This window comes from Hordeum vulgare, chromosome 3H (assembly GCF_904849725.1).
Source record: "Hordeum vulgare subsp. vulgare chromosome 3H, MorexV3_pseudomolecules_assembly, whole genome shotgun sequence".
NCBI classification, from domain to species: Eukaryota; Viridiplantae; Streptophyta; class Magnoliopsida; order Poales; family Poaceae; genus Hordeum; species Hordeum vulgare.
The window spans coordinates 11,545,056-11,606,003 of record NC_058520.1 but is presented as its reverse complement, the minus strand read 5'-3'; the positions used below and the strand labels follow the sequence as shown (position 1 = coordinate 11,606,003).

The window sequence follows — 60,948 nt, the reverse complement described above, 5'->3', positions numbered from 1 at the left end:
GTCATGAACATATTTTAAAAGGTGGAAACATGTCTTAAATGTCATGAACATTTTTTATTATATTATATCAACATTTGTTAAAAGTTACCCAAACATTTGTTTACACTATATGAAGATTTCCTTAATGTTACGTGATGAACAAAAAAACAAACGAAAAATGGAATGAATAAACGAACGAAGAAGAGGGAACCGAACCGAAAATCTAATTTATATGAAGTTTCGATCACGATGAACTAGATGCATAGGATTAAAACTTCTGATAAAATTCCAGCTTCAAACGATTCCAATCCCATGATCAAATATCATCCAATAGCGTGTATCACATCGACGCTTTTCCCTCCAAAGATAAAGTGAAAACCTTCTTAACTTTGTCTTCAGATAAACCCGCAAGCTTAAACAATCTACAAATCTCATCGACATATATCAAGTGGTAATCACGATGAGTAGCACCATCATAGGGATTAGTTGGTAGTTTCTCTAACATACCCGAAGGAATCTCATAATAAATATTTTTAGGAGGTTCGGTAGGTTGAGATACAACCTTTTCCACTTCCGTTCGAGGTGAAGATGTAACAAGCAACATGAAATTTCAGTACGTACAAAAAATGCTTCCTTACCAATTTCCACTTACCAAAGGCGCTTCACTCACCGGCAACGGCGCCAGAAAAGAGTCTTGATGACCCACAAGTATATGGGATCAATCATAGTCCTTTCGATAAGTAAGAGTGTCGAACCCAACGAGGAGCAGAAGGAAATGATAAACACTTTTAGCAAGGTATTCTCTGCAAGTGCTATGAGTAACAGTGATGACTGGTTTAGCAGCCAGATAATTCGTAAGAAGTGAAAAGTAAAAATAATACAAAGTGTGCAGCAAGACACCCTAATCCTTTTTATAGCAAAGGACAAGCCTGAAAGTATTCTTATATGAGGCAAGCACTCCAGAGGACACATGGGAATTTCGGTCCAGTCATGTTCGTCATGCTGAGTTGATTCACGTTCATTAGTATGATAATCTGATATGTGGGTGGACCGGTGCTAAGGTGTTGTTCTTACTTGAACAAGTAACCCACTTATGATTACCCCCTCTCGCAAGAATCCGCAACAACGAAAGAAGAATTAAGATAAATCTAATCATAGCATGAAATGTGTCGATCCAAATCGGCCCCTCATGAAGCAACGCTTAAATAGGGGTTTAAGCTTCTATCACTCTCGCAACCCATAATGTACTTGTTACTCCACAATGCCTTCCCTTAGGCCCATAACATGGTCAAGTATTGTGCAGTCGACGTTCACATGACACCAATAAGAGAAGCAACAACATACACTGATACATCTCCAACGTATCTATAATTTTTGATGGTTCCATGCTATTATCTTGTCAACTTTGGATGTTTTGTATGCATGAATATGCTATTTTATATCTTTTTTGGGACTAACCTATTAACTCAGTGCCAAGTGCCAGTTTCTGTTTTTTCCATGTTTTTGACCTTTTTCGAGGAGAATATTAAACGGAGTCCAAACGGAATAAAACCTGCGGAATTATTTTTTTCCATAACAGAAGATACGCAGGTGACTTGAGAACCAAGGCAAAGGACCCCACGGGAGGTCACAAGCCCCCTAGCCACGGCCTTGGGGGGGGGGGGGGCGCCTAGCAGGCTTGTGGGGCCCCCGTGGCTCCTTTGCCCTACTTCTTCCGCCTATAAATTCTCTAAAAATCCAAAACTGTCAGGGAGAGCCACGAAAATACTTTTCCGCCGCCGCAAGCTTCTGTCTCCGCAAGATCCCATCTGGGGACCGTTCTGGTGCCCTGTCGGAGGGGGATTCGGACATGGAGGGCTTCTTCATCAACACCATTGCCTCTCCGATGATGCGTGAGTAGTTCACCACATACCTTTGGGTCCATAGCTAGTATCTAGATGACTTCTTCTCTCTCTTGGATCTTCAATACAAAGTTCTCCATGATCTTCATGGAGATCTATCCGATGTAATCTTCTTTTGCGGTGTGTTTGTCGAGATCCGATGAATTATGGATTTATGATCAGATTATCTATGAATATTATTTGAGTCTCCTCTGATCTCTTATATGCATGATTTCGTATCCTTGTAATTCTCTTCGAGTTGTGGGTTTCGTTTGGCCAACTTGATCTATAATTCTTGCAATGGGAGAAGTGTTTGGTTTTGGGTTCATACCGTGCGGTGTCCTCACCCAGTGACAGAAGGGGTAGCGAGGCACGCATCGTGTTGGTGCCATCAAGGGTAAAAAGATGGGGTTTATATCTATTGCATGAATTTATCCCTCTACATCATGTCATCTTGCTTAAGGCGTTACTCTGTTTGTTATGAACTCAATACACTAGATGCATGCTGGATAGCGGTCGATGTGTGGAGTAATAGTAGTAGATGCAGACAGTATCAGTCTACTTGTCTCGGACGTGATGCCTATATGTATGATCATTGCCTTAGATATCATCATGACTTTGCGCGGTTCTATCAATTGCTCGACAGTAATTCGTTCACCCACCGTAATACTTGCTATCATGAGATAAGCCTCTAGTGAACACTATGGCCCCCGGGTATACTTCATATCATATTTTCAGCTCTACACTTTTACTTTGTTGCACTTTCCACCTTCAGATCTCACCTTGCAATTAATCGTGAAGGGATTGACAACCCCTTTATAGCGTTGGGTGCAAGTTTGTTGGTTTTTGCGCAGGTACATTGGTGACTTGTCTTGATACTCCTACTGGATTGATACCTTGGTTCTCAAACTGAGGGAAATACTTACTGCTACTATGCTGCATCACCCTTTTCTCTTCAAGGGAAAAACCAACGCAAGCTCAAGAGGTAGCATACACCTCCTCAAAATATCAAACCAATACCAACTTCACATGATTACTTATAAAAATACTTCTCCCAAGTCCTCATGAACAATAGTAACTACTCACACCTTATCAACATGTTCAAGATCAGAGGTATAATAATGGTAATCAAGGATCTGAACATAATATCTTTCACCAAGTAAAACAATTAGCATCGACTACAAGATGTAGTCAACACTACTAGTAACCCACACATACCAGTCTGAGGTTTTGAGACAAAGATTGATTACAAGAGATGAACTAGGGTTTGATATGAGATGGTGCTGGTGAAGACGTTGATGAAGATTGGTCCTTCCACGAAGGAGGAGGCGTTGGTGATGAAGATGGCTTCGATTTCCCCCTCCCGGAGGGAAGTTTTCCCGACAGAATCTTTGTGTCGAAGAGCAAAAGGGACTTTGCCTAGGTTTCCGCCTCGAGATGGAGGCGCTTCATCCCAAAAGTATCCTTATGATTTTTAGGGTAAAACACACCATATAGGAGAAAAGGGGGTCGGGAGACCTACTGGGCCCCATAAGGCTACAAGGCGCGCCTAGGGGGGTGGGCGCGCCCTGTTGGCTTGTGACTAGCATGTGGCCCCGCTCTAGTATATTTTTGGTCCAATAATTCTTATATATACCATATAAATTCTCCATGAAGTTTCAGGTCATGTGGAGTCGAGTGAACTTTCAGCCATTTTCTTGGTTTTCAGGGTCAGAATTCCAGTTTTCGGTAATTTCCCTCTTTGTGATGTACCTTGCATATTCATAGAGAAAAGGCATAAGAATTGTATCATAATGAGGAATAATGGACAAGAATATCATAAGTATCAATATGAATTCATGATGCAAAATGGACGTATCAATGTTTAGATTGATTACCGACGTTCCCGAGGTATAGGACCTCTCCGACACTCCATATCCTCTCTCTGGTTCTCCCTCAACGCGCTGATGTGATCCCTTGTATTCCCCGTGCATTTATAAATTGGATTCAACCAGAACGAGCTCCTCCCGAGGCCTCGCCGACTGGCCTCCTCGTCGCTGGTGAACCCGGGCCCTCCAGCTACCACCACGACCACCACCCGAACGACGGCTCGACCCTGAGCATGCACGTTCCCTCCATTTTCCCTGTTGCCCCTCCCATCGCAACCGGTGAGCATGACCTCCCTATGTCCCAAGGTTGAAGATGACAAGTGGGACACACTTTTCATCATCTCCTCTCTCTCTCGCCCTCTCTATGTGGCTCCCCGTTGGGCCCTGCTTGCCAGGTTTGAAAGTGGCGTGCACGCGCGCACCGTTTTACTCCGGGATGGTTTGGTTCTGGGTTGGCCCAACTAGGGTTTTTCTAGCCCAACCGCTCAGTGGCTTTGCTTATTAATTTTCCGGTGGTTTTTCAAAAATTTCTCATATCTGAATATTTATTCAAATGCATTAGGCCCAACTCCTGAATTCTTCGACAAACCTCACATATTGAATGGTGTAGTTTTCATACATGTCTGATACGTCCATTTTGCATCATGCTTTCATATTGATATTTATCGCTTTATGGACTGTTATTATACTTTGTGGTACTATATTTATGCCTCTTCTCTCTTATTTTACAAGGTTTATTTGAAGAGGGAGAATACCGGTAGCTGGAATTGTGGACTAAAAAAGTAGCAAGTCTGAGTCCTCTATTCTGCGCAACTCCAAATGCCGTGAAAATCAACGTGGAATTTTTTGGGGATATATAAAAAATACTGGGCGAAAGAAGTGCCAGAGGGGAGCTACCAGGGGCCCACAAGCCTGGTAGCCGCCACCTACCCCCTGGCGGCGGCTACAGGGCTTGTGGGCGCCCTGGTGGCCCACTGGCCCCCCTCTTCTGCTATATGAAGGGTTTCGTCCAGGAAAAATCAGGGTGGAGCTTTTTCGTGGATTCTCCACCGCCACGAGGCGGAACTTGAGCAGAACCAATCTAGAGCTCCGGCAGGACGATCCTGCCGGGGAAACTTCCCTCCCGGAGGGGGAAATCGTCGCCATCGTCATCACCAACACTCCTCTCGTCGGAGGGGAGTCATCTCCATCAACATCTTCATCAGCACCATCTCCTCTCCAAACCCTAGTTCATCTGTTGTAACCAGTCTCCGTCTCACGACTCCGATTGGTACTTGTAAGGTTGCTAGTAGTGTTGATTACTCTTTGTAGTTGATGCTAGTTGGATTACTTGGTGGAAGAGGTTATGTTCAGATCCTTAATGCTACTAATTACACCTCTGATCATGATTATGATCATGCTTTGTGAGTAGTTACTTTTGTTCCTGAGGACATGGGATAAGTCATGCTGATAATAGTCATGTGAATTTGGTATTCGTTCGGTATTTTGATATGCTGTATGTTGTCGTTTCCTCTAGTGGTGTTATGTGAACGTCGACTACATAACACTTCACCATATTTGAGCCTAGAGGAAGGCATTGGGGGAGTAATAAGTAGATGATGGGTTGCTAGAGTGATATAAGCTTAAACCCCAGTCTATGCGTTGCTTCGTAAGGGGCTGATTTGGATCCACTAGTTTAATGCTATGGTTAGACGTTGTCTTAATTCTTCTTTCCTAGTTGGGGATGCTTGCGATAGGGGTTAATCATAAGTGGGATGTTTGTCCAAGTAAGGGCAGTACCCAAGCGCCGGTCCACCCACATATCAAACTATCAAAGTAACGAACGCGAATCATATGAACATGATGAAACTAGCATGACAGAAATTCCCGTGTGTCCTCGGGAGCATTTTTCCTCCTATAAGACTTTGTTCAGGCTTGTCCCTTGCTACAAAAGGGATTGGGCTACTTTGCTGCAACGTTGCTACTACTTGTTACTTGTTACTTTTCACTTGCTACGTTTCACCTCACTACACCATCACTTGTTACCGCTACTTTCAGTGCTTGCAGTTATTACCTTGCTGAAAACCGTTTATCAGAGCCTTCTGCTCCTCGTTGGGTTCGACACTCTTACTTATCGAAAGGACTATGATTGATCGCCTATACTTGTGGGTCATCAAGACTCTTTTCTGGCGCCGTTGCCGGGGAGGCAAGCGCCTTTGGTAAGTGGAATTTGGTAAGGAAACATTTATATACTGTGCTGAAATTTATTGTCACTTGTCACTATGGAAACTGTTCCTTTGAGGAATTTGTTCGGGGTATCTTCACCACGAACGGAAGCACGAGGAGTTGCTCCTCAACCTGAGGTACCTACTAAAAATATCTTTTATGAAATTCCTTCGGGTATGCTTGAGAAACTGCTGGCTAATCCTTTTACAGGAGATGGATCATCACATCCAGACTTGCATCTAATCTATGTAGATGAAGTTTGTGGTTTATTTAAGCTTGCAGGTTTGCCCGAGGATGAGGTAAAGAAGAAAGTCTTTCCTTTATCTTTGAAGGATAAGGCGTTGACATGGTATAGGCTATGTGATGATACTGGATCATGGGACTACAATCGGTTGAAATTGGAATTTCATCAAAAGTTTTATCCTATGCATTTAGTACATCGTGATCGGAATTATATTTATAAATTTTTGGCCTCATGACAGGGAAAGCATAGCTCAAGCTTAGGGGGAGGCTTAAATCAATGCTATATTCATGCCCCAATCATGAGCTCTCGAGAGAAATTATCACTCAAAACTTTTATGCTCGGCTTTCTCATGAAGATCGTACCATGCTTGACACTTCTTGTACCGGTTCTTTTATGAAGAGGGATATTGACCACAAGTGGAATTTATTGGAAATAATCAAACGTAACTCTGAAGATTGGGAGCTTGAAGAAGGTAAGGAGTCAGGTACGAATTTCCAGTTTGATTGCGTTAAATCTTTTGTTTGAAACAAACACTTCTAGAGATTTTAGCGCTAAGTATGACTTGACTCTGAGAAAGTAGCATATCTATGTGAATCTTTTGCTGCTCATATTGATGTTCCCAAAGAGAAGTGGTTTTAAGTATCATCCTCGTGTAGAAGTCAACATAGTTAAACCCAATCTAGTTGAAGAGAAAGTCATTTCCTTTAGTGATCCTCTTGTTCCTTGTGCCTACGATGAGAAACCACCTCACCCTGCTAGGAAAAAGGATTATTCTAAAGCTCCAACTGTGATACGTAGGGGTTACATTAGATCACTTGCACCCCCTGAGTAAATTAGAGTTGAACCTAGTGTTGTTATATCAAAGATCTCTTAGCCGAAGACATAGACGGGCATGTTATCAAATTCTGTGAGGACTCCGCTAGAATTGCTAAACCTCACGCGGAAGACAAATACAGACCTGTAGTTGGCCTGCCCGTTGTTTCTGTCAAGATAGGAGATCACTGTTATCATGGTTTATGTGATATGGGTGCTAGTTTTAGTGCAATAACTGGTCCCTATATGATGAAATCAAAGATGAGATTGCACCTGCTGAGTTAGAACCCATTGATGTCACTATTCGCTAGCTTAATAGAGACACTATTTGCCCTGTGGGAATTGTGAGAGACATAGAAGTCCTGTGTGGTAAGACGAAGTATCCTACTGATTTCCTCGTCCTTGCTATTGCACAAGATAGCTTTTGTCCCATCATAATTGGTAGACCCTTTCTCAACACTGTCAATGCTCATATTGATTGCATTAAACAGTCTGTCACTGTTAGTTTCGAGGGTGTGTCTCATGAATTTAGCTTCTCCAAGTTTGGAAGACAACCCCATGAAAAAGAGTCGTCTGTAGGGATGAGATCATTGCTCTTGCCTCTATTGTCGTACCTCCTACGGATCTTTTAGAGCAATATCTGCTTGAGCATGAAAATGATATGCATATGGATGAAAGAGATGAGATAGATAAAATTGTTTTAGAACAATATCCTATTCTCAAGATAATCTTCCCGTTGAACTGCTTGGGGATCCTCCGCCACCAAAGGGTGATCCTGTGTTCGAGCTAAAACAATTACCAGATACTCTTAAGTATGCCTACCTTGATGAGAAGGAGATATATCATATTATTATTAGTGCTCACCTCTCGAATCACGAAGATAAGAAGCTATTAAAAACTTCGAGGAAGCACCGTGCGGCTATTGGATATACTCTTGATGATCTTAAGGGGGTATTAGTCCCACTCTATGTCAGCACAAGATTAAAAACGATCCTGATTCTAAACCAGTTGCTGATCATCAAAGGAGATTAACTCCTAGGATGAAAGAGGTCGTGAGAAAGAAATATTAAAGCTTCTGGAAGCAGGAATCATTTATCCTGTTGCTCATAGTGATTGGGTAAGTCCAGTACACTGCGTACCTAAGAAGGGAGGTATCACCGTCGTTCCTAATGATAAGAATGAACTAATCCCACACAGGATTATTACTGGCTATAGGATGGTGATAGACTTCGGGAAACTAAACAAGGCAACCAGGAAAGACCATTATCCTTTGCCGTTTATCGACCAAATGCTAGAAAGGCTATCTAAACGCACACACTTCTGCTTTCTAGACGGTTATTCAGGTTTCTCGCAATACCTGTTGCACAATCTGATCAGGAGAAAACCACTTTCACCTGCCCCTTCAGTACCTTTGCTTATAGACGTATGCCTTTTGGCTTATGCAACGCACCTGCCACCTTCCAAAGATGTATGCTGGCTATATTCTCTGACTTTTGTGAAAGATTGTTGAGGTTTTCATGGATGATTTCTCCGTTTACGGTTCTTCCTTTGACGATTGCCTCAGCAACCTTGATCGAGTCTTACAGAGATGCAAAGATACCAACCTCGTCTTGAACTGGGAGAAGTGCCACTTCATGGTTAATGAAGGCATCGTCTTAGGACACAAAATCTCTGAGAAAGGTAGTGAAGTTGATAAGGCTAAGGTTGATGAAATTGAGAAAATGCCTTGCCCCACAGATATCAGAGGTATACGAAGTTTCCTAGGTCATGCTGGTTTCTATAGAAGGTCATTAAAGACTTCTCTAAGATATCTAGGCCTCTTACCCAGCCTCTTGCAGAAGGATGTTCCTTTTGTTTTTGATGAGGATTGTGAGGAATCTTTCGAAATACTTAAGAAGGCCTTGATAACCGCACCTATTGTTCAACTACCTGATTGGAACTTGCCCTTTGAAATCATGTGCGATGCTAGTGATTATGCTGTTGTGCTGTTCTAGGACAAAGAGTTGACAAGAAGTTGAATGTTATTCACTACGCTATTAAAACTCTAGACAGTGCCCCAAAGAAACTATGCCACTACGGAAAAGGAGTTTTAGCAGTCGTGTTTGCATGTGAAAAGTTCAGATCTTATATAGTTGACTCAAAGTCACTATCACTATGATCATGCTGCTATTAAGTACCTTATGGAGAAGAAGGACGCTAAGCCTAGGCTAATCAGATGGGTTCTCCTGCTACAGGAATTTGATTTGCACGTTCTTGACCGAAAGGGTGCTGATAACCCTGTAGCAGATAACTTGTCCAGGCTAGAGAATGTCCTTGATGACCCACGACCTATTGATGACCACTTTCCTGATGAGCAATTGAATGTCATCCGCACTTCACATAGTGCACCGTGGTATGCTGATTACGCAAACTATATCGTAGCCAAATACATACCACCCAGGTTTCACCTACCAGCAAAAGAAGAAATTATTCTTGATTTGAGACACTACTTTTGGGATGATCATCACCTTTATAGGAAGGAGTAGATGGTGTTATTAGACGTTGTGTGCCTGAACATGAACAGGGACAGATCCTGCAGAAGTGTCTTCCGAAGCCTACGGAGGACACCATGTTGGAGATAGAACTGCTCATAAGGTATTGCAATCAGGTTTCTATTGGCCCACTCTCTTCAAGGATGCCCGTAAGTTTGTCTTGTCTTGTGACGAATGCCAAAGAATAGGGAACACCAGTAAGCGTCAGGAAATGCCTATGAACTATTCACTTGTCATTGAACCATTTGATGTCTGGGGCTTTGATTATATGGGACCCTTCCCGAGTTCCAATGGGTATACTCACATCTTAGTCGATGTTGATTATGTCACTAAGTGGGTAGAAGCTATCCCCACTAGAAATGCTGATAATCACACCTCTATTAGATGCTTAAAGAAGTTATTTTCCCAAGATTTGGTGTCCCCTAGATATGTGATGACTGATGGCGGTTCACAACTTCATACATGGTGTTTGTCCGCAAGATGCTCGCTAAGTATGATGCCACCATAGAGTTGCATCTCCTTATCATCCTCAGTTTAGTGGTCAAGTGGAGTTGAGTAATAGGGAGATCAGATTGATCTTACAAAAGATTGTCACGGCAACCGGCTCCTCCAGATCGTGCAGGATCGATTTGGATCCCTCTCCTAGGATGCATTGGGGAGAGGAGACCACCCGTGGAGGTTGCAGGAAATAGCACAGGGATAGCTAATCGAAGCGTTGAATCCTGTGCTGGTCTGCATCTGCTATGCGTCGTGGTTGAGCATCTCCTTGTAGTTGAGCAGCAAGTTGAGCCTCTGTAGCTGCAGCTGTTGTCGGAACTTGTTGATGAAGTCGTCCGCCCTCTCGTCCACGCACGCGGCCTCCGGCGGCCCCACGTCCGGCCGCCTCGCCTCCGTCAACACCGCGCGAGCCGCGGGAGCCCTCGGCGCGTGCTGCACCAGCCGAGCCGGCGTCGGCACCGGGGCGCGCTCCAGCCTCCTCACCTCGGCCGTGACCGCCTTCTTGGTCGCCACCTTCGCCCTGGCCGCCTTCTCCGCCTCCTTGCCTGTCTTGCTTGCCGGCTTCCTCGCGACCGGCTTGGACATGCTCCTGTTGTACTGTTGCTTCGTGCCGACGGTGTCGCTGGCGGCGGGGTGGCTGTAGTTGTACTCGGGAGGGAAGTCGTCGGAGCGGAAGCGGTAGAGGCCGAGGGAGCGCAGGCGCTCCATCATGGATGACATGCGCGCCAGAAACGAAACCTTATCTTAACAGAAGGATCTCGGATGGAATACTCCAAAACACGAGGTTCTTTTTGTAAAAACAAAACGTTTTCCTGGTTAGTCATTTAAAGAGGGACGGCAGGTCAGTAATTGCTTTATTATTAAAAAAATATCAAGAAAAGATGAAGTCGATCTAGAAGTTGCGGCTCTGTTGGAGATAATCACGATTAGGACATCCAGTCCGGCACGGACTTGGATTTGTAGCCGAGTCGGCTTGTACTAGATATGATAGGCAGTATATATATATATGTGTGTGTGTACTAGCCCCTTGTAAAGATAACCAGATATAAGTAATACAAACATAGGCGCGACACACACCTATTAGCCATCAAATTCTTTATGTTTGGCCAAGTTATGGAAGTCTAATCTATTAGGCTTCCGGCCATTGGTACGTACAAAGCTAGGTAGCTTTGTACGTGCACATTGCCTCACGAAGAATCGATCGTCATGGTATTGTATGTACGTGTTCGGTCCACGGAAAGTACTTGTCAAGGAGCAGACGTGCAACGCGTGATCGGGCCTGTGGCAACAATTGATATCTAGAGCCTTGATTATTGGTGTGTTCTTCGGAAAGCAATTGAAGGACCATGTCGAACCCAGGCAAGGAGATCGTTGTGGCAGGAGCGGGAGCACCGATGTCGATGGTGGGGGTGTCGCAATTCCCCTGGCTGGATCGAGATAACTACGCACTATGGGCGATGAACATGGAGGTCGCCATGGAGGCAGCGGAGTTTTGGGAAGCTGTCGACCTCGGCGACGCCGAGTATGCGGGGGTGCGGCAAAGTACCGGACGGATCGCCGGGCATTAACGGCGATCTACTCCGCCATGCTGAAGGATGTGCTGCAACAAGGAAGCACACCTTTAATCCCTGATGAGAAGCTACGAGTGCCTGAAGGTAGAGGAAAGCGAGACGGTTGATCAATTTGCTTCCCGTCTCAAGACCCTCGCCAATAGCATTCGCGGCCATGGTTCAACCCTAGAAGAAGTTGCGATCGTTCGACGATTTTTGCGCGCCGCGCCGACACGCTACATCCAGATCATCAAGGTGTTGTGTCATAATTCAGAATTTCCCAAGCAATGCAACATTTGGTACCTTCTATATCTCATTTGTCTTTCAATCTTAAAGAAATAGGGCCAGAAGTTGTGGCGCATATCCAATATTTTAGGTTGCCGTGACCCCAAATATTCTGAACCATCAAGATCCGGTTCATCTCATAGGAATACTCTAGACGATTCAAATACATCGGGAGCTTGTATGGACGATGGTGACATTACCTCAGCAGCTCATTTGCAGGATGATGTGTTGTCTCGAGAGGTATGCCATATCCATCATAGATTCTGCACATTCAACTCTTCAGAAGTATGACGAGTCCGTTTTTATATTGAAGGTTCAGGACGACATGACGTTGAAGGCTTTCCAACGCTCCGCTTACTTGTTGAGGTCTAAGAGGGGAATTAAGCGGTTCACACCGGAGGACTATGCGAACAAAGGAAAGAACCCGGTCGCCGAGGGCTCGCGTATGACAGAAGATGTGACAAAGATGAGAAGTATGGACGATGACGATGACGATGATAATGAGTTGGAGGAACCGCAACCTGTTGTGAGAAAGAAGCTACCTTCTAAGAGGGGACGAGGCCACATGACGCGGTGAATGTAATATTAGTGTTGTTGGTGTTTTAAGATGTTGATCTAGTAGATGTCGGTGTTTTAAGTTGTTAAACTAGTTGTTGAACATATATTACTATGAAGTCAAGCTTTCGGTCAAAGATGAAAATTAGATTAAGCTTATTATTTGGTGTCACTCTTTGCTGAAATTGTGAAATTATATTAAACTAATATGTTGAAATTCTCGAGAAATTCTGTATTTTTGAGATAAGAGGAGCAAACTGTATTGCTATTAGTCACACATCTGCAACGCCTAAGAGTGAGGCGCCACACATGTGAAACGCTTAAGAGTTCGGTGCCACACATGTGCAACGCCTAAGAGTCGCGCCACACATGCATATCTAAACAGAGTCTCTGTTTCAACTCGCTTTCACATGTGTGGCACCTATGTAAAGGGCGTCACACATGCAATTTTGAATTTCGCAGCTCTTACTCGTTCACGTGTGTGACGCCTAGGATTCACGCGCCACACATTCGCCATGTGTGACGCCTATATGAAGGACGCCACACAATGAAAACTGCAGCAAGTCTATTTGAGCACAACCTCATCACAAGTTATCACAGCAGTTTCATAATTTATCACATAATAAGACATCACAAGTTACCCAAAGAACACATACATGAGTTCCGTAATAAAAGAGCTTCATAATAGAGGAGTTTCATAGTACACAAGTTCCAAATACACGAGTTCCATAACAAAAGAGTTTCATAATAGAGGAGTTTCATACTAACAACGCACGCAAGTGGACAAGGTTCAACAATACAATAGGTTCAAAGATGAAAGCGCGATGACGAATTGAAGCAACACGCTCTATTGTGTCGAGCAAGGCCCTTTTTCCTTCTTCTTCTTCCTCTCTTCTTCCTATTCCTCTTCCCTTTTGCGCATTTTGAAGCCTCTTGCATCACCCTCTCCGTGAAGCGTTGATGCTCCCACTCTCTCTTTGCTGCACTTTCTGCAGGTTGCCTTATTATAGCTTGCTACTTCATCTCTTTCTCATCCTTCATTGCTGCTTCTCATAGCCGTAGTGGTCAAGCGTTATTTTCAGCTCCTCCTTCATCTTTGCTTCCCTCTCATCTTCCTTATTCCTCGCCACTTTGGTTGTGTCCTCCTCTCTCAACTTTTTTGCAGCCCTCTCCCACAAGCCCTGGTCCTCACCGATTGCATCCTTGTCCTCCACCCACTCCGTTGTTGCCTTGTTGGGTTGAGACGCTGCCATACCTACAGAAAACAACAACATAATAGTTAGTAAAATAATTATAGTACATGGTTAATATAGAAGGGAGCATGAAAAACAACATGAAAAAGATAAGTCAATACTGTGACATACGGAAATGGTCCTCGTAGTTAACCATGCATACCAATCCTAGTAAGTCCACGACCTCTCCCACCCCTGCCTCTAGCACCACGACGCACTATCCCATGAGCACGTCCTCTAGTAAGTCCAAGTCGGCTAGGAACATGGTCGCTAGGAACTTATTGGCTGCTACTTGCTTGGCTAGGACCTTGTTGGCTCGTACTTGCTTGGCTAGGACCTTGTTGGCTACTACTTGGTTGGCTTGACCTTGAATCATTTTTTTGGACTTCTTCTTTGGGTTGGTACACTTTCTTGTGTTGTGCCCTGTTACACCACACTCTCCACAAATGTGATCTCTCAGTAGGCTCTTGGAATTGGTCGTTCCCCATTTCTCTGCCACCATCATGGCCCCATCCATACATGTCTCCTCTAAAACACTTTGTCTTTTATTTGTCTTCCCCGTTTGACCACCTTCCATTCCGGGTCGGACCATAGTTGTACTCCATGATACTCCGACCATTGTGATTGGTCAAAGTATGGTTCAAATCTAGGAGCCCATGTATGCTTCGTTGTCATGATCGAGAATTCGGACTCCCTCACAGTTAGCGGATGGTTGATGTCCACATTCCTAGTGCGAGCTGCCGTGTACAAGTGCGAGCATGCGAGATGAATCAACCTTGGCCTCCCGCAAGAGCAATCACACAACGATAAAGATACCTTGAACACCCTGTTTCTGTGTTGCTGGCCATCGTTTGTCGTTCCTCCAGGCTCATTCACTTGGTATGTCAATCCTCGTTGTTGTACAACGTAGCTGTTTGGGAGTCAGCCTTCCGTGATTGAAATGCCATCCATTTGTCAACCTTTGGTGGGAACTTGTACTTGTAATTTTTCTTGTTCTTTGCCGCAATCTGATCATCTGTTTCGATTGAGTACTTTAGAAAGTGTGCTCTCAACTTGTCAAATGTGTATTGAACTATTGCCGTCACTGCAACGCACATACACCCTTCAAGACCGTTGAAGCATTCGCCATGTTGCTCGCCATTTGACCATATCTTTGGTCATCTTCATCATAAGCTCGTGCCCACTTTGACCGAGTTGAATGTGCCTCGTTGAGAAACTCAAGACCGTCTCGCATCAAGTTTTTGTTTGCAACCAAAGTGTTGTACAATCTTGCAAATCGCTTTGTCGAAAAAGATTTACAACAATCTTGAAGATTATCACAACTCCTTGCTACCACATGCCCGGTAGAAGTTTGCATAAAATGCGCATGCACCATCGATGGTTCAAAGGAGCATGGCCGGGAATGACAATGTCAACCGCTTAAGTATTCCTTGATGGCGATCCGATATGACACAAATTTCCTTCCAGACGGTAATACCTTGGTTCTCAAAATATGCAAGAACCATTCCCGCTAATATTGTTCTACACCTCAACCAAAGCAAAAGACAAAGGCATCAACCGGTTATTGGCATTACTTCCTATTGCAACCAACAGAGTACCCTTGAATTGGTCGGTCAAGAACGTGCCATCGATGGAGATGACCGGCCAACAGTGCCGAAAAGCCCTCACACATTGCTCAAATGCCAAAAATGCACGGCCAAATACGCGGAACGTCTTTCCATTGTGAATCCTTGTTTTCTCCCCGTACGGCTTGACCACATGAACCATGCCCGGGTTAGTGGCGACAATAGCTCCCAACAACCTAGGTATTCGGTTGTATGCTTCCTACCAATCACCATACAACATCTTGAACGCGGATTGCTTTGCTTCCCATGCCTTCTCCTATTTCACCTCATAGTGGAAGAGGGCTTTCACAAGGTCTTGTACGCTTTTTTATGCTCATTGTAGGAAGAGAGGAGATGGAGTTGGAAAGCCTATAAGCGATGAAATCGGAGGTGAGTTGTCTATGGTTTTGCGATGAAAGCAGGCCATGAACCCTCTTGCCTCGACACAGGTGAAGCATACAACTCACAATGTTCCATACGGCCCCTCCTTTCCATGGTCTTGCACGGACAATCCATGGACATCCTGAATCCTCACATGCAACCGTGTAATGCAACTTCATGTCTGAATGAACAACTTTTTGTGGACGATAATGCGTAACCGAATATTCATCCAACCACATCTTAAGTTCAAGGAATGTTTCGAACTTTGACCTCGGCAAAATAATATTCTTCCCATGTCTGTCCCGGTGAGAAGGTGCCCTAACGCCAAACGATATGCCTTTGCCTCCGTCAACCACGACTTCATCCGCAAGACTAAGATCCTCGAACAATGGTGTCCGGTGATCCCGCCCTAATACCTTCGTGAAAGCTTCAGCCTCCTTTGCCGTGAACCTTTCCTCATCAACTTCTTCATCGGGACCGTCATCGTCCGACTCCGATGCATAGCAACGTGAGTACGGAATAGAATGATCCATTGTCTCTTGCAAAATATATTTGTCGAAATCACTAAGGCTATTGTCATGGAGAAACAAGATCATCATTCTCATCATAATCATGCTCATTATTCTACTCTAGCAATGGTTCATGTTGGATCTCGATCTGTGTCAAAAGAGGTTTAATGCTAGCATCTTCGTGATGCGTGGAGGACTAGCTTCAAGAATCGGAGAGGCAACCTGGTTCAAATTTAGGTGCAAGTTAGGATCATTTTTATGGCAAATAACTCTAGGGCTTTGTCTAGTGATTCAACCACCGTATCCTTGTATGCAAGCCAACGTTGCTCGGAGTTGACACACATGGTCTTCCAACGAATGTGCATTCTGAATCCCACATTATGCCTACCATCAAACTCAACTACATCACTTGGGTCCATCCAATTCAAATCCTTTCGGACTTGTTCCAACAATTCAGCATAGCTAGGACAACAATCAAACACCATGTCAAGTTCATCCGGGTCCGGATCAATATTGCCTTTTAAAAAGGTATCCTTGTCCATGTGATGAACATAAAAACATGTTCTTCCCATCCCTAAACAACACAACATACAATATTTTGTATAAGCAATGATCCAAATACTACAAAATCTGCTTAATAAAAAAACCTATTCCTAACATCCAACCAACCATAAACCTAACCACATCTTACCCCTAACCCTAACAAACCATAATCCAAACATCCTAACAACCCTAATCCTAACCCCATCATACCCCTTATCCTAACATACAAACAAATGCAAGGATATCATATACATCCCAAAATTCATGAAGAGCTAGGGTTTCCTCACATTTGCAAAAATCACCAAATGGGATTTTTTTGGGATGAGAAGGAGGGGATCGGGGGTACTTTAAGGGAGGGATGGAAGACGAAATGCCCGGACCAAACCTTCAGATCTGTGGATTTGGAGAGGGATTTGAGGTAGGGGCGACTTGAACACGAGCTGAGAACACTTTGTGGTGAAGGGGGTGAATGGGGAGGGGGGGGTGGGGAGGGGGCCGGCCCGTGGCTGGATAACTGAATGTGTGATGCCTAAGAGCTCGACGCCACACGGTCGCCAGTGCAACGCCTGAGTCTTAGGCGTCACACTGGTTGGGGGTGGGCCCTACAGCGCCAGCGTGGACGGGTGTGTGACGTCGACGGCTTAGCACAGTGTAGTATGGCGCCTACGCATCGGGCGCCACACAAAAGGGTCAGCTCGGTGGATTTTTTTCAAAGACGGTCCAGTTTGCGAATTCTTTCAGCCCGTGGGTCAGATTTGTCCATTTTTCCCAAGAGTTGCAGCGAGTAGCAGGCTCAGCCGGTGCTCTAAGACTCTCATACTGTACCTTGAGTAAGCAGATGGACGGTGGATCACCCGCCTTCACGAGTGACTAGTCGCCTAGTAGCATCATGGACCACAAGGACGGTCTTGATATTTTGGGGCCTAGGGAGAAACTTAAACCTGGGCACCTTAATGTATACATGTAAAAACAATAATCTAAAATATGGATGTATTGATATACCAACGCAAAGCTACAAAGCCACAACACACTAGTACCAAAGCCGTTGCAGTATCCCTTGGACTATAAAAGGAGGACCAAGCTACTAAGGAAGACGGAGGATAATTTTTAGGAAGATTTTAGGAGGGCAACTTTCTATACTCACACTGGATCCACTCCAATGGAAGGTTGCACACTTGGTAAAAATACAGGTAGGAGCACACTACACGCCCCATTCCCTAAAAGGACTTTTAGCTCGTTACCCACTAAAGAAACAACACACAAAGCAAGTAGGGCATTACACAACCTTGCGGCCTGAATCTGGGTAGATCATCGTGTCACCTTGTGCAATTCTAGTTGCTGTAGATCCTCACCTTGCGTCCCATTCATGGATCAGCAAGGGACGTCCACATTCCTTGGTGTCTTGCGTGTGTTCTGCACACACGCGGTGACATATATGATGCTTGTAATTAGTTTCACGTTTATTTATAGGAAAAAAAAAGAATTATGATGATGAGTTATCTGTGTGCTTTCGAGCGGATACTCTATATGAAATTCCTTTTTTATTTTTTACATGTATCCGAAATCCCTAGTGACGAGAAGACCCAAATGACACAGCTGTTTGTGATGTCAATGATTAGTGATAAAAGTAGGCATAATTGTATGGATCTTGTCTTCCATGAGGATCCTGTAAACATGTGGGTTCTGTGTTGTTATTGTGCGCGGTTCATATATCATACGATGGTTGTAGTCAGCAACGCGTATATAAAAAAGGGATTAGATATCTGGGTGCTTCACTTGATGTTACTATGTATACAAAATTATATATATTTTTTACCTGTATATAAATTCCGAATAATGAGAAGGTGGCATATTATTATTGGAGTTGTTTGTGATAGCGATGATTCGTGACAAAATGAGCTTATCTGTGTGTGTGTTGTTTTCCATGTGGATTCTAGTTAACGGCACACTGAAAATATTTTCAAAGAATGAAGACTCAAGGGATGTATAAACCATGAAGTGAAGTAGTAGCTACTTAGGGTAGCCAACTTTTCACGGTAGCTCGAGCTTTTATGGCAAATTAGCTAGTTGCTTTCAAAGTGAACTGGTAGGTGTACACGCTCAACATTCCTTGTGTTAATAATACTTCCCCCTTATATATACAGCTCCAACTTCACGGAGTAGATATCACCTTACATAGTTTCACTTTGTTTCAACTTGTTGGGTAGTGCCTTCTCCTAACTTGTTTGGAATTACCTAGCTTATTAGCGTATCATGTAGTGGCAATCAAATAAACAAAGGGAAATGATTTGCGAGGGGGGATTAGAAGAGCTGAAAAAACAGGCAGGAACAGGAGGCGCCAGGATCATGTTTAGAGCAACTTCTCTTCTTTATACTGAATGAAGCTAAGCTACAAGCTGGGGCTTCATCACAGAGAGAAGCATATGCTGAAATTACTTTAGTTATAACATGACAGAAAGTAGGCTCAGTGTTGTTTTTCATGTGAATTCTGGAAGTTGATATAGCTTGTTGTTAGCTTGTTGTTAGCTTGTTGTACAAAGAATTCTGGAGGTTAAATCATTTCATTTCATTTTAACTTGTTGTTAGCTTCGTATAGTGTACATGATGCAGGGACAAACACATAAACTAAAGAAAACATATTTTGAGAGAGAAGAACTGAAGAGTTGAAAACACGTGTCGCAACAGGACGCACGAGGAACATGGCTAGCGTTGTTGTTTCCGACATTAAATGAACTTGATCTAGTAGTTATGTATTCATGCCATTAAGATGTTGATTTTTTTTTTTGTGGAGATTAAGATGTTGATTTTCCTTACCCGCAAAAGAAAAAAGATGTTGATTTTCCTTTTCGAAAATCCTACCGGGGCGATCGCCCACCTAAACATTTTCATCTAGTCGTGGTTGACACGACAAGGATTAATGCTAGCAGGAGAAGCGCCCGCCAACGCATGCAATTACAAGTCTACGCCAGGGCATTTGATGAGTTCTTTGTCATTTTGTAAAATAAAAATGTTTACTGTTATTGCACGCGTTGGCTAGGTGATGCGGGATTTCCGTTGTACAATTGCTTTTCACTGGGAAATGCAAAGCTGTTTCACCGTCCGAGCAGCCGAAGCAACAAATATCAACACGTACGGAAGAATGTTGACAAAGAAATCTGCTTTTCTAAAGCAAACAACACGTGTGGCTTGACTGCTTGGGAGTTTTTTCGTTTTGTTTTGCGGAGAACGTCCTTGGGAGTTTGTTTTTTTTTTTGGGTGCTTGGGAGTTGATTGCTAGTCGTCAGGCTAGTTTCTTATAAAAGAAAAAGAAAAGGAAAAAGGATGTTAAAAGAAAAGAAAGGGATGTCAGAAGTGGGGTTCGAACCCACGCCCTCGTAAGAGGACCAGAACTTGAGTCTGGCGCCTTAGACCACTCGGCCATCCTGACTCTGCTTAATTTTCTGTCAGAAGAGACCCTCGTAAGAGGACCAGAACCTGAGCCTGGCGCCTTAGGCAAAGCATGTTTTTGCACTACCAATCTACCATGGACATTATCATTTGAATTTGACCGTGTTCATGTTTCTTACTTGTTTAGATACTTGTGAAGTTAACAGAAACAATGCTTCTCAGGTGGAGATATTGAAATCGTTGAGCGACACCTTAGAGCATCTCCAATAGCCTTTGTATATTGGATTGCTAAAAACTTGTTATAGCAAGAGGAAAGAAAAGGTTTACAAAGTCAACATATTTTATTTTTTGCTTTGGTAGCTTTTATATATTGGATTGTTATATTTGAACAAAACACATAATGACATGTGGAGACCGCTTGTCATAGACACATTGACACAATAGAGCCGCACTGAAAGATACAAGAAGGTACACCTGCAGGGAGCACATGCTTAGGTTGAAACATATATAGCATTATTTTGCTAATGTTATTTCCTGTATTTTTTTACTTACGTACATTCATCTACTTTGCATTGCATATTGTACTTTTTTCATGAGAAAATGATAAGGTTCGCGCTTATGCAAAAGAAAATATTCAGGGCTCTGAATATGAGAAGTCTTCCTGCACTATACCCTCATAAGAGAAATCTTCCTCACTATATCGGATTTAAAATATGGCATTCATCAACATAACCTAAGTGGTTTGTTTCTTGAAGTTCTGATAATGATGAGAAAATGTTTTTGTATTATAAAACAACCGCACCATACAACCAACAAGATGAAAGGTACAAGTTATAGCAGAAAGAAAATAAGTCCTGGTTGGGGACACGACACAACAACACACAAAGAAGAAGCTACTAGACTAATCGGGCTCGAGGAGGGGGTGGGGGCGATGGAGCCATTGACGCGGCGTGACAATGGAGACCGTTGAAAACGATGTCGGAAATCTTGTTGTCTTCACTTGCTAAGCGATCGTCATAGCGCAAGAAGCCATACAGCTTTATAAATAGCGTTGAGGGATCACATTTTCAATGACAAGTTTGTTCCGCACGCTTTCAATGCATCCATGCTAAGACACTATTAGCCAAACACTTGGATGGGCGGGTCACACAAGAATAGTGGAGGACCTCGAGATTATCATGGGACCAAAGGTCCACCCAGCAACATCCCGAAAGCCTCCCAAAGGAAAACGCCTGCAAGACACCGAAAGAAGATATAGTTGGAATCCTCAGGGATGTCTCAAAGTGGATACTTTCCGTTGGTGGGGCCATTTCATTTAAGGACCTCCGTCCCGAGGGAGTCTGCCACACACCCATTGGCAAAGAAAATGCGGATCTTCATTGGAACCTTAATCTCCCAAAGGAGGTTCAGCTCCCACGGCCCATGGGTGGTAAGCAAGGCCTGATAGAGACACTTGGTGGAGAACTATTGGTTGGGCTGCACCCCAGGCGCACCTCTTGAGGCGTTATTGTACGCGCTGATTAAGTTATCATAGTTGTTAAGCTTAATTTAAGCTGTATTGAATAGCATATTAAATTAAAAATAACAACATGCAATGATTCAATATTTAGCATGTCATTCAGGTCAAAAGAATAAACAAATAAATTTTACATTGTAAATTATCTAACTAAACCAAGACCCTTGCAAACACAATTTTGATCATGCTACCTATTAAATAAATTTGGCCAGCTACTACCCGTGCTTATGTCCAAACTCCTCACCGTATCACTTGAGTTGGTGTGAGATATGAAGAAAGGAGATCCTCAAGTTGTCCATCCGGAATCCATCTGATAGTGGTAGCAATATACTCCATATCATACCCACATATTAAAAATGTGATATTGACCACAAAAAGTATTACAGGACAATTAGAAAAGAAGACATGATCTCCATATTAGTTCTGAGTGCACACCATTTATCTAGCGGTGACATTGTCTCTTGTCCAAGATATATCATCTTTCACAACCATGCCTTAGAAAGACACCATATCATTTATAAATACTAAACGAGGACTGCCCTTTTTCTAATGCATAGAAGTTGGAAGAATGTGACTAAAAAGATAATACATGAAAAGCTAGTTCTGGGTAAATAAGTCACATCATGATACTTATGATAATATGGTTGCAAGAAACTGTCAACGGCATGAACTCTACCCCCACACAGAACTACATAACCAATACAATGTTGTAGGCGCGCTCAATGTATGATTATTAATTGTCGTGGATGGTCCATAACAATCTCTTCCAAACCATGCTTATTATATTAGAAGAAATGCAGATTTCAACAACAAAAACATTATACACCTCTCAATAAAACATAAAAATGGAAATGGTTAATTTATCAGGCAAAAATTTAGGACGACCAGAACACATTTGCACAACATACTGCAATTCATGATTGACATGTGTATATACATTACACATTGCTTGAGGATTACTAACAAGATCGATCTGGATAATTTCAAAAACATTATTTCTCAGGCTTGTGAGGCTAACAGTTGAGTGCATCCCTGAATTTCTGGCGCAACGATTTACATAAGATAGTATAGTATGAATAAAAAGGGTTAGAGCTAAGTATTGCAAGAGTTCAAGTATAATGGTTAATCTCACTGTGCCGGCTCAAACTAACATATATGCCATGTAAGTCAGGACTTTAGAATAAATTCCAAATGGGTTACCAAAATCCAATCTATGCCTGGATAATTAACTTCAACTGTATTATATAAAAAAAACAAGTGCAGTGCATACATTTGAATTTGAGATATGTGGAAATCATGAAAATATTGTGTTCCAGAAAACATCAAATGCCAGAAAGGAATGTTAGTGATGACAGAATAACAACCCTAATGATGCAAAGTATTTTAGAGGTTCTTCTTTTGCAGGCCCCATATATACAACTTCTCCCTCTGACAGTAGCACAATGTCATCAAATTTGCTATAAACTGAACCTCTTGGCTGGTGTATAGAGCATATCACAGTGTGCCCATCTTCTGCAAGCTGTCTAAGAGTCTCCATCACCTTCTCTGCCTGGAATGCATCAAGGCCTGAAAAAGAGTAATAAACATACACAAAGTTCATGCGCTATCAATCAGTTCAGATTTTACAGATAGGTATACCAGGCTATTGAGAAAACCATGGCTAATATTCATAAGAGGATCTCAGGAGAAAAAGCTGATCCATGTGAAAATTCAACACTTCAATAAGTGATCCCACTTAAAACGGTAAGTTGCAAGAACTGTCTGTCTCGTTTTTCTTCATGGGACCGTGGCTATACTTGGGTGGATTGTCTTGCCTGAGACAACCCTTAGGTTGGTCACAAATTATCACAGTACAACCAGGGATGGATTCTTTTACAGCCATCTGTACTTTTACAGTGCTACCATTATGTACTTTTGCAGGGATAACCAGGGCAGAAACCTCCCTGCCCTTTGGGAGGGCAACGACATTGTCAAGGTGCCACGAAATCCGAGTTAACCTTCAATTTGAGCGAATAGGTTTGTGTGTTGCTACTTTTTTTATTAAGTTCTTCTATATTACTATCTATTTACATTAACTTGCTAGATAAAAGAAGAGACCCGACTGCAAGTAAATTTAGCTACAATAATAACTATACAGAACTAAAATAAGAGGCTAATTCAAAACTACAGGATGGTGAATCGGGTAAAATACCTGTTGTTGGTTCATCCGCAAAGATGACTGAAGGACTTGCAATCAGTTCACATGCAAGCGAGAGGCGCTTCTTTTCACCACCACTAATTCCACGTACTTTTGCATCACCCACGATAGAATCAGCAGAGTTGACCTTTCATTAAAAAGGGAGGAATACATAATTATAGTACTATAAAACGCAAATCAGGATGGACTGAGAGTAACATGTATAGATCATCCAACAATCATGTAGGCCAGGTTCCATGATGAACTGAAAAAATGAGTTGCTATTGATCAATCATCGATGACTTACCAATCCAAGACGAAACAGAAGATCATCAACATACTTCTCCTTCCTCTCGAGACATCGTGTCAGGAAGCTGTAGTTCAGCAGCAAGTGAGAGTGTTTCCTGCACCGTTAGCTGCGAAAAGAAAATGTCTTCTTGCCTCACATAAGCAATCCTACACAAAGAAACACACTCACTTCTCTTCCGCAAATGTTTGCGAAAACTGAGAGTCTGAGACCAAAAGTTGAATTAGCATAGCTTACTTATAACCGCCCTGCGACATGGGCTGGCCATTGACGTAGAGAAAGCCCGAGAGGTGCAAGGAAGGCGACGCCGTGAGCTGCCCTGCCAGCACATTGAGCAGCGTGTCTTGCCGGACCCTGACGGCCCCATGAGCGCCAGCAGCCTCCCCGGCTTCGCCTCCCCCGACAGATTCGACAGCAAGAACCTTGCCTGCCAAAATCATGCGACACATCACAAAAAATACCTACAGATACAGGGTGTGCATACTCTGGAAGATCTTTAATCCAGACAAGGGATTAATAGACCACGCAAAATTTATGCAACTTGTCCTACGATAACAGTTTGGCCTCACTGTTGGCACTGCTACATCCCGCCCGGGGGTCAACAATGCAGTGTGTGTGTGTGTGCACTCTGAATCGTTGTCTGATGCAAAATTACGCAACTCAGGTCCTGCGATGATTACGCAGCACTTGACGAACAATGTCGGGCGTGTGTGCTCTGGGAAATTCAGAAAATTCATCCGACTTGGTCTCAGTTAACAGTATGGCTCACTGTCGAGTGCCACTGACACATCGCGGGGTCGGGGTCAACCAGTCAACGCCCTAGCAGGGCCCAGCGGCAGCCACTCGGGCAAGCCGAACGTGGGCCCTCGCTATCGTGCGCCCAATGGCGCGCGCGCAAGGTGTTCGGCCACGGACTCCGGCGAGGAGAGAGTGGGAGAGGGGGGAGGGCGGGGCCAATCAGAGCGACTCACCATGTCCCCGCGCTTGTTCTTGAGGGCGCAGGTGACGCGGGCCCACCGGATGGTCACCGGCCGCACCCCGCCGCCTCCCTCGCCGGCCTCCGCGTCCTCCTCCTCCTCCTCCGCGGGCGGGAGGAGGGCGGGGCCGGCCCCCGCGGCGGCGACCCGCAGGAACAGCGCCGCGGCCAGCGCCGCCAGCATCTGCCCCAGCCCCCTGATCTCCATCCCGCTGCGACCGGCGATGAGCGGAGGAGGAGGGGTTTAGCCTCAGGCTTAAGCCTCCTCGTCTTCTTCTTGGTCCAGCTCAGGTGCGTGCGTTGTGTGGTGGTGGTTAGTTTGTTGCGGCATGGGATGGGGAGAGCGGCTCCCTCCTTGGAGATGACCTGGGCTACCGGGCCGTTCCCGCGTGTAGCGGGCTGGGAGCTGCGCGGTCTTGTCAGTTGTCACACTGGGCCGCGGCGTCCGAAGCGGGCGACAGGTCCGAGCAAAAGGAACATCGGATAATTCTATCTGTACATATAAAAAAAAAAGATCGGATCGATCTCGCTATCATCGGAAAAAAAAAAAAAAAGATCGGATCCGCCACGTCGTGGTCCATGTGGCGTGGCGGGCGACCCGTGATCGGGTGACAGCAGCGTGACGACCAGCTGCTTCCTTCTGGAGTTGGCGAGTAGCCGTTGCCCCGCGCAAGAGAACAAGGCGTGATTCGGTCGACGCTGATTGCAGGATGGATGGATATACGCTACGCTACGGGGAGGGAGGTGTGTGTAATTGCATTTGTCTCTCTCTATACACATTTTCCTCTTTGTATCTGCATTAGGATCCGTCCAATTATTAGAAAAGATAAAAAACGTGTCCCTCCACCGGAGACCACCGGTCTGCTACGTGCTGCCTTGGTTCGCAAAACATGTGAGCAAAATTCTCTCAAAATGCTGCAAGACAAAATTTGCCGAAGGTTGATCAAAAGACCAATTCGAAAATAAGCACCCGAATCTAACACGAGGGAGCTCTCCTCCCTCCCCCAATCCCCGCGTCGTTCCCCTGACGACTCAGGGGGAGAAACTCTCACCGACCGCCTACTCCCTCCACCTCCCTCCCTTCCCTTGTCGCCCCCTGAGGGGCTCGCCGGCGAAGCTTGGCTGGCTTCGAGTATGGCGATGGCAGATCGTTTTCTCTACATACATATGCGGATATTGGATGCATGACCTCCGTCGACAGCGGGCGAGCAGATCCAAGGATGGCTTCAGCTGAGGCTGGCGGCGGTGACGGATGGCCGAGGTGGGGCGTTGGCCTCGAGGCCGCGACGCCGCCTCCCCTTCTGGCACAATCTGCGATGCAGCGGGAAGGGCCCGATCCGTCATGTTCGGCATGCGTTGGTGCTTAGCTCGACGTGCTAGATGCATGGTGTTGGCCGCGCAGAGTTGGGTGCGCAGGCGTTGGCTCGTGATGGTGTGGTTGCGTGTGGATTCTGGATGAAAAATCTTGCTGAGGCCGATGATGGCACCATCTCGGGACGTTGTTTCTCTTCCGAAGGCATCATCGAGGAGATCCACCGCTTCGCCTTTGTGATCATTTCTTCGGTGAAACGAGATCCGCCTTGTCGGATCGGCAATGGGTGTGCTTGGCTGCCTTATTTGGTTGGAAGCATTGTCGTGAGAGGTTCCAGTGGAGCACACTTGGTCGGTGGTGGTGTGGATGGTCGGGCCGGCGGTGTGAATCCAGGGTTTGCCCAAGGATGGTTGTTGCACGCGTGTTGATATCATGAGCACACTTGACATGCGGAGCGTCGGACAAGTCCTGTTTGTCCTCCTCTCGACAAGTTTGTTTGCCTCCTTTTGGACATGTCTTCTCGCTTTAAGATCAATGAGGTTGACGAACACACTTGTGGCAAACATGTTCAATGTGGGTGCCTTCCATGTTCTTGCAACGAAGTCGAGTCGCTCGGTCGCGAGCATGATGGATGATATACGGGCATTCAATGGCTGTTGTGTACTCAATTATTCTTGTTTTGTTTTACCAATTTTCATGTATGCCATGTGTGCTATTGCTCTAGTTTAGTAAGGTGTGGTTGCTTGTTATACAGGTTTTCGTCGCTTTTTTTAATAAACTCGAGAGCTTCGTTGTCGATGAATAGAATCTTAACAGTTTTTCTACTAACTTAAAAAAACGTCATTCATATTGTTCAAATGCCGTCCCTGCAATGACTGAAAACCAACCTAAAGTATTAGTCGGAGTCGAGGCACCGAAATTCTTTTTCCCGCCATAGTAACAATCCATGGGATGTCCAGTGGAGCTCGAAGAGGAAAGAAGAAACATCCGGTGAAGCTTCGAGCGTGCAGTGCTCATTCATATACGGCACTAGAGTGTACAAGATGGGATGGTTGGCAGGGGTCGTTCGAGCTAACCTGATGTCACGCGGCGGCAAAGCGATTGAGACTCGATTTGAAAAAGTGGGAGAAAAGAAGGAGAGTCTCCGTCGGTTGCTCAAAAAGAGAAGCGAGAAAAGGGAGGGAGAAAGAGATCGCTGACACTACTAAGTGCAGTGTTATGGCCTTTTTTAATTGACGCTAATCAAGCAGAGAGCAGTTAAATGACCACCATCTTGGACTCGAAGCACTCCTCGGTCGCTTACACCCGGGCCCCACGACGATGGCCAGCCGGACCTCTCACTGACACGGCGGGCCATCCCCACCACCTACCCACCCCCGCCCGATGGATTCCTGATTCTTTACCGCGCGGGAGCGGCACCCCGCCGTGGCCCACGAGTCAGTGTCGTCTAAGCGAAGCAAGCGCCGTTCGCTCGCCCCATCCGACAACCCCCCGCTCCCTCTGCCCGGCGGCCCCCGCCCCAATCGCCACGCCACCCAGGCCCAGCCGCCGTTGTCCCCCTGACGTGCGGGCCCGGAGTCGTGGGGACGGCGTGTCATGGGCAGCGGGGCGGCCGGGTCGACGTGTCCCGCTCGCGTTGGCGCCGGTACATAGCGACAGGCAGGCGCCTCACGCTCTCTCTCCCACCTCCGTACGCGAGGCAGGCACAGAGAGAGAGAGAGAGAGAGAGAAACGTATTACGCGAGCGAGCAGAGAGAGAGAGAGAGGCAGAGGAGATCGAGCTGCCGATCTCGCCCGCCCGCCCGCCATTCCCACCCCCCGATGCGATCTCGCCGCCAAACCAAACCCTAGCCGCGATCCCGCCGCCCTGCTGCATCGCCGTTGACCCGCCGCCTCGGCATCGCCCTCCCGCCCGGCTAGCCGAAGCTCAGCCCTGCTCCTCCTCCTCCGCCTGCTGCTGCTTCGTAGCGCGCGCGCAAGCGAGCGAGCGAGCAACGACGTGCTGCTCGTCTCGGAGGAGGGCGGCGGGGATGGGGGCAGCGGACAAGTGGCTGCTGCCGCTGGTGTCGGTCTCCTTCGTCTCGCTCATGCTATTCCTCTCGGCGCTCTCGGGCTTCTCGGCCTCCTCCGCGCTATTCGCGCGCCTCCCGCCGCCCTCCTACGTGCGCCGCGGGGCCGCCGCGCCGCCCGCCTTCGCCTACCTGCTCTCGGGCGGGCGCGGGGACGGCCGCAGGCTCCTGCGCCTGCTCCTCGCCGTCTACCACCCCAGGAACCAGTACCTGCTCCACCTCTCCGCGGACGCGCCCGAGTCCGAGCGGGCCGAGCTGGCCGCCGCCGTCGCGCGGGCCGCCCCCGCCGTCGCCGCCTTCGGGAACGTCGACGTCGTCGGCCGCCCCGCCGCGGGCACTCCCATGGGCTCCTCCGGCCTCGCCGCCACGCTCCGCGCCGCCGCCGCCCTGCTCCGGCTGGACGCCGAGTGGGACTGGTTCGTCACCCTCAGCGCCGCCGATTACCCCCTCCTCACCCAGGACGGTAAGATTCGAAATGTTCGTCCCCAATCCAGCACGATTTGGTTCCGGATCTAGTAGTAGTAGTAGCGCAAATCTGGTTGGGTGCCTTGCTTTGGGGATTCGGGAGGCGTTTCTTTCTTCAATTGTCGAGCTGCAGAGGGACATTTTCGGCAGTTCGGTTGAGCTGTTGCTGTAGCCCCCCGGGAGTTAAATCTGTCTTTGCGAGGCTGCTTTGTTTTAAGTGCTGTTTAATGCTTGCTGTCACATTGTAGTACAATTACTACTACTACTAGATGCATAGTTATACACTTATACTCCTACCTACTATAAACTAGGAATGTTGTTGCTGCTGTTAGGTTTGGTTGACTTGTAACGAAGGAGTATTTGTACTTGTTCACAATGTTGTTTAGGCACTGGTACGAAAGCTGCCCTTGACAGGAACTTATACTACTACGTACTAATGTAGTTTGGCATCTTTTTTTCGCCAATTGCTGTGTTCCTGCTTCCTGTTGTCAAGCCCAAACCCACTAAATTACCTATCTTCTTCTGTTCATATCGAAGCTCATCGATCTTGTCAGCCTTGAGCTATGCAACTCTAGATGTAGCTTTGTTTCCAACATATAGCAGTCACCTTTTTTATATGGAACATATGATGAAATGCTGGTAATTGACAACATCTAGTTCTACTCGTGTTTCATTTATGCTGATTGTCCGGGGGAAGTTGTTTCTAACAAATAAGGGGGGTCTTTGGTGAAATTGAATAAATAAAGAGGAATTACAAAAAATGGAGGAAAAGAATATCGGCATTCAGTTGAGAAATGAATCTCGTGTGTTTCCTCCCGAAATCCATGAGTTGTCCATGAGGAAACCTTAAATTTTAAGCCAACAAGAATGATGCATCGGACAAAATACACAACAAACTTATTTGACTCCTTACTCCACACTATTGATCTGTGTTTGGTTCCGTTTATGTTGCTAAGATGGTTTCAAGAAAAAACTTACTTATCGTCAGTCTGGAGTTATTTAAGTTTGACGTATACACTTTACATTTGCTCATGTATGGAAATGTCTCAACTCATAATGTTTCGTATGGTAATTAATGAAGCTTGACTACTCTTGAATTTTCTGGTATTTATGGTCTTCTACGTTTTCGCTTGCTGCAGACCTGATTCATGTCTTCTCGTCTGTGCCAAGGAACCTCAACTTCATCGATCACACTAGTGATATTGGATGGAAAGAGTATGTACTATCTGAACTTAGTAAGAATTTCGTTCCACTGGTATTAGTTTCACCAATATATTGTTGTAGGTCTCAGAGAGTGCAACCAGTCATAGTAGATGCTGGGATATACCTGGCTGGGAGGAATCAGTTCTTCCAAGCCACGGAGAAACGGGCAACTCCAGATGGATTCAAATTCTTCACAGGTATTATTATACATCTGCTTCTACTTCACTGGCCCTTCCTATCAATCCAATACTTTTCATCCTTATGTGTGTTCCATTTCTGATAGGTTCTCCCTGGGTCATTCTAAACCGGCGGTTTATAGAGTATTGCATTTTTGGATGGGAGAACCTCCCTCGAACCCTTCTCATGTACTTCACGAACGTGATGCTGCCTCAGGAAGGTTATTTCCACTCAGTCGCGTGCAACTCTGACTTCCGTAATTTCACGGTGAACAATGACTTGCGGTACGTGGCCTGGGACGATCCACCTCAGATGGAACCCCGTTTTCTAAACATTACACATTATGATGAGATAGTAGGGAGCGGAGTTCCCTTTGCTAGGAAGTTTCAAGAGAAAGAATATCTGTTGGACAAGATTGATGAGAAAATACTCCAGCGGTGGCGTCACAGACCTGTTCCCGGAGCGTGGTGCACAGGCAGAAAGAGATGGTTCAGCGATCCATGCTCCCAGTGGAGCAACGTCAACATTGTGAGACCCGGCCCCCAGGCCGAGAAGTTCCGCAGATACATGGACCGGATCCTAGAAGAATCAAAGTCAAGCAACAGCTCATGCGCGCAATAACAGCACTGAACCGCGAGGCTGCGCTTTCCCGCGGTCGAGCATGTCTCATTTTGCACAGATCGAGCGGCTCTCCACGCATTCAGAACTCCAGCATCTCCGCCTCCCGTGGGAGCATTTTTTTGCTGCAGCTGGGGTTGTGGGCACGGGGCCAAGGTGAGAGGCGTTGCCTATTCTTTCAAGATATTTTTGGTAGCTGTCATGACTTGAAGGTCTCTCACTGCTGCATTGCATCCCAGCATTGTTGGAGGCCAGGGAGCTTTCGGTTGGGGTTTTGTAATTAGTAGCGACCGGTTGAACGACCTTGTGCGGATGTTTATAGGGCCTTGGTGGAATTCTTGGTGCTCCCATACGGAATTGAATCGAGAGGCAGGCAAAAAGACGTGAAGGGTGGGGGATTTTGTTGGCCTTGTGGTTGTGGACTGGTTGCTGTTGTGGTTAACAGAATGCTCACAGATTCTTTTTACTACTCTTGAATTTCAGCGGTTCGGTACCCATGATCGATCGACGGTCTAATATGTGTATTCATCTACATGTAGCACGCATTAGGATTATTGTTTGGTGTAGGGTTGTAGAAATAGTGGCTACTCTGCCTCGTTGGCTCTGATTAGAGTCTGCTTCTTCATTGGAGGGGATGAGTTGATTCCGTTTCCTTTGTGAAAACCTGGCGCATGAGAGTCGATTTGATCCTGCGCTGTGGATTTTTGGCAAGTAAACGGAGCGAGTGAGGCGCCTAACCTGTCTACCGGAGTGAAGCGGAGACTGCGGATCGCCGATGTTCCTTCCCTGGAGGGAGTTGCTGTCTGTAGACTGCAGTTGCATGTTTTTTTTAAGAAGACTGCAGTTGCATTTATGAGCGCAATCCCGTATGGGCCGTTTAATGGCCATTCTTTTTTTGAGTGGTAAGGCCCTCTGTGTAGGCCAAAACTGGTGCTAGATTTGCGTTTTGGACCTTTGATGCCAAACAAAAAATTGTGCGCATGCGTCTACTTGCTCTGACGTCAAATTCATTGAGCCAATAAACTAAGCGCGTCCTGGTCCTTTCTCACGCGAAAGCAAATCTCGTGACGTTGCAATTGTACTCCCTCCGTTCCTAAATATAAGTCTTTCTAGAGATTCAACTAATGAACTACATACGAATGTATATAGACATAATTTAAAGTATAAATTTATTCATTTTGCTTCATATATAGACACCTAGTAAAATATCTTAAAAGACTTATATTTACTTTAGAGTGTAGATTCAATCATTAACTAGTTTATCTACTCCCTCCGTTTCTAAATATAAGTTTTTTTAGAGGTTCAACTAATAGACTATATACGAATGTATATAGACATACTTTAGAGTGTAGATTCAATCATTTTGTTTTGTATCTAGACCCCTAGTGAAATCGCTTAAAAGACTTATATTTAGGAACGGAGGGAGTAGTTCTCAACTACAATTATTTAAATACAGAGAAAGTATTAGTTTATAACGTTATATGCATTCGGACCCGTGCTAGAGTGGATGTCAAATCTTTCATGTTGTGTGATCGGTGTTAGAAAAGTTAAACTGCCATCTGTATATACGTGTCTAATTTTTAGAAATGTGACACCGAATACATAGTGAAGGGCCTAATGGCCAGGTATAAACTCAACATGTGGTTGGATGGTAAGAGGAACAGTGATATTTCCAATCCATTAAGGTTTAAGTCCTGGTGTTTGTATTATTCCTGAATTTATTATAGGATTTCCGGCTATAAGCTTTCGTACTGTGTTAGAAAAAAGGTATATACATTTCTGGATTTATTTTAGGGTTTCCGGCGATAAGTTTTCGTAGTATGTTAAAAAAAGGTATAGACCGATCGGCTATATGTCCCTTTCCCTTTGAAAGGTTGTGTGCGAGGGGGGACTCAGCCCCCGACACCATGATTTGTAGCCATATGATCTAATCCTTTGAAAGACAGGCCCAAGTGCTAAATCTTCTAATCAGTGGTGGGCAGATAATAGATTTTCTGTGAAGAGAAAACGCGATGAAAACGAAAGTGCCTTTCTGCTCCCGAGCTCATTTGAGCTTGGATGAACAGTAAAATCGAAAAAAAATCTAAAAATGTTCAAAAAATTCTGAATTTTTTTTGAGACCAACTTTCACAAAAGTTTTAAGTGCATGCAAAAGTTTGGCATGAACTAACATTTCTACAAGGCGTGGAAAAATAAACAAAATAGACACTCTGAAAATGCGCATTTTCAGAGCATCCATTTTGTTTATTTTGCCACGCCTTGTATAAATGTTAGTTCATGCCAAATTTTTGCATGCACTTAGAACTTTTGTTAAAGTTGGTCCCAAAAAAACTTCAGAATTGTTTGAACATTTTTTGATGTTTTTCCGATTTTACTGTTCACCCGAGCTCAAATGAGCTCGGGAGCAGATACTCCATGTCCCGATGAAAAAGCCTATGTAATGGTTGGTCAGTAGTAAAAAAAATCATAGCAAACTGGTAGCGACTTGCACTAAAAACAAGAAAGTGTAACCCCCCGGTAAACAAATAAATGTGTTTACATACGGATTTATTACTATTGTAATTTCATTCATAACCCATTTTATTTATTCCATTTTGATTTCCCCTCCCCTTCTATACCTATCTTATAGGTGCAGTCTTTGTCTCCTTCTATAACGTTCGAATTACGAGTACCACAATCATAAAAGAATATAGAGCTGGTAGTGAGAACAAAAAGTGCAAACAAAGTAGTCAACTTACTAAACCACCAGTTCCAACCCCATTGAATGAAAAAATGAAATTTGATTTTTGGGTCGGACTTTGTAACTCTCGTAAGGTCCTCCTTGAACTTTTTCTGCATCTTGTTGAATTATTTTAAACATATTGTTAAAATAGGTGATCTAAAGTGTCATAATTGTTTCGCACATTTTTTTTGAAATATGTATTTAATAAATGTCATGAACATATTTTAAAAGGTGGAAACATGTCTTAAATGTCATGAACATTTTTTATTATATTATATCAACATTTGTTAAAAGTTACCCAAACATTTGTTTACACTATATGAAGATTTCCTTAATGTTACGTGATGAACAAAAAAACAAACGAAAAATGGAATGAATAAACGAACGAAGAAGAGGGAACCGAACCGAAAATCTAATTTATATGAAGTTTCGATCACGATGAACTAGATGCATAGGATTAAAACTTCTGATAAAATTCCAGCTTCAAACGATTCCAATCCCATGATCAAATATCATCCAATAGCGTGTATCACATCGACGCTTTTCCCTCCAAAGATAAAGTGAAAACCTTCTTAACTTTGTCTTCAGATAAACCCGCAAGCTTAAACAATCTACAAATCTCATCGACATATATCAAGTGGTAATCACGATGAGTAGCACCATCATAGGGATTAGTTGGTAGTTTCTCTAACATACCCGAAGGAATCTCATAATAAATATTTTTAGGAGGTTCGGTAGGTTGAGATACAACCTTTTCCACTTCCGTTCGAGGTGAAGATGTAACAAGCAACATGAAATTTCAGTACGTACAAAAAATGCTTCCTTACCAATTTCCACTTACCAAAGGCGCTTCACTCACCGGCAACGGCGCCAGAAAAGAGTCTTGATGACCCACAAGTATATGGGATCAATCATAGTCCTTTCGATAAGTAAGAGTGTCGAACCCAACGAGGAGCAGAAGGAAATGATAAACACTTTTAGCAAGGTATTCTCTGCAAGTGCTATGAGTAACGTGATGACTCGGTTTAGCAGCCGATAATTCGTAAGAAGTGAAAAGTAAAATAATACAAAGTGTGCAGCAAGACACCCTAATCCTTTTATAGCAAAGGACAAGCCTGAAAGTATTCTTATATGAGGCAAGCACTCCGAGGACACATGGGAATTTCGTCCACCATGTTCCATGCCGAGTTGATTCACGTTCATTAGTATGATAATCTGATATGTGGGTGGACCGGTGCTAAGGTGTTGTTCTTACTTGAACAAGTAACCCACTTATGATTACCCCTCTCGCAAGAATCCGCAACAACGAAAGAAGAATTAAGATAAATCTAATCATAGCATGAAATGTGTCGATCCAAATCGCCCTCATGAAGCAACGCTAAATAGGGTTTAAGCTTCTATCACTCTCGCAACCCATAATGTACTTGTTACTCCACAATGCCTTCCCTTAGGCCCATAACATGGTCAAGTATTGTGCAATGACGCTCACATGACACCAATAAGAGAAGCAACAACATACACCGATACATCTCCAACGTATCTATAATTTTTGATGGTTCCATGCTATTATCTTGTCAATTTTGGGATGTTTTGTATGCATGAATATGCTATTTTATATCTTTTGGGACTAACCTATTAACTCGCCAAGTGCCGCTCTTTTTCCATGTTTTTGACCTTTTCGAGGAGAATATTAAACGGAGTCCAAACGGAATAAAACCTCATGGAATTATTTTTTCCATAACGTAAGATACGCAGTGACTTGAGAACCAAGGCAAAGGACCCCACGGAGGTCACAAGCCCCTAGCCACGGCCTTGGGGGCGCCTAGCAGCTTGTGGGGCCCCCGTGGCTCCTTTGCCCTACTTCTTCCGCCTATAAATTCTCTAAAATCCAAAATCACGTGAGAGCCACGAAAATACTTTTCCGCCGCCGCAAGCTTCGCTCCGCAAGATCCCATCCGGGACCGTTCGTGCCCCGTCTGAGGGGGATTCTGACATGGAGGGCTTCTTCATCAACACCATTGCCTCTCCGATGATGCGTGAGTAGTTCACCACATACCTTTGGGTCCATAGCTAGTATCTAGATGACTTCTTCTCTCTTGGGTCTTCAATACAAAGTTCTCCATGATCTTCATGGAGATCTATCCGATGTAATCTTCTTTTGGTGTGTTTGTCGAGATCCGATGAATTATGGATTTATGATCAGATTATCTATGAATATTATTTGAGTCTCCTCTCGATCTCTTATATGCATGATTTCGTATCCTTGTAATTCTCTTCGAGTTGTGGGTTTCGCTTGGCCAACTTGATCTATAATTCTTGCAATGGGAGAAGTGTTTGGTTTTGGGTTCATACTGCAGTGTCCTCACCCAAAGGATGTAGGTAGCGAGGCACGCATCGTGTTGGTGCCATCAAGGGTAAAAAGATGGGGTTTATATCTATTGCATGAATTTATCCTCTACATCATGTCATCTTGCTTAAGGCGTTACTCGTTTGTTATGAACTCAATACACTAGATGCATGCGGATAGCTGCGATGTGTGGAGTAATAGTAGTAGATGCGCATAAGATGCCACTTGTCTCGACGTGATGCCTATATGTATGATCATTGCCTTAGATATCATCATGACTTTGCGCGGTTCTATCAATTGCTCGACAAGAATTGCTCACCCACCGTAATACTTGCTATCATGAGATAAGCCTCTAGTGAACACTATGGCCCCTGCATACTTCATATCATATTTTCAGCTCTACACTTTTACTTTGTTGCACTTTCCACCTTCGCATCTCACCTTGCAATTAATCGTGAAGGGATTGACAACCCCTTTATAGCGTGGGTGCAAGTTTGTTGGTTTTTGGCAGTACATTGGTGACTTGTCTTGATACTCCTACCGGATTGATACCTTGGTTCTCAAACTGAGGGAAATACTTACCGCTACTATGCTGCATCACCCTTTTCTCTTCAAGGGAAAAACCAACGCAAGCTCAAGAGGTAGCATACACCTCCTCAAAATATCAAACCAATACCAACTTCACATGATTACTTATAAAAATACTTCTCCCAAGTCCTCATGAACAATAGTAACTACTCACACCTTATCAACATGTTCAAGATCAGAGGTATAATAATGGTAATCAAGGATCTGAACATAATATCTTTCACCAAGTAAAACAATTAGCATCGACTACAAGATGTAGTCAACACTACTAGTAACCCACACATACCAGTCTGAGGTTTTGAGACAAAGATTGATTACAAGAGATGAACTAGGGTTTGATATGAGATGGTGCTGGTGAAGACGTTGATGAAGATTGGTCCTTCCACGAAGGAGGAGGCGTTGGTGATGAAGATGGCTTCGATTTCCCCCTCCCGGAGGGAAGTTTTCCCGACAGAATCTTTGTGTCGAAGAGCAAAAGGGACTTTGCCTAGGTTTCCGCCTCGAGATGGAGGCGCTTCATCCCAAAAGTATCCTTATGATTTTTAGGGTAAAACACACCATATAGGAGAAAAGGGGGTCGGGAGACCTACTGGGCCCCATAAGGCTACAAGGCGCGCCTAGGGGGGTGGGCGCGCCCTGTTGGCTTGTGACTAGCATGTGGCCCCGCTCTAGTATATTTTTGGTCCAATAATTCTTATATATACCATATAAATTCTCCATGAAGTTTCAGGTCATGTGGAGTCGAGTGAACTTTCAGCCATTTTCTTGGTTTTCGTGGTCAATTCCAGCTTTTCTGAATTTCCTCTTGTGATGTACCTTGTATATTCATAGAGAAAAGGCATAAGAATTGTATCATAATGAGGAATAATGGACAAGAATATCATAAGTATCAATATGAATTCATGATGCAAAATGGACGTATCAATGTTTAGATTGATTACCGACGTTCCCGAGGTATAGGACCTCTCCGACACTCCATATCCTCTCTCTGGTTCTCCCTCAACGCGCTGATGTGATCCCTTGTATTCCCCGTGCATTTATAAATTGGATTCAACCAGAACGAGCTCCTCCCGAGGCCTCGCCGACTGGCCTCCTCGTCGCTGGTGAACCCGGGCCCTCCAGCTACCACCACGACCACCACCCGAACGACGGCTCGACCCTGAGCATGCACGTTCCCTCCATTTTCCCTGTTGCCCCTCCCATCGCAACCGGTGAGCATGACCTCCCTATGTCCCAAGGTTGAAGATGACAAGTGGGACACACTTTTCATCATCTCCTCTCTCTCTCGCCCTCTCTATGTGGCTCCCCGTTGGGCCCTGCTTGCCAGGTTTGAAAGTGGCGTGCACGCGCGCACCGTTTTACTCCGGGATGGTTTGGTTCTGGGTTGGCCCAACTAGGGTTTTTCTAGCCCAACCGCTCAGTGGCTTTGCTTATTAATTTTCCGGTGGTTTTTCAAAAATTTCTCATATCTGAATATTTATTCAAATGCATTAGGCCCAACTCCTGAATTCTTCGACAAACCTCACATATTGAATGGTGTAGTTTTCATACATGTCTGATACGTCCATTTTGCATCATGCTTTCATATTGATATTTATCGCTTTATGGACTGTTATTATACTTTGTGGTACTATATTTATGCCTCTTCTCTCTTATTTTACAAGGTTTATTTGAAGAGGGAGAATACCTAGCTGGAATTGTGGACTAAAAAGTAGCAAGTCTCGAGTCCTCTATTCTCGCGCAACTCCAAATGCCGTGAAAATCAACGTGGAATTTTTTGGGGATATATAAAATATCAGGAAGAAGTGCGTAGGGGAGCTGCAGGCCCACAAGCCTCGGTAGCCGCCACCTACCCGGCGGCGCTACAGTGGCTTGTGGGCGCCCGTGGCCCACCGCCCTCTCTTCGCTATATGAAGGGTTTCGCCCAGAAAATCAGGTGGAGCTTTTCGTGATTCTCCACCGCCACGAGGCGAACTTGAGCAGTAACCACCTAGAGCTCCTGCAGACGATCCTCGCCGGGAAACTTCTCCCTGAGGGGGAAATCGCCGCCATCGCATCACCAACACCTCTCGCCTGAGGGGAGTCATCTCCATCAACATCTTCATCAGCACCATCTCCTCTCCAAACCCTAGTTCATCTCTAAATCTGCCTCCGTCTCACGACTCCGATTGGTACTTGTAAGGTTGCTAGTAGTGTTGATTACTCTTTGTAGTTGATGCTAGTTGGATTACTTGGTGGAAGAGGTTATGTTCAGATCCTTAATGCTACTAATTACACCTCTGATCATGATTATGATCATGCTTTGTGAGTAGTTACTTTTGTTCCCGAGGACATGGGATAAGTCATGCCGATAATAGTCATGTGAATTTGGTATTCGCTCGTATTTTGATATGTCAGATGTTGTCGTTTCTCTAGTGGTGTTATGTGAACGCGACTACATAACACTTCACCATATTTGAGCCTAGAGGAAGGCATTGGGGGAGTAATAAGTAGATGATGGGTTGCTAGAGTGATATAAGCTTAAACCCGACCATGCGTGCTTCGTAAGGGGCTGATTTGGATCCACTAGTTTAATGCTATGGTTAGACGTTGTCTTAATTCTTCTTTCCTAGTTGGGGATGCTTGCATAGGGGTTAATCATAAGTGGATGTTTGTCCAAGTAAGGGCAGACCCAAGCGCCGGTCCACCCACATATCAAACTATCAAAGTAACGAACGCGAATCATATGAACATGATGAAACTAGCATGACGTAAATTCCCGTGTGTCCCTGGAGCATTTTTCCTCCTATAAGACTTTGTTCAGCTTGTCCCTTGCTACAAAAGGGATTGGGCTACTTTGCTGCAACGCTGCTACTACTTGTTACTTGTTACTTTTCACTTGCTACGCTTCACCTCACTACACCATCACTTGTTACCGCTACTTTCAAGGCTTGCAGCTATTACCTTGTCGAAAACCGCTTATCGAGCCTTCGCTCCTCGTTGGGTTCGACACTCTTACTTATCGAAAGGACTATGATTGATCGCCTATACTTGTGGGTCATCAAGACTTTTTCTCGGCGCTCATGTCGGGAGGCAAGCGCTTTGGTAAGTGGAATTTGGTAAGGAAACATTTATATACCTGTGCTGAAATTTATTGTCACTTGTCACTATGGAAACTGCCTTTGAGGAATTTGTTCGGTATCTTCACCACGAACTGAAGCACGAGGAGTTGCTCCTCAACCTGAGGTACCTACTAAAAATATCTTTATGAAATTCCTTCGTATGCTTGAGAAACGCGCTAATCCTTTTACAGAGAATGGATCATCACATCCGCATTTTGCATCTAATCTATGTAGATGAAGTTTGTGGTTTATTTAAGCTTGCAGGTTTGCCCGAGGATGAGGTAAAGAAGAAAGTCTTTCCTTTATCTTTGAAGGATAAGGCGTTGACATGGTATAGGCTATGTGATGATACTGGATCATGGGACTACAATCGGTTGAAATTGGAATTTCATCAAAAGTTTTATCCTATGCATTTAGTACATCGTGATCGGAATTATATTTATAAATTTTGGCCTCATGACAGGGAAAGCATAGCTCAAGCTTGGGGGAGGCTTAAATCAATGCTATATTCATGCCCCAATCATGAGCTCTCGAGAGAAATTATCACTCAAAACTTTTATGCTCGGCTTTCTCATGAAGATCGTACCATGCTTGACACTTCTTGTACCGGTTCTTTTATGAAGAGGGATATTGACCACAAGTGGAATTTATTGGAAATAATCAAACGTAACTCTGAAGATTGGGAGCTTGAAGAAGGTAAGGAGTCAGGTACGAATTTCCAGTTTGATTGCGTTAAATCTTTTGTTGAAACAAACACTTCTAGAGATTTTAGCGCTAAGTATGGACTTGACTCTGAGATAGTAGCATATCTATGTGAATCTTTTGCTGCTCATATTGATGTTCCCAAAGAGAAGTGGTTTAAGTATCATCCTCGTGTAGAAGTCAACATAGTTAAACCCAATCTAGTTGAAGAGAAAGTCATTTCCTTTAGTGATCCTATTGTTCCTTGTGCCTACGCTGAGAAACCACCTCACCCTGCTAGGAAAAAGGATTATTCTAAAGCTCCAATCAGGGATACGAGGGGTTACATTAGATCACTTGCACCCCCGAGTAAATTAGAGTTGAACCTAGTGTTGTTATTATCAAAGATCTCTTAGCCGAAGACATAGACGGCATGTTATCAAATTCTGTGAGGACCCCGCTAGAATTGCTAAACCTCACGCGGAAGACAAATACAGCACTGTAGTTGGCCTCGCCCGTGTTTCGCAAGATAGGAGATCACTGTTATCATGGTTTATGTGATATGGGTGCTAGTTTTAGTGCAATAACTGGTCCCTATATGATGAAATCAAAGATGAGATTGCACCTGCTGAGTTAGAACCCATTGATGTCACTATTACGCTAGCTAATAGAGACACTATTTGCCCTGTGGGAATTGTGAGAGACATAGAAGTCCTGTGTGGTAAGACGAAGTATCCTACTGATTTCCTCGTCCTTGCTATTGCACAAGATAGCTTTTGTCCCATCATATTTGGTAGACCCTTTCTCAACACTGTCAATGCTCATATTGATTGCATTAAACAGTCTGTCACTGTTAGTTTCGAGGGTGTGTCTCATGAATTTAGCTTCTCCAAGTTTGGAAGACAACCCCATGAAAAAGAGTCGTCTGGTAGGGATGAGATCATTGCTCTTGCCTCTATTGTCGTACCTCCTACGGATCTTTTAGAGCAATATCTGCTTGAGCATGAAAATGATATGCATATGGATGAAAGAGATGAGATAGATAAAATTGTTTTAGAACAATATCCTATTCTCAAGATAATCTTCCCGTTGAACTGCTTGGGGATCCTCCGCCACCAAAGGGTGATCCTGTGTTCGAGCTAAAACAATTACCAGATACTCTTAAGTATGCCTACCTTGATGAGAAGGAGATATATCATATTATTATTAGTGCTCACCTCTCGAATCACGAAGATAAGAAGCTATTAAAAACTTCGAGGAAGCACCGTGCGGCTATTGGATATACTCTTGATGATCTTAAGGGTATTAGTCCCACTCTATGTCAGCACAAGATTAAAAACGATCCTGATTCTAAACCAGTTGCTGATCATCAAAGGAGATTAACTCCTAGGATGAAAGAGGTCGTGAGAAAAGAAATATTAAAGCTTCTGGAAGCAGGAATCATTTATCCTGTTGCTCATAGTGATTGGGTAAGTCCAGTACACTGCGTACCTAAGAAGGGAGGTATCACCGTCGTTCCTAATGATAAGAATGAACTAATCCCACACAGGATTATTACTGGCTATAGGATGGTGATAGACTTCGGGAAACTAAACAAGGCAACCAGGAAAGACCATTATCCTTTGCCGTTTATCGACCAAATGCTAGAAAGGCTATCTAAACGCACACACTTCTGCTTTCTAGACGGTTATTCAGGTTTCTCGCAAATACTTGCACAATCTGATCAGAGAAAACCACTTTCACCGCCCTTCAAGACTTTGCTTATAGACGTATGCCTTTGGCTTATGCAACGCACCGCCACCTTCCAAAGATGTATGCGCATATTCTCTCGACTTTGTGAAAAGATTGTTGAGGTTTTCATGGATGATTTCTCCGTTTACTGCTTCTTCCTTTGACGATTGCCTCAAAGAACCTTGATCGAGTCTTACAGAGATGCAAAGATACCAACCTCGCCTTGAATCGAGAAGTGCCACTTCATGGTTAATGAAGGCATCGCTCTTAGGACACAAAATCTCCGAGAAAGGTAGTGAAGTTGATAAGGCTAAGGTTGATGAAATTGAGAAAATGCCTTGCCCTACGTATATCGAGGTATACGAAGTTTCCTAGGTCATGCTGGTTTCTATAGAAGGTTCATTAAAGACTTCTTCTAAGATTTCTAGGCCTCTTACCATGCCTCTTGCGTAAGGATGTTCCTTTTGTTTTTGATGAGGATTGTGAGGAATCTTTCAAATACTTAAGAAGGCCTTGATAACCGCACCTATTGTTCAACTACCCGATTGAACTTGCCCTTTGAAATCATGTGCGATGCTAGTGATTATGCACTTGGTGCTTCTAGGACAAAGAGTTGACAAGAAGTTGAATGTTATTCACTACGCTATTAAAACTCTAGACAAAGGCCTCAAAGAAACTATGCCACTACGTAAAAGGAGTTTTTAGCAATGTGGTTTGCATGTGAAAAGTTCGATCTTATATAGTTGACTCCAAAGTCACTATTCACTATGATCATGCTGCTATTAAGTACCTTATGGAGAAGAAGGACGCTAAGCCTAGGCTAATCGGATGGGTTCTCCGCTACAGGAATTTGATTTGCACGTTCTGACCGAAGGGGGGCCGATAACCCCGTAGCGTATAACTTGCCCAAAGCAGAGAATGTCCTTGATGACCCACGACCTATTGATGACCACTTTCCCGATGAGCAATTGAATGTCATCCGCACTTCACATAGTGCACCGTGGTATGCTGATTACGCAAACTATATCGTAGCCAAATACATACCACCCAGTTTCACCTACCAGCAAAAGAAGAAATTATTCTTTGATTTGAGACACTACTTTTGGGATGATCATCACCTTTATAAGGAAGGAGTAGATGGTGTTATTAGACGTTGTGTGCCTGAACATGAACAGGGACAGATCCTGCAGAAGTGTCATTCCGAAGCCTACGGAGGACACCATGTTGGAGATAGAACTGCTCATAAGGTATTGCAATCAGGTTTCTATTGGCCCACTCTCTTCAAGGATGCCCGTAAGTTTGTCTTGTCTTGTGACGAATGCCAAAGAATAGGGAACACCAGTAAGCGTCAGGAAATGCCTATGAACTATTCACTTGTCATTGAACCATTTGATGTCTGGGGCTTTGATTATATGGGACCCTTCCCGAGTTCCAATGGGTATACTCACATCTTAGTCGATGTTGATTATGTCACTAAGTGGGTAGAAGCTATCCCCACTAGAAATGCTGATAATCACACCTCTATTAAGATGCTTAAAGAAGTTATTTTCCCAAGATTTGGTGTCCCTAGATATGTGATGACTGATGGCGGTTCACACTTCATACATGGTGTTTTCCGCAAGATGCTCGCTAAGTATGATGCCAACCATAGAGTTGCATCTCCTTATCATCCTCAGTTTAGTGGTCAAGTGGAGTTGAGTAATAGGGAGATCAGATTGATCTTACAAAAGATTGTCAATAGATCTCGAAAGAATTGGTCTAGCAAACTTGACGATGCACTATGGGCTTATAGGACTACTTATAAGAATCCCATGGGCATGTTGCCGTATAAAATGGTTTACTGTAACACGTGTCATTTACCTCTTGAGCTCGGAACTCAAAGCTTATTGGGCAACCAAAGAGCTCAACTCGATTTCAAACTTGCTTGAGAAGCGTTGTTTGATATCAGCTCATTAGATGAATGGAGGGCCTGCATATGAGAATGCCAAGTTGTTCAAGGAAAAGGTTAAGAGATGGCACGATAAAAGAATACAAAAACGAGAGTTCAATGTAGGTGATTATGTCCTCGCTATAGAATTCTCGCTAAGATTCTTCGCATGCAAGCTTCTCTCTAAATGGGAAGGTCCTTACGTTGTCGAGGAAGTATATCGCTCCGTGCCATCAAAATCAATAACACTAAGGTAATTTTCCTAGAGTGGTAAATAGGCAAAGAATCAAGCATTATATCTCTCGGTACTCCCACAAATGTTGAGACCAATATCATCAATATCATAACTCGGAGGAGTACATAAGGGATGTTTATCACTGCTTGCACTTTAAAACAAAGAGGTATGTGTTTCGTAGTAATTGGACTCAAACTTTTCCAAAGAGGGAAATTTTCTCCGTTTGGAATTTATGAAAAATAGAAAAATAAAAAGCAGTCCCGAGAGCGCACAAGGCGGCCACAAGCTTGGTAGCCGCCACCTGCCCCCTGGCGGCGGCTACAGGGCTTGTGGGCACCTCGTGTGCCTCCCGGACTCCGTTTTCTTGCGGAGCACTCCTTCTGGTCCAGAAAAAATCATTATATATACGCCCGAGGGTTTTGATCTCCGTATCGCGCAATTTTCCTCTATTTTCGTTTCGAGCCTGTTGTCTGCCGTAGATTTTGAGCAAAGATGTCTTCTCAGGATTCAGAGGGGGAGAGCTATGTGGCTGATTACCTCGCTAACCCCAAGGTCTATGGGGACTTGGAACCATATGGCTGGACCACTGACGAGGAAGAGGACTATGATCCCAAGGGGAAGGAACAAACGAGTTCCAATGAAGAGGAGGCTCCTCTACCTCAACCTGGATGCACTCATGTGGAGTTCAAGAAGTCAAGCCTCCCCGACTCAAGGAAGAAGCCTAAGAACTTGTTTATCCCTTCTCGTTTCTTGCAGGAGAGTAAGCAGGAACTTTGTCAAAGCCCAAGGGCAAGGAGCATCTACAGCTTTTTTAATTTGGTTGAGAAAAAGTTTCATTGCATTAGTTTAAAATGAGCAGGTAGAACATTTTGCCCCAATCAGTTCAGGTAGAACATTTTGCCCCTAGAGAGTAAATAACTAGTGCCAACAAAGTGCTCATACATCTTCCAAGACCGCAGTTCTGCCAGCAAAGGACGAGCTGAGTTGTTGCCGGCTCGGGCCGCTTCTCCTGCTTCCGTTTTTCCCCATCTTGTTTCACCTGAAAGTTATGCACGCCAAATGAGGGCAATGCCACTACCAGAATCTCCATGACAGCCAAAAGCCCAAAACTAGATCTGGTATCCCATCTTTCAAAAAATAAAAGGAGACACTTCGATCGGTATTCCTTGAAATACTAGTGCACTTACATCGGTCCAATGTCCGCCAAAGGTTTTCTTGGTTTTGGCAGCTGGGTGCTAGACTGTTGAGAGTCTTTCTCTGTAGTAGGTGGCTGATCATTTTGCTCACATTGGTTGCACCAGAATTTCTTGGGCTTACAAATTCAGAATTTTTAAACTCCCTGCTGTTGAACAACAACACACATACTATCGAACAGAACATAACTAAATTTATTTGAAAAATAAGGGGCCCTAAACAACATACAACTTCAGTTTTCTAGAACTGAATTAGATCAAAATGACAAACAACATACATGTTCAGTTTGCTATCGAATAGAGCAAAATTGAACTTCTACTATTGAACGCAGTTCCTTCTCGTCCATGTCCTCCTTGGGATCCATCAACCAACAAGGAAATGATGAATCGACCCCTGCCATGGATACATCAATCTTGGGCTTACAAATTCAGAAAAGCAAGCACAAGTAGATCATTCACACAAGATGCATCAATCATTGTCCTCCTTTCTGGATGTAGTTGTTGTTGTAGTCTTGCTGCTGTTCTGAATTAGCTCAGTGTGTGGAGAATCAAGTTCAAATGTTGAGGAATAATTCACACAAGATGCATCAATCACCGCTTCACCTGGCTGCGTGGAGGAATGTTGCATGGAGGAATGCATCAGTAGAGGGACGAAAAGCAAATAAAAGAGGAGAAGATGGCCAAGGGATGACCTTGACTAGCAAACTGGGTCGGATTTGCGTTGTCAGCTCGATCCATGGCGTCGAAGGCGGGGGTGTAACGGGCGAGGTGGAGCAGTTCATCTCCCGACGGAGTCCCGTCGCACACGTCCAATGAGCAGCGGATCTGGTGGATCCGGTGGCATGCTTCATCACCAAGGTCCAACCTTGACGAGCAAGTGCGGCGGAAGGGAGGAGCGAAGTTCGCGGGGGAGCTGCGGCGCCAAGGAAGGGAGGAGGGAAGTTCGCGGGGGAGCTGCGGCGCCACAGAAGGGAGGAGCTCCGGCGCGACGGAAGGGAGGAGGGAAGTGCGCGGGGGAGTTGCGTGCGGCGCGACGTGGGGAAGGTGCGAGGCGGCGCCGACGAGTGGGTGACCGAGTGCATCGAGGAGGGCGAAGACGGGACTGCGGGTTGTGTCGGGGAATAACAAAGGGTGTTTTTGCAAATTTTATGTGATGACAACTTTTTTCGGATGGAGGGAGTATATATTAATGCGTGTACTGCTTGTTTGGCACATCTGTGGGTCCGATTCTTCTTCTATAAGTCTTACACATCCTCTGTATCTTGTAAGGTGAAACATTTAGCATCTTAGCAATTTACTTCATCTATTTATGTTTACGATGTGTGGAATCTATATTAGTTAAGAAAGGTACAACTACATAACTAAAGAAAATTTATCACATGTACATAAATAAACATATAAATAAATAGGTTCTCCACCAACCTTCACATGCTCTAATATCGATTTCTTCCTTTATATAAGTCACTCTCTTTTTCACGGGAGTAGATGTAGATATGTTGGGCGGCTTCAGTCCATTTTAACTTGTTGGTAGGTAGCCCATCAAATAGGTCATAGTTACATAAGAAATAGAGGGCATGCACATGAGAGAAACTATAAATACAAATGAGTATGCAATGAAAATCGGAGGAATCGGTAATCGGGGTGGAGCGACAATCTGGAATGCCACATGATAAAAATGAATATGGTGCCAGGTTGCCGCGCCAAGCCGATGTGGATCTAGAAAACATACAACTAAGAATCTCATAATATCTACCATTACAAGTCATCTTTTGTGTTCCATTATACACGGTGCCCGTGTATGAGGAAACAAGCATGAAGGACCTTCCAGTTAGAGGGAGAGTGAAAGGACGTGGATGTCGCCTAGAGGGGGGGGGGGGTGAATAGGCGCTTTAAAATAATTAAGGTTTAGGCTTGAACAAATGCGGAATAAAACTAACGTTTAATATGCCAAGCACAAAACCTCAAACAACTAGTCTCACCTATGTGCACCAACAACTTATGCTAAGCAAGATAAATAACTAAGTGATAGCAAGATATATGACACGAGACAATATGGCTATCACAAAGTAAAGTGCATAAGTAAAGGGTTCGGGTAAGAGATAACCGAGGCACGCAGAGACGATGATGTATCCCGAAGTTCACACCCTTGAGGATGCTAATCTCCGTTGGAGCGGTGTGGAGGCACAATGCTCCCCAAGATGCCACTAAGGCCACCGTAATCTCCTCATGCCCTCGCACAATGCAAGATGCCGTGATTCCACTAAGGGACCCTTGAGGGCGGTCACCGAACCCGTACAAATGGCAAACCTTGGGGCCGGTCACCTAACCCGTACACGTGGCAACCCTTGGGGGCGGTTACCGGTACCCGTACAAATTGCTCGGGGCAATCTCCACAACCTAATTGGAGACCCCCAATGCTTGCCCGGAGCTTCACACTACAATGATTGAGCTCCGAGACACCACCAAGCTTCTAGGACGCCAAAGCATCCACGAAGAACAATATCTAGGGTACTAAGTACCAAAGGTAATAAGCTTCTCAAACTTCACTTCCACGTATCACCGTGGAGAACTCAAACCGATTCAACCAATGCAATGGCAAGAACACACGAAGTGGTCAAGTCCCCTCACACTCAAATCCCTCCACAACAACGAAAGCTATGGAGAAATATGAGAGGAAGAACAAGGAGCTCACAAAGAACTCCAAGATCTAGATCCAAGGGGTTCCCCTCACATAGAGGAGAAAGTGTTTGGTGGAGATGTGGATCTAGATCTCCTCTCTCTTTTCCTCAAGAACAAGCAAGAATCATTGGAGGGATTGAGAGCAAGCAAGCTCTAAGAATGTCAACAATGGAGGTAGAACAAGAGCTCAACGGATGGATAAGACCAAGGGGGAAGAAGACCCCCTTTATATAGTGGGGGAAGGAATCACACCGTTACCCCCACTTACAGCCCGAGCTCAGCTGTACTACCGCTGACCCTCCGGCGGTACTACCGCTGGCTGCAGCGGTACTACCGCTGACCCTCCAGCGGTACTACCGCTGGCTGCAGAGGTACTACCGCTGAGCCCATAGTAGCGCAAAGATACTACCGGGCCAACCACCGCCAAGAAAGTCTTCGCAAAAATGTCCGACGCAGTACAACCGCAAAGATGACGGTACTAAAATCTTGGAGCGGTACTACCGTTGACCAGGGGCGGTACTACCGCTGGGACAGTGGTACTACCGCAAGCTCTAGCGGTACTACCGCTGGGACAGCGGTACTACCGCAAGCTCTAGCGGTACTACCGCTAGGGCCAGCGGTACTACCGCTCGCCACTGAAACAACCATAACTTTCGCATACGAGCTCCGAATCGAGCAAACCCAAGCTTGTTGGATTCAGGACGACAAGAGCTATCCAAACGGCGATGATATAGAGATGTGGGTCCTCTATGAATGAAGAACCGGAAAAAACTCCAACATCGAAAACATCATAGTAGATGCATATGGACTCCATTTTCGATGAACTCGAGCTTGTCATGAAGATGAGCATAAGCTCTAAAACTCACAAAGAGAAACACCAAACAAGAACCAAGAAGTATGATGCAAGGATGCAAATGGTTTGAGCTCTCAACGAACGATACGATCAAGCTACTCACTTGAGAGCCCCCCTTGATAGTACAACAATCTATCCTAAACAGAAAACCTATCAAGGGCAAACCTATACCTTGCACCTCGTCCTCTTGAGCTAGATGATGATGATCTTGGCTTCCTCAAGATGGACCACCTTTCTTGATTGCATTGGCTTGATGAAGACTAGTTGATTGCTCCCCCATACTCACTATGGGTGAGCCACTCTTCAGCATATCTTCACAAGTCCAATGCCACCACAATGGACGGCAAGTTTCAAGCATGATATCTTCCTGCTGATCCACTTGAACTTGCACACCGCAATCTTGATGACGATCACCACTTGACGTCATCCTTCATGGGTTGTATGAGATCTTCCTCTAGACGCAAGCCCATGGAAACACACCTAACCCCCACATAGAACCCTCACAAAGACCATGGGTTAGTACACAAACACGTAATGGACAATGCTTACCATACCATGGGATCACTTGATCCCTCTCGGTACATCTTGTACGCTTTGTGTGTTGATCATCTTGATTTACTCTTTGTCTGAGATCTTGATCAACCATGTGTCTCTGACCATTCTTTGGATAATACCTTGAATACCATCTTGGTCATCATATAAACTCCTTGAACCAACAGATGGACTTCAAGAAGTGCCTATGGATAAATCCTATAAATATAACTTAAGGCAACCATTAGTCCATAGGAATTGTCATCAATTACCAAAACCACATATGGAGATATATGCTCTAACAGAGAGGGTTGATTGAGTTTTGACGTAACTTTCAGTTTCATCACAATTTGTACCGCCACCGCTTCAGCGCATCATGAGGAAAAAAGTTTCCATATATCTCTCAACTTAGTTAATAACGTAAATCAATAATAACCTCTGTGGATAAATGTTGGAAATATGCCCTCGAGGCAATAATAAAGTGGTTATTATTATATTTCCTAGTTCGTGATAATTGTCTATTATTCATGCTATAATTGTATTAACCGGAAACCGTAATACATGTGTGAATATATAGATCACAATGTGTCCCTAGTGAGTCTCTAGTTGGCTAGCTCGTTGATCAATAGATGATCATGGTTTCCTGATCATGGGCATTGGATGTCATTGATAATGTTATCACATCACTGGGGAATGATGTGATGGACAAGACCCAATCCTAAGCATAACACTAGATCGTGTTGTTCGTCTGCTAAAGCTTTTCTAATGTCAAGTATCATTTCCTTAGACCATGAGATTGTGCAACTCCCGGATACCGTCAGAGTGCTTTGGGTGTATCAAACGTCACAATGTAACTGGGTGATTATAAAGGTGCACTACAGGTATCTCCGAAAGTATCTGTTGGGTTGTACGAATCGAGACTGGGGTTGTCACTCCGTGTGACAGAGAGGTATCTCCGGGCCCACTCGATAATCCATCATCATATTGAGGTTAGTGTGACTAAGGAGTTAGCCAAGGGATGATATGTTACGGAACGAGTAAATAGACTTGCCGGTAACGAGATTGAACAAGGTAGGGATACCGACGATCGAACCTCGGGCAAGCATGATACCGGTAGACAAAGGGAATTGCATACGAGATTGATCGAATCCCCGACATCGTGGTTCATATGATGAGATCATCATGGAACATGCGGGAACAAACATGGATATCCAGACCCCGCTGTTGGTTATTGACCGGAGAGGTGTCTCGGTCATGTCTGCATGCTTCCCTAACCCGTAGGGTCTACACACTTAAGGTTCGATGACGCTAGGGTTATAGGGGAATAGTGTATGTGGTTACCGAAGGTTGTTCGGAGTCCCGTATGAGATCCAGGACGTCACAAGGAGTTCCGGAATGGTCTGGAGGTAAAGATTCATATATAGGAAGTGAGGATATGGTCACCGAAAGTATTTCGGGCGGCACCGATAATGTACCGGGTCCACCGGAAGGATTCCGGGGGTCCACCGGGAAGGGCCACCAGCCCCGAAGGGGTATATTGGCCAAAAGGTGAATGGGAACCAGCCCATATGTGGGTTGGTGCACCACCACCAGCAGCACAAGGCGCAAGAAGACGGGAGGTGGGCTAATCCTAGGCGTGGTGGGCTAGCCCACCCAAGGGCGCCACTCCCTCCACCCTTGGCTGCCGCCCCAAGGGCCATCTAGGGCTGCCACACCCTTAGGGTGGGAAACCCTAAGGGTGGGCACCCTCCTCCCTCTCCTCCTATATATAGTGAGGGTTTTGGGGCTGTTTTGAGACACAATTCCTCTCTCTCTCTCTCGGCGCAGCCCTACTCCTCCTCCTCCTAGTCCTACGTAGTGCTTGGCGAAGCCCTGTCGGAGTGCCATGTAGCTCCATCGTCACCACGTCGTCGTGCTGCCGGATCTCTCCCTCAACCTCTTCTCCCTCCTTGCTGGATCAAGGCGTTGGAGACATCACCTGACTACGCGTGTGTTGAACACGGAGGCGCCGTTGTTCCGCGCATAGATCGGAATCCACCGCGATCTGAATCGCTGCGAGTACGACTCCATCAACCGTGTTCTAGCAACGCTTTTTCTTAGCGATCTTCAATGGTATGAAGATGCTCTACTCCTTTGCTCGTTGTTGGTTTCTCCATAGATAGATCCTTGCATGACGTAGGATTTTTTTTTGAAATTACTACGTTTCCCAACAATAAGATGCACTAAAAAATCAAAAATCATGATAGAACAATTAACTTTGAAATTGCTACTCTGACAAAATTCTCTTTGAAAAGTTATTTATATGTGCATGTACTTTTTGCTATTTTCTCTCTCTCACTTTCTCCATATTTTTCAGCTGAAGATAAAACATCTGTGAACCAATATGGGCATCCAGGTCCTGTTATTGGTTATTAACCGGAGATGTGTCTCGGTGATGTCTACATGATTCTCAAACCCTTAGGGTCCACACGCTTAACGTTAGATGACGATATGATACTATTGAGTTATGTATGTTGTTGGCCCAATATTGTTCGGAGTCTCGAATGAGATCCCGGGCGTCATGAGGAGTTCCGGAATGGTCCGGTGGTAAAGATTTATATATGGAAAAGTGGTACTCGTGTTGTGGAAAGGTTTTGGGTATTTTTGGTAGTGTACCGGGAGTGTTGAAATGGTTTCGGGGGTTCATCGAGGGGGTCCACCCAACACGGGGGGGGGGGGGGGGGGCATATGGGTTGAAGAGGGAGGCGCAACAACCCCTTGTGGGCTGGTCGCACTCCCCCAAAGGCCCATGCGGCCTAGTGGTAGGTGGGGAGGTGCCTTGGGGAGGAGGGACTCCTCCCCTAGGGAGCCCACCTCCCTTGTTTGAGGTGGAATCCTCCCCTTGGCCGATGGCCCTCCATTGAAGGAGGGGCTAGGGACGACACCCTACCTACCCTTTCCTCCTATAAATAGAGAGGGAGAGGGAGTGCAACAACACCCAAGCCATAGACGCAACCCTCTCCCTCTCTCCCAACTCCAATTCTTCCTCATATCGCATCTACGATAGTGCTTGGCGAAGGCCTGCCTGGATTGCTCCAGCACCGCCGCCACCAGGCCATCATGTCGGTGGAGACATCATCGAGCTGGACGTGTGATGAACGCGGAGGTGTTGTTCGTTCGATGCTTGATCGGGACGGATCACCATTGGATACTGAAGACCTAAGACTACATCAACCGTGTTTTAACGCTTCCGCTTAGCAATCTACAAGGGTATGTAGACACATTCCCCCTCTCGTAGCTATGCATCTTCATGGATAATCTTGCGTGTGCGTAGGATTTTTTTTATAATTCCCATGCAACATTCCCCAACATGATCTACCTAGGAAAAACCAAAAAAAAACTCGCTTTCATCCTCTCACTCTCATTTACAAGTGGACTGCAACCAACATTAAAGAATAAAAAATAAAAACTCTCTCCCTCTCACTCCCTGACATGTGGACCATGGGACCCACCATCAAGGGCAACACCAGTCAACATCTGGTCATGGCGCGGATGGGCGGCTCGGTCAGTGACCTCGCCGGTGAGGGGTCGTGCCCCTACTTATGAGGACCGTAGTGACAGGCTTGGGATGGTCTGGCGGGGAGGGTGGAGCCGCTGCCCACAGCTATCATCGGAGCCAATATTGGAGCTATCGCTGGAGAGCGGATGAGAGCTTCTGCCGACGACGCCGTCGTTAGCCACCGCATCCACATCGAGCAGTATGAGCATGTCCATGAGCTCCATTGGGAGCCTCTCCTCCGCCCTCGCAGTGAATCGAGCCCGGGGCCGCTCGAAGATGACTCCCGGGACCAAGATCTCCGCCGCGACCGTGCTCTCCCTCTCCTAAATTCGTCCGCCCACCATTGAACCACCCGACCTATGTGTCGTCGTCGTGGAAAGCTCGCGTCCCTACTCCCATATTCTCCTGCTCGATTCCATATCCGGAGCCCCTTGCCCGACGACGACCGCCATGACTAGCCATGGAAAGCTCAGCCATGTGCGCGTCCATCTACACCTACCAACCCCTACGTGCTTGGCGTGCCTCGCACAAATCATGCAGCTCGCGTGCCTTGCGACGTCCTCCCACGGTCGACCGCCTCCTACAGCGAGCTACTGGCAAGCGTAGCCTCTTACGGCCGGGAACGCATGGACCGGTTGACCCTAATAGTGGGTCCCATGGCCCACATGTCAAGGAAAGAGAGTTTCTTTTTTCCTTTTATAAGTTTGTTTTTCTAGGGTAGGTCCCACGTGTAAGTGTGTGTGTGTGTGTGAGAGAGAGAGTGTGTGTTTTTTTACTTTGGGTAGGACCCACGTGTAAGTGACACATGCATAGAAGGGCATATATGTCGAGGAAAAGTCTATTAGGCGGTCAAAGGCGTTTGATTGGACGAAAACGATGTAAAAGGGCATTTTTGTAAGGGCACTTAATGACAGAGAGGCAAATTTAAATATGTTTTGAAATTAGGGACAAATCTAAATAGGTAGGTTCGTGTTAGGGACAAAACGTAAAACACCCTATTAATTAACAACACACCTATTATAATTTAAGAAAATTCAGCACACATAGATAAAATAATAAGTGCTGCACTAACTTTTACACTCATGCATTTTATTATTATATACTCTTCATATATACCACTTTCTCTTCAGTCTTCATGAGAGTAGATAACATGAGGTTGTTTCGCTTTGCTATAACTTGTCGTTGTCGGTAGGACTAGTTTAGTTCAATAATTATGTGCCAATTACATAAATACATGATAAGCCAAAAGGACAAATGAGCACAATGGCTGGGAATAGGAGGCGTCGGTAACCGGGGGTGGAGCAGGGGTCGACTCAGCTCACACTAGGCTGAAAAATAAAAAATAAATCATTTTTGCCATGATGTGCGAGACCTCGAAATTGCATGGCTGGAAAGCTGAAAATGGTTGCCATCTCGAGTTACCTCGTATGTTTCATTACACCATGCACACGAGAGAACGACTTGAGAAGGCTTTGGTGTAGCTTTTAGTTTTCTCACGATTTGTGCAGCTTCTGCTTGGGGATATCAGGAGAAAAATGTTTCATATACTTCTTACAATAGGGTTAATAGCAATCGATGATAACCTCCATGGCTAAGATGCACACAAATTAATATAGAGCAGATAATTTGTTTTAGTTGCTACTGTAACCAATTTATCCTTGAAAAATTATTGCCACCCTACTACTCTAGACAAGTTCTTATTATTTTTTATATTTTTCTCTAAAAATAAAACATATGTGAATATACCCGGCACACATACTCTCCAACTTTAGTTTGTTGTTATTTAGTTCAACTGCCGCCCACCATTGTCCTCGTTGTCCGCACGATTTTGAGGTTGATGCGGCCATGAACTCCCTCGATGGACATGCAACCCCCTAACTCCTCACCACAAGTTCAAATTCCAAACCTGCCGGGCCAAAGCTTCTAGAGTTCTTTAGAAGCATGGGAACCTTCCTCGCACCTTGCTGATTAACCGGCACACTGTGTGGGGATCTTGTGGCGAACGAGAGCCATCTAGTGGTGGGTTAAGGCTAATTTCTTGTAGATACAACCGTTTTGAAGGGATTTGATATAACTTTTGGTTTCATCACCTTTGTGTCGCTACCAGCTAAAGAATTCAAGAAAGCAACGTTCTTACAATTTGGTTAACAATGCAAATCAATAATGATGTCCATTGTCAAGACGTAAAAAAATCAATGTAGGGCAGATTTTTTTTAATTGATACTCTAGCTAATTTCTCTTAGAAAATGTTTTTTATATGTGAGGATGCATACTTGTGTGCAATTCTTTCATTTTTCTTGATATCTTATACTTTTTTTTGAAAAAGAGGAACCGAGCCTCCGGCCTCTGCATCAATCGATGCATGCGGCCATATTATTAAGAAATTCAAAGTAACAACATATGTCCAGAGAGGTTTGTAAGTCGAAATAAAAATTGAAATAAATTAAATCTTAAAAAACTGCCACGCCCGGCGTAGTTAATATCAAACTACGATGCCTATACACCTAGTCTATTACTAGCACGCCATCCAAACCGGTTGAAGATAATCCGTGCGGCCATCTTCCATCGGTTGCACCCAATATCCATAAGCTCCCTGGAGTCCACATGACTGAGTAATGACCACGTACGGATCCAAGATGTTGCTCTGAATATGACCTGCAAAAAGTTATGAAATCTCTTGCCATTAAAAATGATGTCATTCCTGGTATTATTCTTGATATCTTATACGTCTAGCTATCTTCCAGCTAGCTAACTTTTGATTTGGTATTATTCAAAGTTTTTTGCGAATCGATCCACTATGCAGGCATCCCGATGATTTATTAGGAAATTACAAATTAGATGCTCGCACGTGTGGTCTGGTTTCTCAAGGAGGGATGTAAATGAATGGAAGGAAAATTTTGGGTTGCTGCGTTCCACGGTTTGAAAAAATGGCCACAAAATTTCATTATTAAAATGAGAGAGGCCAAACCAGAAGAGCGAGGACTAAATGAAACTACACTTACATCCTTGAATTGAATGATTTTCAGGACCAACTCTTTCTAAATAATTCGTAATTGGTATGAGCCTTACACAGAAACAAGGAAGAGAATAGAGGGTACAGATTCTCATTACTAATCCAACCAATCAAGAAGTCCATCCAAGGGTTGCATGTTAGTCAGATGGTGTCACGCCCCCACCTTGACTACGTCTGTGGTGGTGACGCACAGCGTGCAGCTAAGGATGGGACCCTGTAGTCAGTCAGCATGGAGCTGTATGGGCTGATATAAACCAGGCGTGGAACTCATGTATGATTATTCTGAATGAAATTAAACGTCTGCATTTATCTCTCTGTTCTCTTAACCTCTCTCCGTTTCTCTCTTTTGTGAAGGAAACCTTGGGTTTTCGGGGCATTGGATTCTCATCAATGTTTTCGTTACTCAAGCCGACATTCTCGCTTCCGTTTGGTCGATCCCCCCGCTTTCACGGCTCATCCCATTTCTTCTACCTATATTGGTGGAAGCTGTGAGATCCACCCCAGGGGCCTCACAGATGGGTCCCTAGGGATCGGCCCAATCCTGATCATGTTCAGTTTTAGTTCTCTCAGACGATCATGCTAATGTGTGTACTGCCTGTTCGACACATGTGTCGATGCGATTAATTACCATCGCTTACATGTGTAGGATGAAAGCCGTAGCACCTTCGCGATTTACTGCATCATCTGAAGCTTTCAAGATGTGTAAAACCTATATTTATTATGAAAATATACCTACCCTAACTCATGGAATTTATCGCTTGTAGATAAATAAGTTCTCCACCAACCTTCATTTGTATGAATATTGAATCTTACGTTTGTCTCTCTTCACTGCAGTAGATACACATGTTGGATGGTTTCACTTTGCTTTACCTTGTTGATGGCAATAGCTTAGATCTTTACAAAGGTGAGCTAAGAGCATCTCCAACAACCTTTATATATTTGGCTAGGATTGCTAAAAACTGGAAATATAGCAACTTGGCCCAAAAATGTTGCTCCAACAGGCTTTGTATAAGTGGTTCTCCAACAAATTGTTTTACAAAGCTTGCTATGTTTGCACCTACACTTGGTATATTTGTAAAGTGGAGAGGCACTTGCTACAATTGTTCCATTGACAAGTAGACCCCACCTTCACCTGCACAAGTATTTATTTCTTCCTTTATATTAGTCACTCTCTTTTTCATGAGAGTGGATAGATATATTGGGCGGCTTCACTTTGTTTTAACTTGTTGGTACCATTAGCCCTTCAAATAGTTCGTAGTCATATAAACAATATAGGACATGCGCATGAGAGAAACAAAAGAGAAAATGAGCACACAATGAAATTAGGAGGCATCGATAATAGGGGTGAAGCAGCGATGTTGAATGCCACATGATCAAAATGATTATGGTGCTAGGATGTCGTGCTGATTTGAGTCTGATCTGAAAAAAGTATGACTAAAATTAAAGTCTTGGAACACCTACCATCAGATTCATCTTGTGTGTTCCATTATACACTGTGCACGTGGATAGAAGCAATCACGATATATTATGAAGGCAGTTTAGTCATAAGAAAATATGTGGAAATGTAGTGCCTTGAATTTAAAATGTGTGGGAACCAACACATCAGCTTTGAATTTAAAATGATGAAATGATACTCATTAGAATTCAGTGTGGTATGAGTCACATATTTAAGAAATATTAGAAAAAATGCTAAGCGCCGTCGGTGAATCTCATAGTATGAGCCTATTCAACCATTTCTGCAAATGAAACACATTGTTCTTGACTATGATTTTCTGTCCAAGGGAAAACACTGATGTCATCAAACAAAAATACAGCATCAAGCTGCCAACCACCCCACAGACCTTGAAGCTCATGAGGTGAGAACATCAACCATTTTTTCTTTTTTCTAATAATCAATGTGTGTAAAGAGGACAATTTTTCAATGAGATTTGTCCTTAAAGAGGTATGCTATGCTCACATGAATTTCTTCTTATGTTAATCTTCATATTAAGGCACTTCAAAGTGTTTACATACACCATGTTGCTTGGGAATGCCCAGAACTCTGAGGTGTTTTGCACTTCAGATATCATTCATGCTAATGAATTCTTTGGAAAGACATCTAAAACCTATGTTAAAGTGGTGAGGTCTGCTTGAGTGTTTACCAATATATATTTTTATATGAAAACAGATTGGTATTCATAAGTAAAATATGTCAGTTACTTTAACTCTTGCTACTAGGGTGTTTGTACACATCATCGGCACCTTTTGTCTTGAAACAACCTTATTGTTGTCGTTAACCACTGTTTGTTAATGAAGAAACTTTATCTTTAAAAGACGCCGAGTACACAATGATGATAATTTCCCATAATTTATGTTGTTTAGGTCAAATGCTTCAGAGGTTGCTCCCAGTATCCAAAAATATTCTCTCCTTTCTTGATGTTTACAGTTCTTTATAGGAATGTGTTTCCTAAGTTAGGAAAATAATCTGTTATTTGTATCAGTATGTAATGATATATTTTCCCACTTAATATTTTTTTCCAAGATGAAATCTCAAGGCCTATGCAAGGATCAAACTGTAAATTAGTTATAGGTTTTTAAATTATATATGGTTTCCCATTCAGTACTACATTTAGAGAGGAATCTGAAGGAGTGCAGTGAACATACGACAGATATGGCATCTTCATACTTACGATGTTTTATCATGTGCAGGCGACATGAATATGGCTTACAAACTTATAGTGGTAGTCGAATTGTACCAACCACATCTTATGTTGCCACCAGAACAATATTAATGTGACTATGTAGAAATGGAGAGGGGTCAAAGGTATTCGATATCATACATTCACGACTACTACTCCTTCTGTACCATGGTATGATTCTTTTGTATGTAGTTTGTTACTTGCAGCATAGACTGTACATATGCCAGAATATGATTGGAGAATTAGCTCCTCACCAAGCTATACTTCCCAAGTTAGCAAAATGTTAATATGATGTCATAAGTACAATCAATATTTTGATGATAAAGAAGTCCGCGTTGAATAGTCAATAAATAGGCCTTTTGTAGCATCAATTTTTATATGGATTAATTTGGTTCATACTTAGGAATTGTTGACTCACTTAACTCTGTCATGGAGCCGAGATGAAATTATACAACGACAAAGCAGACATGTTGATATAGTACCAATGTATACACTAAGAAGGGCATTTGTTTACCATGCATCCTTCCAATATTGATAATTATTTTCCAACTTTTACTTTCTTTTTCTTGAGCTATAGCCTTGCCCTAGATAGGGGAAAGAGTGTCTAGCTAGCTTTTATCCCAACACAATGAGAATTTATGATTGATCTACACATTATTAGTATATGATTGTTTCCTTACTTCCCGTTCAACAAATGTATATGCTGATTGTTTGGAGTGTCCATGCAGTCCCCTCCTTATGTTTCCAGCAAAGAAAAGATGCTCGAAACATTGCAGTTTTTTGGTTATTAGGCGACCCACCGCCGCCAGAGAACAGAGACTTAGACTGGAACCAACCATCTGCAAAAAGAGTAACAGAGCAAAGCAGAGAAGAGAAGGGGGGGTACTAGCTAACTACTTTAAAAGGAAAGACAAACTTCTCTAAAGAGGCCTTTGGTCCTTAGGCACAACCTATATTTTTTACACGAAGATAACAATTGGAATGGATCATGAAATCTTCATGTCAAACTTCCTAATTTATCTGTTTTACTTATATTTAATTAAGAAAATACCAAGTTAAGCACGACATTGTTTTCGACCAGCTGTTTGTCAGTTCATGTAGAGTCTGTAGCTTATTACAAAGGTCAAGCTAACAAAATGGTCAGATGATCAGCATCTGCTGCTCTGAGATGGCACATCTTCAGGCATTGGTCTCTGCTATCTATAAGAGGGTAGAGCTTCAATTGGTGTTGTGTATTTTTAGGTAGCACGGAGCAGCTTTTGATACTTATGTTCTACGGTACTGAACAGTTGTTGGAAATATGCCCTAGAGGCAATAATAAATTAGTTATTATTATATTTCTTAGTTCATGATAATCGTTTATTATCCATGCTATAATTGTATTGATTGGAAACACAATACTTGTGTGGACACATAGACAAAACACTGTCCCTAGTAAGCCTCTAGTTGACTAGCTCGTTGATCAAAGATGGTCAAGGTTTCCTGGCCATAGGCAAGTGTTGTCACTTGATAACGGGATCACATCATTAGGAGAATCATGTGATGGACTAGACCCAAACTAATAGACGTAGCATGTTGATCGTGTCATTTTGTTGCTACTGTTTTCTGCGTGTCAAGTATTTGTTCCTATGACCATGAGATCATATAACTCACGGACACCGGAGGAATGCTTTGTGTGTATCAAACGTCGCAACGTAACTGGGTGACTATAAAGATGCTCTACAGGTATCTCCGAAGGTGTTCGTTGAGTTAGTATAGATCGAGACTGGGATTTGTCACTCCGTGTGACGGAGAGGTATCTCGGGGCCCACTCGGTAATACAACATCACACACAAGCCTTGCAAGCAATGTAACTTAATGTAAGTTGCGGGATCTTGTATTACGGAACGAGTAAAGAGACTTACTGGTAAACGAGATTGAAATAGGTATGCAGATACTAACGATCGAATCTCGGGCAAGTAACATACCGAAGGACAAAGGGAATGACATACGGGATTATATGAATCCTTGGCACTGAGGTTCAAACGATAAGATATTCGTAGAATATGTAGGATCCAATATGGGCATCCAGGTCCCGCTATTGGATATTGACCGAGGAGTCTCTCGGGTCATGTCTACATAGTTCTCGAACCCGCAGGGTCTGCACACTTAAGGTTCGACGTTGTTTTATGCGTATTTGAGTTATATGGTTGGTTACCGAATGTTGTTCGGAGTCCCGGATGAGATAACGGACGTCACGAGGGTTTCC

The 60,948-nt window shown here is 44.2% G+C and overlaps 2 protein-coding genes, 1 non-coding gene and 1 pseudogene across 4 annotated transcripts; 1 reads left to right on the top strand and 3 right to left on the bottom strand.

Moving 5' to 3' along the window:
- Positions 1-10,223: 10,223 nt before the first annotated feature.
- LOC123441335 (spidroin-1-like) lies at positions 10,224-11,495 on the bottom strand. Its single transcript, XM_045117816.1, has 2 exons — positions 11,468-11,495; positions 10,224-10,756 (listed from the first exon to the last, which is right to left on the bottom strand). Exons 1-2 carry the CDS (start codon positions 11,493-11,495, stop codon positions 10,224-10,226), a joined length of 561 nt encoding a protein of 186 aa, XP_044973751.1.
- An 8,525-nt stretch (positions 11,496-20,020) lies between these two features.
- Positions 20,021-20,104, bottom strand: TRNAL-CAA. Its single transcript has one exon. It is a non-coding gene; the product is annotated as a tRNA-Leu (tRNA).
- Positions 20,105-22,776: 2,672 nt separating this feature from the next.
- On the bottom strand, positions 22,777-25,366 carry LOC123442505 (annotated as a pseudogene).
- A 2,681-nt stretch (positions 25,367-28,047) lies between these two features.
- LOC123442501 (beta-glucuronosyltransferase GlcAT14A-like) lies at positions 28,048-31,349 on the top strand. 2 transcript variants are annotated; one of them, XR_006630477.1, is made up of 5 exons: positions 28,048-28,883; positions 30,025-30,100; positions 30,170-30,285; positions 30,372-31,039; positions 31,123-31,349. XR_006630477.1 is itself a non-coding variant. In XM_045118564.1 (4 exons), the coding sequence occupies exons 1-4, from the start codon at positions 28,382-28,384 to the stop codon at positions 30,884-30,886; spliced, it is 1,209 nt and encodes a 402-aa protein (XP_044974499.1). In that variant the 5' UTR covers positions 28,048-28,381; the 3' UTR covers positions 30,887-31,349. The 2 variants fall into 2 exon arrangements, 1 of the variants encoding a protein (XP_044974499.1); XM_045118564.1 differs by having other exon boundaries at positions 30,372-31,349.
- Positions 31,350-60,948: the final 29,599 nt, after the last annotated feature.

Bases quoted from the DNA above. Each gene is read 5' to 3' on its own strand.
- LOC123441335 (XM_045117816.1), bottom strand. From the start codon at position 11,495: ATGGCGACCTCCATGTTCATCGCCCATA. The intron at 10,757-11,467 runs GTGCGTAGTTAT...TGTTAAGATAAG, and splicing joins CTCCATGTTCATCGCCCATA to GTTTCGTTTCTGGCGCGCAT.
- LOC123442501 (XM_045118564.1), top strand. From the start codon at position 28,382: ATGGGGGCAGCGGACAAGTGGCTGCTGCCGCTGGTGTCGGTCTCCTTC. The intron at 28,884-30,024 runs GTAAGATTCGAA...CGCTTGCTGCAG, and splicing joins CCCCCTCCTCACCCAGGACG to ACCTGATTCATGTCTTCTCG. The intron at 30,101-30,169 runs GTATGTACTATC...ATATTGTTGTAG, and splicing joins AGTGATATTGGATGGAAAGA to GTCTCAGAGAGTGCAACCAG.